This window comes from Ischnura elegans, chromosome 6, assembly GCF_921293095.1.
Source record: "Ischnura elegans chromosome 6, ioIscEleg1.1, whole genome shotgun sequence".
Taxonomy (NCBI): Eukaryota; Metazoa; Arthropoda; class Insecta; order Odonata; family Coenagrionidae; genus Ischnura; species Ischnura elegans.
In genome coordinates this window covers 115,434,455-115,506,543 of record NC_060251.1, presented here as the reverse complement: position 1 = coordinate 115,506,543, position 72,089 = coordinate 115,434,455, and the positions used below count along the sequence as shown (strand labels likewise).

Sequence of the window (72,089 nt, the reverse complement as noted above, 5' to 3'; positions counted from 1 at the left end):
CCCGGATCTTCAGATTGTCGGTCAGGCGTGTTAACCAATTCCACCATCCAAGTCATTTTATCAGAGCGAACTTCGGGATGGGTTTTACCGAACAAGATGTTGACATGAAGCTCGCTCTGTGAAAATGGCTTTGTGGTGGAACTGGTTAATACGCCTGACCGGCAATCGGGAGATCCGGGTTCGAATCCCGGCTAAGTCAGATATTTTTCATGGCGAACTTCATCCTTTGGTGTATTTAACTTTGCACCCGTGCGCGTGACTGCGTACAAAGTCACTTGTTCCTGCAGTGTCCTGCAAAGAAAAGCTACGCGATTCGTCAAAAACTGCTGGCTGGGAGCTGGGTAGGCAAAATTAGGCTGGGAGCCGCTAGAGACTGGGAGGCTATGCGCTAGTCTTATATTACTTAAGCAATTGAGAATAGATATCTTTAAGAACGACATAGACAATATCATATGTGAACCCCACTATATTTACGGGCTCGAGAGAAACGACAAATCATGAGAGATTTCTCCCCTAACATATAGGACTTTTATAAATTCTTAGCGGCACTTTGTACGGGCAACCACTTATTATTAGTGAACGTGTCCCAAAATGTCCTAACATCCCCCGCCATACGCCTGTTGAGGCGGATTGCGGGGTAGTATGTATATGTTAATGCTCAGGCGCCGCTCATCAGTCGAATATTTAACCTCGTGGGGTGGCCAATTAGAGATACTGTCGTAATTACTCAAATTTGGCATATATTTTTTAGCTTAGGAACGCTTTGTTAAAAAATAAATGCGAAAACTAGTGCATTAAAATCCATTGATAACTGTATGTCGACGATTAAAATGCTTTTTAAGAATTTAATGAAAATAGGAACATAAACATATGTAATGGATAGTCAATAATAGTTGTATACTAAACATTATATTAAAATATTCCAACGCAATGCATTAGATTACTTCCTGTCCCATTTTAAAAACGTATAATTCTTCTTCACTTGTTTCTTCATCACTGCATTCCTTAAATGACTAATTAATATATATTCTTTTTAACTCTTACAAGTTTTTCTATGAGTTGAACATTTCAAGCTGAGATCTCCCATCAGCTTCATCATTGTGATTTTTATCTTATACAAAATGTGTCAAACAAAGATTTAAATGTATTTTGGTAATTTAAATGTTGAAATTGCATTTGGTTGGATCATTGCATGCAAATATTGTTGAGGAACTACTTATAACTTTTACTAAAAAAATCGGTCAAGTAAAACCATTTCGATTCCCTTTTATTCAAATTGGATATGAACCCGTGAACCCGTGAAGTGAAAGGACCACAATAAAATGTGTGGACTAGATCAGATGCATAGATATTATAAACCATCAAGAATTAAGTGATCTCAGTTCATAGTTCCAACATTATTTCCTCTTATCGCAAAAAAACTAATTGAGTGTTGAAAATGCGAAATTAATTTTTTCCCTGTAAGGGCAAAAAGAGACAGCAAAGCTTTGATTCATTGAATAAAATAAGATTTTCTCCCCGTTGAACGAGTGTACAGACCGCCCCAATAAGCACTAATCAGTTTCAAAACGCTACGTAATACCATGATACTCAAAATATTTAAGTAATATTTCAATTAATCATGCTCATACATATATGTATGTACAATTAATATCTCAAATAGTTATCTCAATAAATATTTATTGTAAAGGATTCCTATACCATTAAAAATACCAAATATTACGACGATGGAGCAAATGCCCTGGTTGAAACAAATTAATGGAAAACATAGAGGATTTCGAAAAATTTTCCTATTTTTCACCATTTTGCAAGTTGTTAACTGAGTTCTGGCTGCCTTGGAAGCCATTTATATAGTTCAATTGCCATTAATGGAAAGAATTTACATTCTATTTACCCATAAATACAATTCACAATGTATTCAGGATGATTTTATATTTTCACTCTTGGCCAGCTTATTGGGCCAAACACTCCAATGTGCGCCGGCCAGTTGTGACCCGGGGCAGTGTCGTCCGAGATTCTACCATCTTGATCATCATTATGCATGCATGAGCTTTTTTACGGAGCGTCTGGCGGTCTCAAGTTCAAATCTTGTTTACCCCTTTATGTACGTTCCCATACTCATGATCGGTCCAAAAAAAAACAAAGCAAGGATGCTTCCCGATCTCATCGTCTTCTGGGCGCGGCCGCCCGCCTCCAACCCCTGTCACATGCGTTTCCCTCCCGTCGGAGAGGTGCTTTTTTCGCTGTAATTTAGCAGGTAATCACTCTATTTCTCCAATTTCATCCACCACTCGCGTCACAGCCCTGGCTCACCCTCTTTTAAATATGTTGATTGCCTTGTTCCCTCCCCAGTACGTCAATTCCGCCAATATTCTTCGTCTTGTTACGAAATACTTTTCGTCGAATACCTTTATGCTGATTCTAGCGGGATTCCGTAAGATATTTTTCGCAGTTCAAGGGTTACTCCTGTTGTTACTTAAATAATTTCCGAATATCGTGGTCCATCAAACCGTTTTTGTTCTCTCGTGAGATTATAGATTACAGATTGATAGCTTTAAGAAGAGATGTTGTACACAGTACATGCGGCTACCTCAAATATTTTATAAGACAATCGGCTCTAACGCCGCACGTTCATATTAGGATTTAATAATTACTTGTACGGCGTTGCTTTTTCTGGGAATGAGTTCTCTCCTTCCAGCCGAAGTAGTCCCCTGCTAAATGCGCTGAACTAATTTTCTCATTTTTATGAAAACAAAACTCGTCTCTCTCGTTCAGCAATATCACCGAGTGCACGTAGTTAAAACACGCCTAAAGTATATGTTATCTTTTTCGTTTATGGAGTATGTGTTATAATTTCATAAATTATCGGAAAATTCTCTTCTTAATGCTATGTCATTATGCCTTAGGATTGGTTCTTAGTCGTTTCTGGGCGCTCGTACTTTCAGAAATCTTTGCATATCCATAATATTTTGATAAATAAACTTCCTTTTTCCGTATAAAACATGACATTTTTATACCTATATAATTGTGACATAGCCGCCTCTATTCTGCAATAAATCTCATTTAATCACTAATTTATTTGTCATTAAATCGTCCTAATTTTACGAGTTTTCCTAGTTTCAGGGAATCTAATCAAATACTGATTGTTCAGCCCTTGTTTTTCTTATCTTACTTTCATCCGATAACGTTTGGCACACTGGTGTAGGAAATTTCATTTAAGTATGCTCTCTTATATATATATGTATAACAATTGTAATTTAATCATAGTGTGCTTGTGTTCTCATGTATAGAGCCTTTAATTATCTCGGAAAATCAGGTTAAAATACTGGTCGTAAATTGGTTGAAAATATATACCCTTCAATATCATCTTGCTTTACTTATTATCTTTATTCAGTTGCCATACCATGCACTTGAGATAGCATCTATTTTAACCCAAATAAAAATCGCGAGATAAATTAATGTTAATAGAGCTGAAGGCAAATATGGTAATACCGGTAGATAATCATTAGCAAGTCAATCAATTTATAGTGATTCAGACACATGGGTATCTTATCCAAATTAAAATCTTCGACTTCCATTGAGGCATTTCAGAAACGCCTCCTCCTGCAGCTACTCAAGTGAGCGACCCCTCAGGCAAGTCCTCACGGCACCGGCGTGTGCAGCGTTGATATACTTACTGGCTTTTCTGCAAATACTGTAGATTACTGTAGATTGCTGTAGCAGTGATACTTAAAGGTATCTGAATAGTTAGTTTCCAAACATTACTTAATTTCGAAGAGAGAAAATATAAAAGAGGAGAATGAACAAAATAAATCAGGGGTCTCCAATTTACCAGGCCACGAGGGCCACATTCCAAGCTCCGAATCGCCCCGCGGGCCGGATAGCAACGTCTACTGAAGTATTCGGTGGCGTATTTCTTAGATTTCTTATTTATGAACAGTTGAAGGCGATTTCGACGTGCTGTACAGCGCTGAAATGCTCCTAGCGGCGTCTCTCAGAGTTAAACGAGCGAGAATCGCATACTACTTGAAACGAGTGCGCGGGCCGGATAAAAGTCCTCCGCGAGCCGGATCCGGCCCCCGGGCCGTATTTTGGAGACCCCTGGCTTACATGACTATGGTTCGTCCAGTGTTAAAATATGATACTTCAGTGTGGGATCCTCAAAGTAAAATAGATATTTCAAAGTTTAGAAAAGCTCAAAGAAAAGCAGCCAGGTATGTTCTATAAAAATGGAGATGGTGTCACAGCTATACCAGAATGTTTTGGATGGTAACTATTGCAATTAAGGAGAACCATAAATAGGTTTGTGGGGTCTATAAAACATTTATAGAAGAGCGGGATTGGACGGAAATAGGTCAAAACTGGACTCACCTTGTTACATAGGAAGGAACGATTACAAATTCAAAATTAAGTTCAAGAAGCAGAAAACCGACATTTTAAAGCAATCCTTCTTACAGATAAGAATAAAGGAATGTAATGGCTTTCTTGAAGGCATTTTTAAATTTGAAAACATTGTTTTTTTTCAGAGAAATTGATCCTCGATTCTTTTTTGATGTCATTGTGATTCATTAGGGAGCGTTGGAAATTGATTCATCTAGCTCAAATTTCTTATTTGTATTATAATATCCGTATATGTGTATTTTCGTATCTTTTAGGTGTATTTTTGTTCCTTTTCTCAGGTCTTCTTCAGGTTGGTACTTCATTCATTTTTTTCTCATGCTACCACCAGGCGATATCCTACTTTTAACAACATATATTAAATTAAATGTTTCAATCCTGAGACCGGCGATCCTGCCAGCATCATCTCTTCTAATGTCTGCACCAATTATTAATTCGAATAGTAGTTAAAAAGATATTGCAATATTTCCGCTGAATTTATTTTTCCACGACGAGTTCCGTTGTGGCAACGTAATTTTCATGTTTTGTTGTATCAACGAAAAGCGTCGAGCGGAAATAATTTTTTGGAAATATTGTAATGTCTTATTAACTCATATTAATAACTGCCACCACATCGTGACTCATATCATACTCTTCATTCGATTGGTTCATTTTTTCCTCCATTTTCTCTGTCTCCCTGCTCTGCACCATAGGGGTAGGAAACTGTCATGGGTCACAAACATGGCAAATTTTTATGCTTTGAAAGTGAAATGAAGAAATGAAATCTTGCATTCAAATGACCTCAAATTTGTTGGTGGAGCTTCTGGGATGCATAAAAACCTGCGGATGGGCTTATTAAAAACTCGTGCGCTCTGATTTATGGTTCCCTCGGCACTTACCCGTGAATTCGGCCGCCCTGGTTTATTGTCCCTTCTTCGACTCTGGGAAAGCGAGGCCAAATTTGAAACCCGTGCACTGCCGATAGTCCAATTTTAGTGTCGCACTTGGATGCTTTTTAAGGGACGGAACATTAAAGTCATGAGCAGACCCAATTTCCTCTTTAACCATTAATTGGTCATTAATTCACATTTCAAGCTGAAAATATTCCTTTACTTTTAAGCGAAGAGATTATTATATAAAGGGCCGTGCATATTAGAATATTTGCAAAAATGTTGATTGTGTATTAAATATTGAATGTCTTGAGATCCATTGCTCATTTTGTTTACATGGTTTGGAAAGAATCCATGATAAGCATAATAAAAAATGTTATGGGCTTCTGCATGTCCATTAACAGCATATTACGTAAGGAAAACCTACCAAGGATTCACGAGGTACCTAGTGATCTGCTCGCTGCCATATTCAAATACTTTAAGCATCAAAGTAGATATGTAAATCTCCTATATATGGCGCTATTTCACTATGCCTTTGTAACACGTGTTTCTCCCAAGGTATATAGCCCGAATTGTCTAGAAATACGCGGAGATTTCTAATGCTAGCCAGGTTAAATGATGCATTGCCCGGGAGACATTGGCCAATGAATGGTTAATTCCCTCTGCTTTTTCTGATGATTCTATGCATTGCACATGAGGGTGCTCCACCGAAAAACGAAGTGAAGATTTATTTTACAAAATTACCGATTCATCCGTGACATTTCTTTATTTAAAAAAACTCCACCGAACCCCAACTACACAAAAAATTTATTTTTGAGTTATTTTTGGTGGAAATTTCTTTCCAACATTCGTTCATTTATATTTTTTCTTGTAGGAGGGCTTGCGTGTTCGTAGGAGTCATGTAAATACTTGCTGTTTTGGATGAGAGCAAGTAAATGAGGTATATAAAGTCAATGTACTACTTACATGCTATCTGAATGAGGACGCCGCTACGGTCAATTCAGACCGCTAATTTAATTTGAATCATCCAATCGCTACCTCTATCAGCTCCTGTTCCTGAGGCCATCCTCGCGATTTTCGCGATGGAAAATAATGTTAAACATAATTAACTATATCTTCCCGTCCTCCCTATTAATTCGGTTATGGACCAGCTTAAAGTGGTATTTTACGATACATAGTGGTGTGCCAACGAGGTGGCTCAGCGTCATCTTTGAATTCCATAAATTCTTTCTTTCGCGTTCGGCGAAGCGGTCTTGACGCATTCCTGCATCTCGCTGCATTTTCACTTTTAATCCATTCTTAATTCCGCGAGAGCGAGATCCGAAGATAAAGCGCCCTCTTTTCGCTCCAATTGAAGGTGACCCGATTTTGACTTCGTATTTATATGTACTGCGTTTCATTTCATTTCCAATTCGCTCACTGTTCCTTTAAAATACGATTTCTTTCTCGCACGCGTGGAGAAAATACTGTAGCCATGGGCTTTCATCACTACCATAAAGAAAACGTATTGGGGTTTAAAAAAATTATATTTTTTATACCCGACTCACCATAATCTCATACCCCACTCGCAAAGCAATATTTCTTTTAAGAGATTTTCTCATCATCATCATAAGTCAGCAATCCTAAGATTTGTTTGACGCAGTTCTCCATTCCGCTCTCCTATCCACTAGCTTCCTCATAGTGACTTTTACATCCTTTATAACATGTGAAAATAGTTCTTGGAGTGTAGGTCAAAGTATGTTATGCAAAAAAGTTTTAGCCAATGTTTCTGTTTATTTTAAACTATCATCAGGGCTTATCTTTGCACATATTTATTGATATTGTATTGTATATTGTATTAAATATGTGCAAAGCTAAGCTCTGATGATAGTTTAAAATATACAGAAACATTGGCTCAAACTTTTTTCCATAACATACTTTCACCTACACTCCAAGAACTATTTTAACATGAATTTAACGAGGTCAAGATAAGGAAAAAAATAATTATCCTTTATAACCTGTCCTATGTAACTTATTTTGGCCCGTCCCTTGCCCTTCTTCCCTTCCATCTGTCCTTCTGCGTTTATTTTCATCAGGCCGCCATGTCCCATAATGTGGCCTGCAAAGTTGTCCCGTTTTCTCCTTAAGGTCTTTAGAAGATGTCTCTTTTCTCCCGCTCTTCTTAGCACTTCCTCATTACTCAGTACTCACTCAGTCGATCCATTTTGTCTTAATCGTAGCTTCTCTATCTTGATAAATGTCGGGGTTATACATCCATTACAAATGACTTTTTTCATTGTTTCGCTGCCTTCTAGGAGTTTTCCTTATGCTCTCACAGCATTGTATCGGCATAGATTTACACAAAAGTAATTTTAACAGCATCTAAAACACGGTGCGTATCACATTTTTGGAGGCATTAATCTAAAACGAATCTATCACTATCATAGACTGACGGATTCATCAGCCATAGTAAATGATTTTTTTTTCATATTTATAAACTAGGAGAATCAATTCAATGCGAAAGTAAACATGGAGTTCGGAAATGACGTTGTAACGGTTATTTTTTACTTTAGTTCTTGTGCCTGTGGGAAATGGTGGTAATCGAGTAACACAATTATTATTCTAGTTATGACTATCGCTGCTCTTATCTAAAATGGCTGAATTTGATGTCTTGTCACTAGTCCATATTCTTTGAGGTTAATAATTTTTTGCATCTTAGATTTTTTTGTTAAAGACGTACGTTTTTTTGTTTGCGTACGCACCCATTGTTCGTGGGTGCGTACGCATCTCTTTGTACAGAGTCCTGTGATTTCCTTCCGATTCATTTGTAATACACGCCGTTACATACCTTAACTCTTCAATGTTTCACATTTTTCAAATGTTGATCACTATTCGCTTTAATTTTTACACTTATAAGAACCAAATTTATCCCTACCAATGCAATTTTTTGTCATTGTTTTATTTTTTGGGTCAGCTGCTAACCTCTCACTCCGCGAAAACGGCAATTATAAAATCCATTATGCTTTTTCGAATCCGGTTCTCAACTGGTTCGCGATATAAATTCATGGCTTCTTCGCGAGGGCGATCTTAAGCCACCGAGATGAAATATTTCCTTTTTAAACTCTAAGAAATTCATCTTGACTAAAGTGCAAAGTCCTTAAGGACTCGGCACTCATACTTTCGTTGCCGGATTTTTAATGGGACTACTTGACAACATGCACTTCCTGATTTATTCACTTATTATACGTCACTTTGACGAGCATGAGATAGCCTACCTGTTAAATCAGAGCGAGAGTTCACCAATCGAATAATGAATGTAACGTGACCTAAATTTGACTAAAATCAAAAATTGTTTATAGCCACAAAAATTAATCGATACTGTAAAAAGATATTTCTTAATTTGTAGAAGCAGATCATAATTTATATTAAAATTTGAGTCCTTTTGAGCCATATTTGGTTCATCAGAAGGATCTCTGCCTTTTTCTTTTCTCATTTATGCAATTAAAATATACAATTAACAAGTGATAATATACATAGCGTAATATACAAATTATTACTGACGAATATTTCTCGGGTTCTCAATCAGGTCAATGCTTTTATGTAAGCCGACGTTTCGGGAGACGACTTGTCTCTCATCCTCAAGGCTGTGCTACTTTATTGAAGTCCAATTTCACACAAAATAAAAAATTAAAATCGTTTACAAATTATTACATTATTAATTTTACTGTTCTATCATTAATATATAGCTTCAGTATATATAATTTAATAAGTTAACACGTGTATAACTGTCATCACATTAAAATTTCACAGTTGAAAATGATAAAAAATATATATAACATTATTTCTATTTCCTCGCCGGGTAAGGTTTTTGCTTGTTTCCCATAAGAAAAAAATAAGAGAAGGAAGCGGTTGATAACCTACAGAATGAAGTTAAATACTTTCTCCACATTTTCAGCGGGATATTACTCAACGAAAGTACACTCTTGCATCGGGGTCACCGTAGGCTTTTATCGAATCGCAATTTTTTTCTTGGATGGCTACCAAATTTAGGATTTATCACATATTTCACTTTCTATAAATCCCTAAAAAATTACCTATTAGCCTATCTATTGAAGGATTAAATATAAATTTACCGAATGTCTAAGTTTCCAACTATATTCAGCGGATGTACTTTGGATTTCCGTCACATTTTCTCAAATAATGGGAATCATAGGCATAGGATGATCAATGACGGGACCAAAGCTAATGGTGCACAAGGGCTACTTCCTCGGAAGAATGATTTATCACATTTATAAATTTCTTTCTTTGTTACTATAGACTACATTTAACATAAATTGTTGTTTTCTATAACCACGATCCTGAGTCCACATAATCTTTCTGGCACTTGCTGCGTATTTGAAAGCGATAATTTTGATGGAAACGTGGCTAATTGTATAATACGAGGGATTAATTGACGAAAAAAGGATCGATCGTGTATCACAATAATGACTATGCTCGACTGATTTCAAAAAGCCTCGTCATTGGGCCATTAGGGTGATTTCGTATTACTTTTTTTATTGCCTAAATATAAATATTATTCCTCCTGGAGTACGTATTTCACGCTTTCAGATTTTTAAATTACGATATCTATTTTTCGCGATTAAATGAAATGTGAAATTATTCAAGCGCGCTAAAACGCGACGGCTAAATATGAATGCTGGGAAAACTCCGTGTGACGTCGTTCTGGTTCCCACTGCCGCAAGTGAGGTGACCTTGGGGCGAAGCTTGAGCGCTGATACGACGCAGGATGCTAGCAGGCAGCGCTTGGCTTAAATAAGGATTATTATTTAAAAGTGGGAGGAATGATGTTCAAATCAGTGAGATTCGCGGATGACCAGGCGTTGATCAGTCAGTCAGCAAGGGGGCTTCAGGCCCTAGTGGATGCGTTATACGAACGTTGCGAGGAGTTTGGGATGAGGATTAATCACAAGAAAACTAAGGTAATGCGGTTTTGTAAAGCATCACGAGCGAGGAATGTGAGACTCAAGATAAAGGTGGGTGGTGAAAAACTTGAGCAGGTTGAGCAATTCAACTATTTAGGCAGTACGTTAGAGGAAAACGGATACAGTAGTAAGGACATCAGGAAGAGAATAGCATTAGCGAAGGAGGCGTTCATGAGCAGGAAGGAGCTTCTGAGAGGATCGTTGTGTAAGAGTTTAAAGAAAAGGCTAGTGAAGAGTTTGGTTTGGAGTGTAGCACTCTACGGTGCAGAAACGTGGACATTGAGGAAAGAAGACGAGAGAAGATTGGAGGCGTTCGAGATGTGGGTATGGAGAAGAATGGAGAGGGTGAAATGGACGGAGAGGAAAAGGAACGACGAAGTGCTGGATATGGTTGGCGAGGAGAGAAAGCTTTTAGATGAGATACGCAGGAGACAGAAGGTTTGGATGGAGTTAGTGCTTAGCGGTGAGGGGATGTTGAAAATGGTGTTGGAGGGTAGAATGTTGGGGAAACGAGGGAGGGGAAGGAAAAGAATAGGATTTTTAGATAGATTGAAAGAGAGTAGGCCTTACAGTGAATTAAAGAAGGCAGTGCTGGAAGGAAAGGGAGGCTCCCTGATCACCTCTTTAGTACTCCATGGAAACCTACCTTAATCGGTAGAATACTATAATAAATAAATTACCCTATCAAACGAAGGAAACTTTCCGACCTTAGCCAGTTTTAATAGGTGATTATTAAGACATGTTTCCCTGAGCTCTGTGCCTCATGCATGCATTGGTAATCTCAGGCGATGTAAAACTCCTACCTACTCGTATAGAAACTAGGTACCTGTGACGTCACGTGGAGCTGCATCGCATGGGCGCCAATCTGACCTTTTTCAAATGAGGTTAAAATTGCCCGTTGCTATTCGTCTAAACTGGGATTTCTAAAACCAAATAATTTGTATATTATGAATACACTAATGGTGGGTAAGGAATGGCAATCAATGCCTTTCGTTTTTTTTGATGAAGGAAGCTACCCTTTTCCAACGACCTCCGCCTTTTATTATCTCTCGCGGATATCTGAAGCCACTTGCGTTTCAATCGGGCGAGGCACGCTCAGGCGAGCGGATTTGATTCGAACGCTGCCTCCGCTGCATGGGCCGGCCCTGACACTTGATTGTTGAGTAGATTGCCGTTGGCGATGAAGATAGATGGCAGCACGATCACCAATGGATGGAGAATTCAAGGGACATCGCGAAACGTCTTTAAAATTGTTGAAAATTTCTCGGGATTCCCACCGGGTGTGGGATTGGGTTAATTCTCCCAACGTTTCAATGGCTGAGTCATCGTCTTCATCTGAGGCATCGTCTTCAGGGGTTAACTCTTAATGGTAATTTTTACGGTACTTATTTATTTATTTATTTATTTATTCATATCCCTGGTTGCACGTTATTGTTGTGTTCGGATGTAACGATTAATTATGGCATTCCAGGCACAGATCAGTTGGAAGCCTTTATCTCTGTTCAAGCTATTCTCCTCAAGGCTAATAGCAATTGCCTCTTTTACATCTTTAAAATTGTCAACTTTCAACCTTTACCATCGGTCGAAGAGTGAATCTCGGGCAACTTAACTTCTTTCACTTGATGATTTGGAAACGTTTTCGTCGGTTGGACATAAATATGTGGCCAACTTCCCTTTTTTACTGAGAAAACAAAAAAATCGTAACATTTTATAGAGTTTTCCATACCAAGGTTTTATTCCATCAATGAATATACTGCAAATACCATCAATTACATGAATGTCAATATAATTTCCGATGCACTACGATATAATTAGATGATCATGCAATATGTATTTAAAAGACGAAGCAGACATTAAAGTTAATGACTATATTAAAGCTATTGTACTAGTAAAGGAAATACTCCACTTTAAAAAGTGGAGTATTTCCCACAAAATGGAAAACTGCCAAGGTGTGTCCTATTTTTAAAAAGGGAGAACGAAACGACATAAAAAATTATAGGCCTATAAGTATATTGTCTGTTTTTTCAAAAATATTTGAGGGTATTTTATGTAAGCGTATTAACTTTCTATTAAAAAATCGGATAAGTGATACACAACACGGCTTTATAGCTAATAGGTCAGTAACGACCAACCTAGCTATTTTAACTGATTATGTTATGAATTCCATGGATAGCGGTTCTCAGGTGGATGCAGTCTACCTAGACTTTAAAAAAGCCTTTGATACTGTACAACATAACATATTGCTAAGCAAACTGAAAAGTATTGGCATTGCAGGCTCTCTGTTAACTCTTTTGAGTTCATTTCTAAATGAAAGAAAACAATACGTAGTGTATCGAAACGTGGTGTCTGACAAATACTCTGTTGTATCTGGTGTGCCGCAAGGCTCGAACCTGGGTCCACTTCTGTTTTTGATATTTGTTAATGACTTGCCACAATGTATCCATCATTCAAGATGTCTAATGTTTGCAGATGATGTTAAAATATATAGAAAGGTGAACAACTTACAACATTGTCTCCAGATACAGTCAGATTTAAACAGTCTGGTCACCTGGTCTCATGAAAATGGTCTATTTTTTAATGTTGATAAGTGTTTTGTTTTATCTTTTTCACGGAGAAAAAATGTAATCAAATGCAATTACCATATGGAAGAATCCAAATTGAATAGGACTAACGAATGGAAGGATCTAGGGGTCACCTTTGATAGCAAAATGTATTTCACCACACATATATTGAATACTCGCACGCTCCGCGCGCTCGTTAAGGGGCTCCGCCCCTTAAAACCCCGGTTCCGGCTTCGCCGTCTACATTTGTGGTCGTTCGAAGACTTTTGAAGTTCGAATAATCTCAACACGGCTAGGGGCCGGCTTCGCCGGCCAGGGGGTAGGGAGGTGCCCCACTCATTCCTCGGAACGGCTCCGCCGTTCCTCGCTGAAGGGCGGCTTCGCCGCCTGGGGGTTTAGTGTGCCAGAGGGCGAGGGCATTTCGGAACTGTTTCAACGTTATTCGTTTAAGGGGCGGCTTCGCCGCCCAGAGGTGGGGGGAGTCCACAGCGGTTGCGCCGCTTGAACATCGGGGTGGCTACGCCGCCCGGGGGTTGCTGAAGCTCCCCCTCGCCTACGCCCGTTTCTCGTTGTGGGGCGGCTTCGCCGCCTTGGGGTTGAGGAGCCCCCCCGCGGCTGCTCCGCCTAGTCCTTATAAATGGTCTTCCCCACCGAGAGGGGTGCCCAGGGGGATTCGGGTATTTTAATGTGTTATGCATGCGGTCACCAAAAGTCCACAGTGATCATGTAGCGATGATTGTAAAAGGTAGTGCAATGGGGATTAATAGTGGCGACAAGTACCCATAAAAGAAGACTTAATGGCAAGTTTTTCATTTTTTTTTCGGGGGGTTCCTACGGAATACCGGGGGTTTTATACTTGTGTTAAACCAGTGGTCACTAATAGTTCTCATAAATTCCGAGCCGATAAGTCCTAGGGGACCGGAAGAGTGGTCTTACGATTCTTTTCCCTGGAGAGGCTATTTATTAGAAATTTTTTGGGAGGTTTCACGGGGTTATCGGGGGTTTTAATAAGTGGTAGGGGCACCGGTTAAATTGTGTCGAAAACTATTCGGAAAGGCGAGTTTAAATTTGTTTTATTTTTTTTTCGGCGATGTTCCGGGAGGTAATCGGGGGTGTTCTGGTATTTTTTCCCGTATGGTTTACGGTGGCTCGCCCTCACCAAATATTCCGGATCTAGAGCTCAGAGGGGACGGGTAGTGCGGCGTAATGTTTGCGAGAAGTTCCCAAATAGGAGACTAAATGACACATTTTACATTTGGGGGGGATTTCACGGGGATACCGGGGGTTTAAATGTGTGTACTCCTGGCGGTCACCATCCATTCGCATAAATTTCGGGGGGATGAGTCGTTGGGGGCGGTGGAATAGTCACGAAAAGTACCGAAAAAGTAGACTTTTTTGAAAATTTTATTTTTGGGGGGGGGGGGGGTTTATGTGGGTTTACCGGGGGTTTATAGGTTTTTACTGCCAGTGGTCATCAATCGTCCACATCAATTCCGTAGCGATGAGTGGTAAGGATTGGAAAAGCGGCGGAATTGTGACGAATGGTACCCGACAAAGCTACTTATATGCTATTTTAATTTTTTAGGGGGTTTCGGGGGGTTAAAAGATGACGGTACTATATGGTCACATTCATTTACTGTCATGTCTAAAAGAATTGTGCCCTATGACATCCATATTTCGAAAGTAATACAATAAAAAGCAAACCAGTCCCTGAAAAATGTTAGCAGTGCCCGCCATTTTTATTTTTTCGCGGTTAAATCCATTAAATAATTATTAAAATGTTTATGTTTTCTGAAAGACAATGCAAAGCTGTATGTAACTACAAAGTTTGAAAGAAATCGGTTGAGTTAAAATTGACAAAACCTTGTGTTAATCTTTTGAAAACCGTAATTTTCGGTGATTTTCGGAATATTTTAATTTTATTCTCAGTAACCAAGGACGATGAAAGAAAAACGTTACCTACATTTCGTAGACTATGTTATGAGCATATATAATAATCATTTTCGTTATCCTATACCTTAAATTAAGTCGAAGGGAGCGGAAGTTATGAAATTTTAATAGAAAAACGAATTTTTGGACGCCATTTTGGCTGCAATATTCTTGAAAAGAAATTAACAACATTACGTAATTACGTGCCCACGTTTATCAGCTTTTGAAAAATGCATTAAACATCCATGTGGCACGAACGGTTCGCGCGCAGTAAAATAAAAACCGAAAGACGGTCCCCGGAAAAAGCCCGATTTCGGCCATTTTGTCGTCCTGGCGACGACACGTGGCGGAAACTTCCGGTTTTCGGATTTTTCCTCCGGATCATTTCGGGTTCCCCGCACGCGTGCCAAATTTCAGCTCTCCAGCACTTCTGGAAGTGGTCGGGAATTTGTATCCATGAGTGAGTCAGTTACCTCAAGGGCTGTATATAATAGAGATTAGCATAACTGCATGTAAACTTTTGGGCTTTATACACCGTATGTCAAAATATTTTGACTCTGAGATGGTACTTAAGACATTGTATTACTCTTATGTAAGAAGTAAGTTGGAATATGGGTCAGTTATTTGGAATCCCTATTTAAAGAAACATATTGTACTGCTAGAGCAAGTTCAAAAGAGATTTTTAAGATTTCTATATTTTGTATTATATCATGTGTATCCGCTTTTCGAGAATTATGTCTGTTATAGTGATTTGTTAAGAGTATTTGGTCTCCATACCCTGCAAAATAGAAGAACCATAAACGACCTGCTATTTCTGCATGATGTCATTAATAAGGGTCAATGTTATGAATTGCTTAAGGAAATAAAAATAATAGTACCAAATGTTAATAGCCGGTTCAAAAGAACATTTTACATATCTAAGGTTAAAACAAATTATTGTTCCAATACGCCAATACGAAGGATCTGTGTACTATATAACAAAAACTTCAATGATTTAGACCTGTATCAAAAGAAAAACTGCTTTTTAAAAGATGTTAAGAATATGTTTCGCGACTGTGATAGTATTTAGTTAATATTTTTACCATTTGTTATCATGATTGTTACTTTTTTTGTGGCTGTGACCAATTTATTTTCTATTTTTTGTAGTTATAATCATGTATTGTTCGCCCTATAATTATGTACATGTTGGGCGAACATTAAACATAATAAATAAATAATAAATAAATAAATAAATAAATAAAATAAATAAATTGTAATAGCTAACCCACGAATGAGTAATTTGCATTTGTTTTTCATTACCCATATCGTTATGGTGCAAAAAATGGTGTGATATGGTGCGTAAAGTAGACACTGAGGAAACGGAACGGGGAAAACTGGAGGCTTGCGGGAGGAGGAGAATCTAGAAGGCGAAAAGGACGGAGAAAATAAGGAACAACGAAGTGCTAGGAATTAGCCACGGGAATGAAATTTAAAAAATGAGATACAGAGGATGTTATGCATAAGTTTATTTCTTCCACTCTGCCTGTTATCCATCTGGCTCTACTTGCATAAATAAATACGGATCACAAAACTGTTAGAGGGACACGATGGTAGACTATAGAATTCCGTTAAAGAATTTTTTAATCTTTGGGTCGTAGTTTGCTATGTTTTGGTTCACAGTTCGATTCTCGGTTCAGTAGATTAAATAATTAGGCTTTAATAATCATTTTTCTACCGTTGAAGACATTATCATTTCCTTATTTGAAATGAAAAACTTCCAGGCTTCCTTCCATGTGTTTCTGTCTCGAAACGGCAGCATGTTCTCCACCCATTTGTCTGACCTAGGTCAATACTGTATTCCCTTTTAATTCAGTCTCCACTATTGTCATTGGAAACAAATAATTCTCATAGGTTGCTGCACTAACTATTCCGAACACGCTAAATTCCTTGGATATCCCTTTAAAATGCCAGAGGTATACTGTGGAAAACTGCTCTTGCTTTTATCACCATTCTTTTCTTTTTTCTTAAAATATATATTTTATTGTTGAGTTGCTATATATTTCCGTTGATGGAAATCAGCCTTTTTATTTCTTCTGCTGAAATTGTCTAACAATATCCGCAAACATCCATTGCTAGCTGTTCACCACATTTCTCATTTTCTCATAATAACTAGTTATCTTCATGGTATAATGGTTCGTTGAATATCGTTAATTTCCATTATTCGGCGTGACTTCTACGTTGGTGTTCTCCAATTCCATGTGAACTTCATCATTATGAGTTGACAACCCATTCTAATTGCCTTATCATCCCGAGCTGATTGAATAAGCAACAATGAATCCTTTGGCCTCTTGTATCGTTAAACCTCTCCTCGCGAGGAAAATACTTTCTCTCAACTCACCCAGGGAAAGCTTAGGGGACGGCCTTGGGTCTTCCCTATCCGAATGCATTCAAGGCTCGCGAGCAAATTGAATCCGGTTGCACATTTATCCAATCATAATTGCACCTTTGTGACGTTAAACTCCTGGACCAACGGCGGGCATGTAGATTTATTTGCAGATTAATCTCGCCGCGGTGTACATTGTGTTTTTTTATTGATTACGATATCAAATAATTTAGAGGTAAAATGTGTGATGGTGAGGCCTTTTCTTCTCCAAGGGGCGTCCTTCGTGGGCCCGTCTCACTGCACTGGTAGCCTTGGATGCATCGACGGTGCTGAGGCATGATGGGATTTATGCCTGCGTTCACGGCGCGGCCGGCATGGGAATGAAAGTGCATCCGTTTTCGAGTGGATGGAGTCGTCCGTCTTTCCGAGCGAATAGAGGCCGGGCGAAGGACGAGGGGAAAACACCGCTGTTAAAATTTTACACAGTGACGTGGAGGGAAAAGGAACTAATATTCGTCTTGGAAAAAAATAGCTCGGTGGTGAACATAGTTGTATACCTCACCGGATATTGGTAGATCCGGGTTCGAATCCCGCTTAAGTAGAATGATATTTTTCATGGTTAATTTCAGCCCTGGTGTGAATAAAATATATCTCCATTTTAGTCCCAGTAAATCGCTAATTTCATTTCGTGACACCTAATCAAGGCTTGAAAAACGTTTTTTTTTTCTCGAAGAACAATTAGTTGGATATCAATGAAGTTTTCAAATGGGTACAGCTCGAACAAACAAGTGTCGTGATCATTCTCTGAGAAAAAAAGAAAAGGGAAAACCCTTCGGCCAGTTTACGGAAAAAAATTAGCCGTAAATGATTCGCACGGAACGTTTAGCGTGGTATTCCATTACCTGTGCGTCAAGCGTGGCGTTAATAGAAAAAAATAGCACCGAACGAGGTGAAATAAGCGCAAAATGTATCGTAGGGTTTGATCGATTTTGGAATTAATGGAAAAAATAGCGTGACACTATGGAACGCGCAGCGTGGTATTCAATTTTTTCATACGCTAATTCAATCATATTTTGTCAGTTCTAACCGTAAATCTTAAAGAGAAGATTGGAGGCATTCGAGATGTGGGTGTGGCGAAGAATGGAAAAGGGGAAGTGGACGGAGAGGAACGACGAAGTGATGGACATGGTGGGTGAGCAGAGGCAGGTTTTGGATGAGATACGGAGGAGACAGAAGGTATGGATGGAGCGAGTACTTAGCGGGGATGGGATGTTGAAAACAGTGTTAGAGGGAAGAATGTTAGGTAAACGAGGGAGGGGAAGGAAAAGAATAGGATTTTTAGATAGAATGAAAAGTAGTAGGTCTTATTGTGCCCTGAAGAGGGAAGTGCATGATGTAAGGGGAGGCTCCCGGAATTCTTCTTGAGCACTCCATGGATACCTACCTTAATCGGTAGAATACTTTAATAATAACCGTAAATCGTGGAAGAAAACGCATCGGGAAGAAAAATAACTTGGTTAAAATATGGAATTGATAAGTTAACTCTGGAAACGAAATCGATGTAGCTGAGAAGCAGCTCCACTTAATTTTGATTTAGTGTTTGCTGTTATCGTTCTGCAGAACAATGATAGGAAGTGTCCAGTCCACTCTCTTTTTTCTATGAACCCCCAGAAGCTGTGAACTTATTTTTTCGTTGATTCTAATTTTTATCCATTGCTATTTTTTCTAACTAGCCTTTAGACAAGGGTTTGCTCTGTTACGCGTAATTTTCAATAACATAACGTATTATCTGTACTCTTTTTGAAGAGTGAACAACAACTTCCGTCTTGCTTCGTCCATCGATGGTCACTCCGCTACCTAAGCCTGTTCAAACTTATGGCTTCCAAGTTTGAGGTTAGTCTTGACCTCTTCTCCTTTGCTGCAAAGCTGTCTTGGTTTCCTCAGAATTTATTTTCAGCTTTTCCTGAGGCATTGATTGATGAGAATCTTTAGAAGGGAATAAATAAGGTTTTCTCGGGTTTCCAGTGGAGTGATAGTGTCCATTTACTCAATGTTTAGATGCTCGACACGTCCTCGTCCGAATGACCCTCGCCATCAGAGAACGATCTTCAATAATGTTGGGGATGATCTTCACCTTCATTATTGTTAGGATCAGTGGCGTAACTATGGGGGGGGGGGAATGAGGGGGATATATCCCCCCCCCAAAAGCCTGAGAGAAATTTTCTAGCCTGAGTCTAATTTTGACGTATAGTAAATTTTAACGTAACCTTTTAATGAAAACCAAATTTCAAGCACCAAAATTATTTAAAATTTAATTTGCAGGCATGTCATTTTTTCCAAAATTTTCCGAAACGAGGTGGGGGTCGCCCTTTCCCATCCCTTCTCATCCCCTCCTCCCCAAAGCATATTCCTAGCTACGCCTCTGGTTGGGATGACCTTTATCATCTTATGATCTTCTGATCTGAGAGAACTATCTTCATCATCTTTATGATTGTTGGGATGGTCTTCATCTTCTGATCTGAGGGAATGATCTTTATCATCTTCATCGAGGTCCGAAACGTTCCTTGTCGTCAGGGAATGAATAAATGGGGAAAATGGCGGGAATAGCAAGTGAAACGAAACGAAAGTAAAAACCAGTACAATTCCAATAGTCTCGTTCCGAGCGGGAAATGTGGAAACTAAACGAAAAAGAATTAAACCCGAGGAGCTTAACTCGGGGGTCGAAACGAATTCGGAGTCAAAACTACTTGGGATTGAAACCAAGCTAAACATCTGGGACAAAACGAAACACAGATAATGTTTCGCACGGGAGGGACCAACTGCCTCACCAGCGAACGGCTTAGTTTTGACCCACACACCGAGTACGAAGTACGGATTAATGAAGTAGAGGTTCGGCCTGTCGCCATTAGATGCGCGGGGCTCTCATATTTTGACAACGAACAGGAGAGCGGTGAACGCAAAATGGCCATTCGGTTTTTAACCTCAATGTTTTAACCTCTCTACATTTTGTCATGAAAAGAGACGTAACTATTCCATCTTATCCCCCTCCACTCACTTTTGGGAGCAAAACTATTAATGAGCAGCGGAGTTTCGTTTAATTTAGTTTCCTTCCTGGGAGTAATGTTTCGTCCCGGGTCGAAACTAAACTCCTTGGTGATTTTAATTTCGTGCTGGAACGAAACTAAATCTAGGCCTCGTATTTTCGTTTCCTTCCTGGTGGAAACGAAAAATTTTCCTTTCGTTTCACTTGTAATCCCAGGAAAATAGACGTCTTAGCTAGCTGGAAACGCAAGAAAACCTTATTCAGTCTATTCGTCGGGATAGCACCAGATCTCTTTTTAGAAGAGGAAATCCTATTCTTTTACCTATATTTGAAACAAAAAAAATATTTACCTGAAATAGCAAGCTTATTCTGCCTGAATAACAACTTTGTTTTTGAAAACTGTGAGTGCTGGTTTTCCACGCCCATCTCGTCCATGGCACGTCCTCGGCTCCCGCCCCTCGACTGCATTCGACGGCGCATTTAACTCGCGTCCGCTCGCGCCCCCATTAAACGAGCCGACCTTCCCGCGGGCCAACCCATCTCCAAGAGTGCGCTGACGCCTCCCTGCTTACGACAGCGCACGACGATCGCTCACCCTCTCCCCAGTGGGTGAGAACCTTCGCCCCGGCCAAATTGCAGCCTCGGGTTTTATTTTCCAGATATGCAAATGCGATTAGGATTTTCGATGAAAAAAGGAAGGGGGAGGGAGATGTTATTGAATAAAGGCAGCGCCCACTTCTTGTGAACTGTGCTCCATCCTCTGCTTCGTTAGCATCCCGCCGCCGTTATGCGTCTGTTTTTCGTTCTATAAATTCTCGATAAAATTGCTCCAGGGAATGCGCCGCGTTGGAGGGGATGCAGCGGCTTACCGTACGGATTTCAGGGTTGGTAAAATATTTTATTTCGGGGGCGACCGCTTTTTAAGCATTTGAGGAATTCATTGTGCTGCAATTCTATGCTGCTGCTTCAAAGGTGAAATGGTTTCAAAATTAAGTTTCATGACGCTTTACTAAAATTGTAGCTCTTTATTTGTTCCGTAACCAAGCAAGTCTTTTCCTGTCCCTGGTACTCGTCTTCCTTGAGTACTATTTTATCCACCCCAAGTTCTTATCTCTTCGTCTCTCTCGAAAGAATTTTCTATCGATTTTTCCAATAATAATCCCGCTAGATGTCGGCATTTTTCTAAGCAGTGGGAACTAAGTCATCATGAAAAATACATTAATCGAAAATAGACACACACAGTGAATTTCACAGGGAAAGAAAATTCTCGGTATTTTTTTATCTGAATCCGCAAAGTTTGTGATTTTTCCACAATTTCACAAAACAAACCCTGTAACCATTCGCTTAAATACAATAATCAATGACAACAATATTCACGAGATTATTTTTCAACTAAAAATTGAAAAATATAACACAAATGTAATTTTTTCCTTCGGCAGTGCTGGATCTTAAGTTTTGCCTGAAAAACTATACCTGCAATTGTAAATCAGAACACATATAGCACATTTCGGTCTTACCCGCTTTGCTTGGTGAAAGACGAAATTGGATTAATTACTCTATGAAACAAGATCTTTAGAAACCTAACGGTAATTTATTAGTTAATTGAGTATTTCTGTACCTTCCTCGATAATTTAAAACCCAAATCCTAGTATTATTGCTCTTCTGGATGCAGCATTCAATATTACTCTGGTCATTTTTTATATGAATTGCTGTGCATCAAGCCTTCATTCTAATTAAATGGGCAATTAACGACGGGAAATGCCGAAATCTTCGCAGAATGCTTTATTTTTGCTAACCTTATTTGGTAGAATGCTTTATAAAGTTTTTCATTTTTCAGCAGAGCCTATTCATTTTTGATGTTTTGGATTTAATGTCTCCAACTCATATTCTTTAGCCGTGGTCTGCTATTTTCAATGGAAATGAGCATCTATCCCATTTTGAATGATTAGAAACGACCTAATTAGGATACATCGATTGTAGCTCTCGCTCTTTAACCTTTCATCTGCAATCAATTAATGTAACTACTGAGACTAATCTATTTCGCAATCGTCCGCCGCAACTTAGATATACGGCGAACATATGGGATTCGACGGAGAAAGATTCTATGCACGAACTCAATACACACAAAGTAAAGCTGCGTGAATCCGTTAAGGTCGTTTTACACGGGGCACGTACTTGCACAATCCGACGTGTATACGAAGGCGCAGTCAAAATTGCATCGTGTAAAGTGGTGAATTGCTAGAATACATGCGAGTATGCGTGGACGTGAGATGGCAAAATAGCCCCTGCTCTAATTTCGTTCATGCATTCGCGCAATTCCACGCCATTTTAGAAATTAATGCAGCTCTAATCTGCGCAATTCCGTGCCCCGTGTAAAACGGCCTTTAGAAACTGCTAGGGGTTAACGGAAAGCTTTACTCGGTTGTTGAACAAATAAGGCAGGGAGCCGCTGCGTGCCAGGCTTAGATTGCTTCAGTAATTGAGAATGGATATCTTTCAGAGCTACACTGAGAAAATCATATGAGAATCCCTCTATATTTCCAGGTCCCACAGAAACGATAAATTAAGAGAGACATTTTGCCGAACGTAAAGGAATTCGTTTTTCCCCAAACAATGTAGAACGTTATAAATACGTTGAAAGTTTTAAAATAAATGCTAGGCGGAACTTCGTAAGAGTATTTCCTTTTTATTTGCAAACGGCTGGTGTTCCGGCACACGCCTATTGAGGGGGGTTGCGGGGAAGTATGTAGATTTAGATGAAGTCGCTAAATTCCACGAGGCATTGGTCACTGTCGGCGAAGAGTTAATATTCAAACCCTTTTCAACGGCAATGTTAAAGATAAAGTCAAGGACGGGTTTGGCAGGGATATTTATGCGGTCGCATGCTTACAATACCCGAAAGTATCCGTGAAATTTATGCCACTGGTTTTTTCAGTGACCTCAGTGAGTTAACCATCAATCTTTCGCCGAGGCGTTTGCTTCAGAGTTGCACATATCAAGTTGCTCTCAGCTGGTTTTTCGGATGCATTTATTCCATATTCCACCCCATGAAAATCTCACTAGCTTTTATATCCAAGGTCGGGAATGTAAAATAGGTTAAAAATAATTTAAAGTTTGAACGTAAAAAAAACAACCCGTTGCACATAAAGCCGACGACTTCAATCATCTTTCTCGAGAGAAGCGTGAATTGGAGGATCAAAAAAAGAAGAATAATTCTAGTAAAATGAATTACCATGTAAAATTAATTTATTTTTAGTATTCTTCACAAACCATTCAGGTGTTTTGTATACACTTATTTTTTTAAATGATATCAATTTTGTAATTTGTTCATCCAAATAAATCCATCTATAAAATATTTACAAACATACTTGGAAGTTAGATTTACTACTAGACAAATGACCTGTTTTAATGGTTACAGATAGGTTTTTACAGGCATTGCTCAAATTATGCAAATATATTTTATGCTTTATAAGAATATTTTAACCGAAAAAACGATCAAACTCTGATTAATTTGCAACTTGACTTTGGCAACAAAAGAAAGGAAAATAAATCTAGATTTTATTCTCTATAAAGTATTTTCTTTGCCAATTATATAATGAATACCAACGGATAAAACCTGAATTCAGTCAATGTTGTAATTGAGAGTCCGTTTTGTACTTTTGTCATTATTTATATTTTCAATTCTTTAACTACGCAAAACATTAGATATATTTGTGATGAAGCCAAAAATATGTTATTAAGAATATATAAATAATATATTTTCACTTTGAGGGCTAATATAACTATTGCTTTCATAATATCGCCAGAAAATGCAGCACCGTATGGAATGCAATTACATTATATGAGAAGCAGAATTATTTGATTATTAACACGATGGCTTCAGAAGATTGAATAAGTTTCAAGCTCCCGAGTTCGAGGCATAACTTACAACTTAACACTATCATGCCCGACCATTCCTTACACCCTTTTATGCCCGAGTGGGTCTATTTGACCCAATGTTACCAGGTTTGCATATTTTACTCAAAATATTTAATCCTTCTCAGTTTATTTATTAATATATTTTAGAAAGTATTTGGGTGGGTAGTAAAAAATTTAATTGGAAAAATATTAAAATTGTAGTTGTTCTACAATTTCTATGGTGTTATAGGAAACTAGCTTCCACAAATTTTTGAATCACTATCACTTTTCCTCTGATGGGTTTGGGAGGTATAATGAATTTAAATGCGATCAGGATAAAAGAATAAGTAACATTTGACGAAAAATCAGTATAGAACACACCGTTATAATGATTACAATGGAAGAGTAGAAAGGCTTCAAATGGATAGTCTGGGTCAAAATGAGCCATTCGGGCATGGCAGGTACATATATTTGATGAGAAAAAATAGAAAAAAAATAATAATATCAGGCCTAAATTTTGCACAGAGGAGAACCAATTATTAAAAGTCATTGAAATATGGGTCTAAATTTTTCTTCGTTTCAAAATACTCAGCATTAATATTCTCTTTTGGGTCAAATTGACCCAGCTTGGCATTCCTAGTGTTAAAGCGAAGAAGTGACGCTAAAATAGCAAATTTTACTTCGAAAGAAAGAACCACTGCTTTAAAACACCAACATTCCTCATTTCATAGGCTGTCGATTGGGGGCGGGTGGAATAGGAAGTTACACCAAGGAAGTGAAAAATAATTTTAACGTGATTTTCTGAGTTGAATAAACTGAGATGAATACCATTTAAGATTTCATAACATATGCAATCGAGGGCAGATTATTAGAATAATTAAGTCATTATCATTACATAATAACTTGTGGGTATTATTTTAGCGGCCAAGTCATTTTGGCCAAAAAAAAGGCCTCTGTGTTGATTGTTCTTATGGCAAATTAGTGATTTGGAGTCAATTTAAAATCGGCTCTCCACCTGCATACCGTCGATCCCCTTAATCGCAAATCGGTCATTAAATGAAATTTTGAGGTGAAAATATTCTTTTATATCTAATAATAGAATGTATGATTTAAATGATAGTAAATATTAAAGTAGATTCCGTTTAATGGGTCCACCGGTTACTTGGGACAGCCGGTTGATTGGAGCAGATCTTGAAGAACGGAACCCAATAGAGGATTATCCTATAGTATTCTCCGCTTAATTGGGACAGCATGTCGCTTTATTGGGCCATGAGTCGGCGACATAGACTCTATACTCGCGAATAAATTAAAACTTTTTGTTTTCAGAATACTATTTTTTATATTTTCCTCCTTTGATTTACTCTTATTTTTCACAAATGCTCCTATTCTTGCCCTATTTTGAAAGCTCTTGTTGTTATAGTATCCGCAAGAGGATAGGACTTCTCTTTAACAGGACTTATTAAAAGACATTCATTCAGCGTCGCCCGAGGCTGTGAAAAATATTTTTAAATAAATTGTTATAATTCTTAAAATGATACTAAATTTACTAAACTCGTTGGTTTATTAATCAAATTAATAGATCAATAAACTTATATTGCATTATAAACATTCTTTAGTCTTCTTTCTATTATTTCAACGTTTGTTTATGCCCATATACAGGATAGTTCGCCTAATTGGGACAGCCGTTTAATTGGGGCAAAGTGCACAAGTCCCGATATGTTCTGTACTTTATGTACTTTATGTCTGTACCGTAATATTCTGTACTTTGCTTGAAAATATCTTGATTAATAATTAAATTATGCAACGAATCTCCTGAAATAAATTGCCCAGTTTGGATAAATTATGAATTTGCATTGGTGAAAAAGAAATTTAAAAGAGACTTCATAATTAACAAAATACAGAAATGTATGGATTTCTGCATGTCCATAAACAATAAATTATATCAAAAAAATTCTTATGATTCACGAGGTCGTAGTCTGGTTGCTGCTATGTGGAAATTCAATAAGCAGTTTAGGAAAACTCCAAGAGATGACGATAGGTTATTATGCAATTATAACACGTGTTTCTTATGGCACGGTATGGTATTTTGATGGAGGCGACTGACAGCTCTGGCCATGAGGGAAGCGTAGGTGAAGAAGGGTGGAGAGAAACCCGGCGTCGGCATTAGCCTGCTCTTAACAAAATGCGCCAAGGGGACCACGGCTTAACGTCCCATCCGACGGACGGAGTGTTGCGCTTGAATTGTCCTCCACACAACACTCAAGCAGGGAACAGGTAGTCTCTGAAAATTCTCTGCCACCGCCGGGATTTGAACCCGAGCCCACAGGGTGGGAAGCCAACACCCTAATCACCACACCAACCCGATTCCCACGTGTTTCTTCCTAGATGTATCGCCCGAAGTGAAAAGAAATACGTGAAGATCTCTTATGGTATCCAAGTTGAATATTTAATCGTGCGAGATACATAAGCCAATAAAAGGTCGGGCCTTCTAATTCATCGTTATGTCCTTTAGTATCTTATGGAGTTGAGTTCGCCTCTCTTTATCCCTGACTTTTGCTCTAACGCATGCAGCTCTTGATTCTTTCCCTCATATCAACGTATTATTTTCAATTTCACTTGTCTCTAAAGAATAATTGTCCTCCAGCTAAACCTCTAAATTTGAGTTGGAGTAATCCACGAATGAATAAATTATCAGCTATATTTTCTCTCCTCGCCGACAGCGGTCAGTGCTTTGCGGGTTTTGGCGTCTTACGAATCATAGCATTTCATTCTTGATCAAAGGTTAAAATATGAGGGCTATATCCGACGAATCGTAATTTGATCGTTTCTTTTTATCTAAACTTGACTTATCTTGAGATACCCGAAAATAACACTTTTATTTATGAAAATTTAACCGTTGACCCAGTAAGGTCACCGTCAGGATCATCTAAACTATCTTGGATTTTTTGACCTCCAAGGGTCAAAAATTCAACAATACGGATCTATGAACTGCCTAACCGACTTTGACACCCTTAAAAACCTATGGTTTGACAACTTGGATGTGATGATGACCCGACGTTTAACTCTATGACCTTTGACCCCCGTGGTGGCCCTCGGAGATCAATTAGTGAATAATACGGGTATTTGGACAATACCAATGACTTGGGCACCCTATAAAACCCATGAATCGACACCTTTGTTGTATGCCATTCTTTTTGTCACCCTTATGACCCTGACGGTGACCTTACTGGGTCAACGGTTGAATTTTCATAAATAAAAGTGTTATATTCGGGTATCTCATGTCCGAAAACCTAAGAATTGACATATTGGTCAATGAAATTCAGACTTTTTTCTATCTCAATTTTTTTAACATTGAAACCCCATAAGGCAAATTCAAATTTTTTGTTTGGACCCACATTGCGAGGTCAAAAGGTCAAAATCGTAAAATTTTGCTTACACTCAACAAAACTTAGGATCTTTTCCCATAAGTGTGCCAATTTTCATGAATATTGCTCGATGCAAAGTTACTAAAATTACAGGTCAAAAATGACACACGACCCTTGGGACAGTCTGTATAAGACGGTATTTTAGGCAACTATTGCCATAAAACAACAAAAGTTTCCTTGTTTTTCAGACAGTTATTTCACACAGTTCGGGTAACAAAAACAATATAATATATATATTCAAATTTCTTCTATCCCTTACATTTAAAACATCATTGCATCCAAGACAAAAAATAACGAGACAAATGGTTATTAAAAAATATTTGGATCGACGTATTTCTGTGAACGACGGGCTAATATTTTGGATAAAATAATATAAAACGCTTCATGAGCCATAATTTGCGATTACTTGATAATTCTTATGAAGGATGTTACGGTACTAAACAAAAATCACCAGCCCAAATCATTTACTATAAGAGGATTTTCAATGTTTCTTCATAAGGATGTTCACAAAAACAGGCATACTTGTGTCAAACAAATGGAAATCGAAAATCGGGTGCTCGGATCTCGGAAGATAGGCAGAAAACCGTATTAGAGGTAAGAATATTAGGTAAACGTGGAAGGGGAAGGGATAAGAATAGGATTTATACCAGTGCTTGGTATCAGCCGGAACGGCGTTCCGGCACCTCTCAGGGAAAATTTGGAGCATACTATATTTCGGCGCTTTGACGGCAGTTTTAAAAATGTCATCTTTTTTATGTTCGGTGAATCATGATTACTTATTGTACCTTGTACCACAAGTTTTTAAAAAATCGGAAGTTTTTAAGGAGGACTAATATGTGAAATTTATGTGCGTATTAAAAGTGTGGTTATGCGTTCCGGTACCAAAAATTTTAGAAATTTAGCACTGATTTATCGATAGAATGAGAAACAATAGGTTTGATGATGAGTTGAAGAAAGATATTCAATGGGAAAAAAAGGAGTGTTTCGCAAATCTGTTCTTCGTACAAACTTGATTTATACTTAAATTTGTGATAAAACAATTTTTATACGACTTAAGATGATGGATTCACATATTTTGTCCGAGCGTGATGCCTCAACTTCACGAGCGGTATTCATTTAAACGGTTGAACGCCTAGCGTGTTAGTTTGACGACACGAGGATTTCGAGGTCTCAAGGATTAGGCGTGGAATTGACGTCCCATCGTATTTGTGAAGAATATCGGTCGAAGGGCGACTGAGGTGGAGGGTGTGTCTGTCTCGCCTCAGACGTCTAATCGCTGCCCTTCGGAAAAGTTTCCGAGAACACAGTGGAGCACCAAACACTTGAGATAGGAATTGCATCACTGCATTTCTTCGGAGGACCGGACGCCGATCAAGGACTGACTATTCATCTAAATTCGCCGAATTTATTTTGCCATCCAGACAGAAGCAAATTTGCGAAAAAATTGGAACCTATTTTGGTGGCCGGAAAAAAATTATTAATGGCCTTATAAGCGTGCGCTAAACGACTTCAAGCAAAATTATGATGTTCTCTCCGGCCGAACTTGGAAGGGTAACTCGCGCCTAACGGCTATAAAGCAACACATTTCTGACATAAATGCCGCCCTAATGAAAAGGCTGTGGCAAGAGTCTCAAATGTAGAGACTGCCGTCGGTGGGACTGGCTGGATTAATAATCGATAAAGTTCCATAATCGAATAATCGCTGGCCGATTTCTGAGGCCGCGGATTCGTTTGAGCAAATGATTTATCGAATCAGAAGTCGGTCAAAGACTAAGGTCGCGGGGATGCCCGAATTAAGAAGTCTCTTCCCATTACGCTCGTATGAATTGATCGTCTCTCTTGTTTTTTTTTATACCAAAAAGTCGACATCCCAGTTATCTCGTTTCTCCTACGTTTCGTTCCAGTGGAAACCCATCCGAAACACCGATTGGTTTTCCAAACAGGTTTTCCTAGCGCTCAAGAGACTTGAGGAAGATGTACAAAACTGGGATTGACTCGTTTTTTTTTTAAGTTGTCCGGTTGGTACAGTAATGACCAAGGGAGAACGAGATTCATAATAAGGATGGGGAAATTAGTAATAATTTACAGCATGGATAGCCTCATGCTCAAATGTCGAAAATCTAAAGAATACTTTGCGGCAGGTGTTCACTACAGAATCTACCGGTCGATCAACATCGCGTGATTTCTTAATTTAGCAACTCATTTTTTCTCTTTCAGAATCAAATGAATTGTATCGTCTAATAGCTAAGATAAGCTGTTGGATTTTGTCGCATTCATTGACATTTTTGGTCATATTTTAGGTATAATTTGGTGGATACGGTGATTTGGTGATTTGGTGGTTTGGAAAAAAAGGTGGATTCGTCTGTATCGTTGTCACAATAAAAATTCAAAATCAACCAGAAAAAACATTCAAAATAACTTTTATATTCATCATTAGTAATGAAACTCTTTTATCCCCATTCATTTCCTTTCTCCAAACCAACACTTTAGTACATAACAAAAAATAAAAAATCTAATCTAGTACCCAATTAATTGATCGTCTCTCATTTTTTTTTTTTGGAAAATATAAATTTCCTAGTTACGATTTTCCAATTCGAATGTCGCGCTGATTTTGCTCTAGCCGGGTTTTATCTGAATGACTGGTTTCGCCGATGTTATTCTTGTTGCAGGCTTGGCAGGTATCTTGTATTCTTAGTTATCGAATATAAGAACCCTGCGTTGACTAAATGCAGCTGTAATGACATGCGAAAGCTTAAGTCATGCAATATAAAAATAGCTGCCAAAATTGTAACCGGCCCTGTGTAACCAAATGCGGGAGCAATTTGAATTTTTTGCATAATTTGTGTTCCTTTTATTTGCTCGGTGTATAAACCTAGGAACGGTAACGCCCGTATGAACGGAATACCGATATGGTATGTGTAATTCGTGTTGCATTGTGCATACTCGTTCTCAGTGTTCGCGATGGGATATGTCATAGTGACACTATTGTTATATTGGATAGTCTGCGGTATCGGCGGTTAGCATTGTGTTCACTATTTGTTTGAATTTGTATTCTCTTCATCGTTATTTTCTATTGTGCAGAGGTCAACGAAAATAAATGGATTTTTATTGTTGTTGTTATTATTATTACTAATTTCTTAAATAAATGGCCAGTAAAACTTTCATCTCCCTATCTAATTTTAAGCTCCAAAGGCGAGGGAATTGCTGGATCATGTTGAGTAGGTCGTCATCGGCTTTGTGAACGGTGATAGCAATTCTTTCCTTACCTTCCACTTTAAGTGGATATCACTCAAATCGACACCTCCCCTCCTCTACTGATTCATCACCGCTTCCCCCACGACCACACGCAATGAGCTCAATTAATGAAGCTCTCTCAATTACGTGCTGCCGTGGAAACTTTCTCATAATCCTGAGACGAAATAAGGAGTAGGAGAAAATAATGGAGATTAGAAGCGCTCGCATGGAAACATAGTTACTCGAAAGCTATTAACATTGCAGCTGTGCATGCCACCTCACGAAAGGCATTAATCTTCCGATTTGGGCACCCACGGGAAGTACTGCAGCCTCACGGTTGTCATTGATGAATAGCATTAAACTTGAATGTGCCGGGAGCATGTGACATCCGGCGCAGAAATATTTAATCCGTGAACTTATGAAAATACCAAAGAAACTTGCGCAATTCGTCAAAAAATACTAAAAGCGTACGGAAAGATTTATATAGTTGTTAAACAAATTGGGGAGTCTATGGATGTAGCGTTCTATTTTTTTTTAACCAGCATATTTTAAAATATTAATAAAATTCATATTTGATTAGTAACATTCTATTACAATAAAAAATGCCTTAAAAGTGCTGCGTCACATATAGGTGACACTGGGCATTGTACGACACTATTGGTATTGTCTGATAAATCAAGTAGCGTATAATTACGTCAACATTTTTATTTCAATTTCATCAGTGCAATAAAGCCTGGTAGTAATTAAATACAGAAAATAAGTGCACACCACTTCGGTTATGTTTTAGCCCACTGCGCGTTGTCTATAGGTGACATATTAAAACATTACTTTTTTTTGCTGTGTGGCTTTTGGAAAGAAATTCATGCATCCTATTATGCGGGACAAATCTAGCAGAGATACTAAAGCAAGCTTTCATTTATTTTATTCAATAATATTGTTACGATCAGGCTTTCGCTTGGTGGTGATAAGAGAATTAAAATAAAGTAATAAGTGCCTACCTACTAAACAGCTAATAATAGGAGCAAACAATACGCCTATATGATACAAAATACACTTATACCGATACCAAACTATTAAAAAGTGAAATTTGAACCAAATCTCCCAAAATTCGCAATTTCCCACTCTCCCTTATTAGCTACACTGACATCAACAAAGATATGCGTGTCTTCATCGGGAATACATCGCAATTACAAAGTTATCATCATGAGAAAATTTCTCCTATTCCTTCAATTCTTTATCGTATCAATCGTCCATTTTTCCATCAAAATAAAATACTTTTTGCCTTATTAGAGTGAGGTACTTGATAGATGGTTTGTGAATGAAGGGACTTTTTGATAATTATATGTTATTTGAAAAACAATCCCAATTTGGGCGGAGAATTTTAATCCCGATCCGCTTCTCAGAATCGTCACCCCACGGTAGGCCATGAGACGATCATAGGAGCCACTAACTCACATTCTCCCATTTCATTATAAACAGATGTCGCCTCCAGGGGGCGATAGAAAAAAATATTCCTCACGAAATTTCCACTCTCAGCTCTTTTTTTTAGCCTTGGACATCCCAACCATCGATAATCTCTTTTTTTTCTTAATCGCTGTTTATTCTTCTGGTGAAAAATACCGCTAATCTGGGGATCCGGTTGTGGCGCTGCCAGCGGTGGGCTGGGGAGAACATTACCCGTCCGTATCCCCTGGTTACGAGCGACCCATCGGCCCACATTCCCAACCGACGATATTTAAAGTGTCCGACCTTCGTGAGGGTGATTCATGCCATGAACAACTATTTCTTAATGAAAAGACAGGATAGGTTGCTGGGCAGGGGCCTCGACCAGACCTTTTTCTCGCTGTTGACGACGAAGTGTGGGCTCGAATGGTTTATTTTCAACATCCCGACAAATTCAACTTAATGAGCTCAAGTTAATCGCTAAATGGTTCCATCATTCCATATGGTTCCCTCGTTTTCTCTCTCGCGATCAGTTTATTCTGACGTCATCGTAAATATCTTCAGATTGCCTCAATGCTGAACAATTATAATTAGGCTCACTAGTTTTTTTTTACAAACATTAAGCAGAAGAAGGGACAACTTAGTTGGCCACATTTTGAGGCACGATGGTCTGATGAAGAAAATCGTTGAAGGATAAGTGGAAGGGAAAAAGGGCAAGGGACGGCCCCGAATGAGTTACATATATAGGACAGGTTATAAAGGATGTAAAAGAGAATAAATATGTAGCAATAAAGAGATTAACGGATAGGAGAGAGAAATGGAGAGCTGCGTCAAACCAATCTTAGGATTGTTGACTAATGATGATGAGTTTTTTTACGCAATGTATACTTAATTCCGAATGTTAATCGAGTAATCTATTAATCGAGGATTCAGGAACGTAGTCAAATGGGTTCCGGTTGTTGGGGTGGTGGTTAGAGTGTTGGCTTCCCACCGTGTGAGCCCGGGTTCAAATCCCAGCGGTGGCAGAGAATTTTCAGGGGCCACATTTCATTCCTGGTTGAGTGCTGTGTGGAGGAGGCACCCTTGACCCCTGCCCCGGCACTTAAACGCAGTCAATCCCCTTCTGGGGAACCACTCATTCACTTATGTCTCTCCAGGCATCTGTATGCCATCTTTCGCCCTAAAAACCAACTATTTCATTGCCGTAACATATCGCCTAAGACTATTGATTATACATATTTTGTTGTCGTTTCGCTGGAATCGGGAAGCCGGGAATTTAATGAAAGCAGTTACATATTTTGTTTGCATTGTAACTATATCGAAAAGCAGAGTGCCAGAGGATTGATGCGAGAATGCGAGGTAGTGGCTCCTATGATCGCCTCATGGCCTATCTTGGGGTGACGATTCTGAGAAGCGGATCAAAAAAAATCGAGAATTCAATTATAGCCGTTTTATATTTTTTGTTTGCATTGCTCTTAAATTTAAGTTCATCGTTCGGTATTGGGAAACATTAAGCAAAAAGCGGAATATCAGTGGATTGGTGCCCCAGGGCTAGTAGTGGTCTTCTCAGTAGATATGTACGAGCGTGCTGCGCCCGCTCCCAGCGGGCTTCCCCCGCTCTTTTCAATGCAGGTCCACAGAGGGATAGACGCGTTTCTAATTTTAAAATGTAGAAAAAAAAGGGAGGGTCTTATGTACAAATTTAATTGGAATATTCATGTACAAATTGAGGTCAGAGGACCTCTTTAAACACAAAATTGGAAGTAATTACACTATCCTCTGATAAACGCGTATGATGAGTCATACTTACGTATCAACAGTAGACTTGAATGTGGAATCAGCCGCATTTTGATAAAAGTTATTTTAAGAATGCGAGATATTGTTGCAAATGAACAAATGTATCAGTTTGTGCGCCGTTAACGTCAGGAATATTTACCGGTTTTTTTATTATTTAAAAACCAATTTTAGGAAACAATAGCAATATTTAGGAAGTAAGATATGGCGTCGCATGTTCTCTGATAAATTCTGTGCATTTCTTCAATGCACATCTTCTGTGCATTTGGTACCTCATTTGTAGAGTTTGGTTGCGTATAAGTTGAGAAAAATGTATCTATACAGTAGAAATAATATAGAAGATGGAGGGTAGTCGTCGAAAGGGGAAGAAATTCGCGGGGAGGTGAGGGTTGACTGTGAGTTTTGGAATAGCTAATACAGGCAGTTTATGATTTTACTTCACATTAGTCTTCGATAACCGCCATGTAAAGTGTGTCGTAATGTGGCGTGCGTTGTACATTAAATAAAGGCGTATTCTAGACTGAGGCCAATTATCGAAGGCCTCCTTTCAGTGAACTAAAGCCATATCGGCTGGATGTCCAATCCAGTGGAAAATCATGCTTGTATGTCGAAATCTTGGGGTTTACTCCTAAAAATATTGTAATGCCCACAAAGTTGAGCAAATTCTAGTACATATATATATTGGGGAGTAGATTACAATTTGACCAGCGCCTTCGAAGAAAATTACAAATACTGGTTAAATTTATCAAAATAATTTAATATAAGATTCTTTAAATTATATAATAGTTAATATGATATAAATAAATTAATATTGGATATTAATATTGAAAAATAATTAATAATTGAGTTTAACGTTTTTTTATAATAATAACGTAATTTAAGTAAACTAGCTAGGCTAGCAACAAAATGAAGGTAAAAATTAAAAGATGATTGAAGAATGATATAATTCAAAATAAAAGAAAATTGTATTGAGTTGAAATACGGATAAATTTACAAGCATTATCTACGAAGAAAAAGTTTTTCTTAAATTTAAAGGTATTTTGGATTTGGTGTTGCAATTTAATTGTATATTGAGTACTTACATTGTATATTTCATTGTATATTGATTATTGGAGTGGGGACATAAAAAATAGAAAACTTTCCTGAAAAATGAAATACCAATTTAAAATATTTAAATTATGTAACTTGTTGACAATTATAATTATTGACTTAGCGGTATAATTGATTACTTTTACTTAATGCGCAAATATATTTTTGTTAATAAAGTCATGATTAATAATTATTAAAAACTTCACCAGTAAACTGATTACTTTCACCGAATATCAGTCCTTCACTGCAAACTTTTATGTATTATGGATTTTATTTTGAAAATTATTTATAATGTTGTATCTGTACGATATTTTAATCCACCGACGTCTTTTTTCTTTCATTGAGATGCGGTCGTAAAAAAACAGTGACCTATTATCTTGAAATATTGTTAAATCCAGTAGACGTTTGATGGTAAAATAATGAGCAAATTATTGATCGATTCGTCTTGACAATTAGCTTCCTTCCATTGAAAGCTTGGCCTTCCGCTGCATATTTGCTTATAATATTTATTCCTTCCTTTTTCTAATTCCTAGCAAATTCGTTATTCGTTGAAATGTAATCATTTTCCAGTACATTATATCCAGTGGTCATACGCGTTGATTCATCACGTAGGGTCTCTTTCTCCATCAACGTCAACGGTCGTTATTTACTTTGACTATCTTTTGAGATTTTATAGATATTGATTTCCGTCTCCCTCACCATGTCAGTATCTATTCCATATGTTTTTTTTTCTTTCCTCCGATTCTCTTCCTGCCATTCCCTCTCTGTAATCAGTATTTTACCGGATTTACCGTTTTAGTATTTTTTACACCCTATACACCGTTCTCAGAGTTCCATTATTTATTCTTTATATTATTTTTAACGTACTTATTTTAATTATTTTATCATCCCAACATTTTATGATTCTTTATTGATATTTTATACAAATTTGTTCAGTTATCAATTTTTAAATTCTTCAAACCGGACGTATTTCCTTTATTCATTGTTTTATCATGCCTTTTTAACCTGGTTTGTGTTAACTTCTAATGGCTTAAATTCAATTTATAATTTATTCCTACCATGTATCATGACTTCCTGAGCGGTTACAGCTACAGGACGCTGCTCAAAGACTTGACCGGCTCAACAAGATGTCATGAAGGAGAAATTCTATAAAATCTCGATGGACAACTAGACGAAACAATGTATTAGAACCAATTCCTGTATTTAAGTTCAATACCAAAACAAATACCATGTGAAAGAGCCCAGGCCCTGGGAAAGAGGGAGTCTGATTGTGTCCTCACCTGGGCCTGGATGAATAAACAGCAAAGTCAAGTCTCTTTTCTGGTGAAATGGTCTGTTCTCCCCGTCATCTTTTTCTCCGTCCTTCGCACCTCCTTCAAGCAGCACATTACTTCTTATTCTCTTCTAAGTATTTTCAATGGATTTTTCTATTAAGCTCCAGTGGTAAATTCCTCTTGATTATAAGCCCTTGGTATTGCAGGTCGATTTCCCTTTTAAAATACTTATTCTACATCATCAATTTACTAATAAATTTTGATATTTTGTTTGCTCAATTATATGCACTATTTTATCATTTAGTCTCCCTTGAAACTATCTTTACTAAAAATGCTGCATAAATTACAATTTTCATATATTTTCAAAATTATAAATTATTATTGATTCATAATACGTATAAATATTGTCCAATTCTCGGTATTTGAGTTTTCAATATATAAACCCCCTGCTAATTTAAGATGATCTTCAGAAAATTTGTTAACAATTTATCAAAATATGAACTCTTGAAGGTTAGGCCAAAGCAAAAAAAAAAATATTTGCCGGCCTTTCGGAGTTTTCTTTTTCATTTTCAAGACTTATAATATGAAAATATGAAAGTACAAAAATACAGTGGTGATCAAGTATTAAAAGTTAATTTTACGACACAAAAATATCTAATAAAACATTCCATCGAATAGATTGAAATTTTGAAAAAATAATTAAGAAATTTGAGGTGACATGTTACCTTTTATCTATTTTTTTTTGTTTTTTTAAACGTGGCAATGATACAAATTTTATTTACATTTTAAATTTTTATATCAAATTTGATTAATTAAAGCATAATATATTTTGCTTAAACCATCCGTGTCAGTTCTTTCATTGCAATATTTTCTGTGTTTGCATTTGTAAGCTATTTATTCAAATAAACTTTTTGATAAATTATATTCTGTATCTAAAATATCAATGTCTCCAAAATCGAAGTGTGGTTTTTATTAATGATACAGTTAAGCAGTGTACAGAACTGTATCTTATTTTTGAAAAATGATTTGTGTCGTTGAGCGACGTTTGAGGAAAGAAGAAAGTTTTGCGACGAACATTCCGGGTATTGAGATGCTTTCCCCTGAAACAGTCTTCACAATTGTACCAAGGGATCATGCATACTCATTTTTATTATTTATTTTTATCTTTTTATCCATTTATTTGGTGATTTGTAAAAAAATGGCGCTTTTTTCGTAGCAACAGCTGTGCACCATTGAGAACGAATATTAATCAATTCTTTTCACTCTCCTCCTTTTTTGCCAACAATCTCGCGCCAAACGCCGGCTTCATTGTTGTTTTTTGTGTTAAAAGCCATTTACCAACTCATTCATTCTCAGTTAATTAACGGAATATAATAATTAGCTCATTCATTTGTTCTTTGCATTTAGCAATCTCCTTTATTTCCTTTTTTCCATACCAAGACTCAATTTGCTTTTCTCCCATTCCGCACGAAACACTACATCCACCGACTCTTACCCATCTCCATCGCTAGCTTTCAATACTTCCTATCCTCATCATCCTCATTATGCATGGTTAAGTTTTACTTCCCATTCTTTACTCTCTCCCCCTCTATATGCTTCCATTATTTCAAATATTCCGCCATGGTGGATTACCATTTCTTTTCTATTTTAGTTTAGGCTCTTTCCCAATACTTATGTTTTTCTTTTACTTCTATGTGTCAATGGACGCTAATACTGAATAATGTGAATTGTTTAAGTATGAATTTACGAAGAAATATCCATAAATAAATAATTGAACCGGAGTATTTATAGGTCTCTGATATCATAAGATGATCCAATGGTAATTGCTCAATTTTTTCTAATCACATCAATACTTAGCACCATTGAGACACACGCTGATGTACTTCTCGAGGAATAAAATTTTCACAAGGAAAATTAATATAGCAGTGTGTACTTACCTATTAAGATATAACCTGGCTAAGCGATTTGGTAATAAATTGTAACTAGTGGCATGATTATGGTAGTTTTATTAAAATTATAAGTATCATCTATTATTTATATTCACCCTCCCCCAAAAATAGTATATTTAAGGGCTTCATATAAGGGATTTTAGCAGTTCATAGCTAGGGATTACCACATACACCAAGTCGTAGATAGGGACAACCTACCCAGGCGGGACTCGAACACGCGACTTACGCTTTTGCAGGCGAGGACTTCACCCGCCGCCACCGAGGAGCCTGGCTTTTGCGAAATCACACTATTGCGATTCGGGCAGGATTTATTCGCCTTTCTCCACCTAATGACTGAAACACATTGTTTTCTTTTTCCCTAAAGATACACATTTTTCCCCGTTATTTTCTCTATTCCTAGCTATGACTATGTTCCCAACTCTGTGATGGAAGTCCATTAATTTTCCAGTTCGAGGAATGGCCTCATACGAGAAAATGGAAACGAGAAACTGTGCCTTTTTGTGCCTCGTCATCGCGACTGCTGTCTGCGGCTAGGGCTGAGTCGTTTCCGCCTAATTCTCGCCAAGGATGACCACTTGCCCCATCCCAGAGAATTCCATCCCATTGCGCGAGAATATTAAATTTTAAAGGACCGCACACTTCGCCGTGTTCCCTCTACTGAAGCCTGCCGCCACCAGTCTATTTGACGCTACCAGCAAAGGAATTTCTGCGTAAACTTAAGGAATTTAGTAATACGAGCGTCCTGCGCCCGCACCCAGCGGGCTTCCCCCGCTCTTTTCAATGCAGCTCCACAGAGGGATAGGCGCGTTTCTAATTTTAAAATGTAGAAAAAAAGGCAGGGTCTTATGTACAAATGTAATTGGAATGTTCATGTACAAATTGAGGTCAGAGGACCTCTTTAAACACAACATTGGAAGTAGTTACACTATCCTGTGTTAAACGCATATCATGACTCATACTTACGTATCAACAGGAGACTTGAATGTGGAATCAGCCGCATTTTGATAAAAGTTATTTTAAGAATGCGAGATATTGTTGCAAATGAACAAATGTATCAGTTTATGCGCCGTTAACGTCAGGAATATTTACCGTTTTTTGTTGTTTTTTTTACTATTTAAAAACCAATTTTAGGAGACAATAGCAATATTTAGGATGTAAGATATGGCGTCGCATGTTCTCTGATAAATTCTGTGCATTTTGGTACCTCATTTGTAGAGTTTGGTTGCGTATAAGTTGAGAAAAAGGTTTCTATACAGTAGAAATAATATACAAGATTTTAACTTCCAAGAGAAGATAAATACGGCTACAATTCACATTCAGTAACAATAGAACCTTATCACCAAGGGACTACTGTCGGAGTCAAAATGATGTGCCGCTGTGCTTTGCAATTTATTATGTCTGGACTTCAGTGTGAGTCATATTAATGAATAATACGTCATTTTAAACAAACTTTTATTTTCAAATCTGATTTATTTTTTGTTCTAAGAAAAATTCAAAAATCAAGACACGCGATTGCAATAAATGACTCCGCACACTTTTTCACGATTTTTTTCCCACGATTTTCGACTTTCTTTTATATATATAGAAGATAATCAATTGATAATTATATTGATATTCATTTTATCAATTGACTACCAGGCTAAATGAAATTAGGGTGAGTGTTTTTTAAAGAAAACATAGTCGACGTGGTACAAAATAAGAAAAAAAACACTGACATCCTCTCAGTTGACAGATTGGTTCTCGATTGTCTTTTCCAACAAAACTTCATTGCTACCATGTACAATTTCAACATTTTTTATGCGGCAGCAGGCTTCTTTGTTCCTTAGGTCATCGTCTGCAGAAACTTTTTGAAGTATTCTCGTCTGTTAAGGAAACAGACGATTTCTTCCCAACGCTTTTCTTATCATCTTCTTCCGACTCTTCTTGTTTGGCCATGCACTTCGTAAAAAAATGATCGTATGATTCGGTTTTAATTGGACAATCCAAGTCACTTCTCTGGCATATTAACTTTTCTTGAATTTCCCGAGGGTTTTACCAGGGCGGATCCTCCAATTGAAAGCTTTTTTCTCCCCCGAAGGGCAATCGAGAGTTTTTAGTTCCCAAGGACTCGGCGGTTTTGGCAGTTACTCCACGCGACCCAATTACTGACACTCCGCATATTCTCCTCATTTTTTTCACTCGATTATTTTTCCTTCGCCGAAATAATTGCACCGTCCTCCTCCTCGGTCGGTGCATTTCCTGCTTCCCGTGAGCTGTATAAGGGCAGCTGATGGCGCTCCGGAAATCTTCTCATATCCGTCCGCGAGCGTCCTTTTGAAAGATTTGGGTCATTAAAAAAAAATTTAATCAGAATAATTGCCAATAAAAATCGTTTTGAGCCGTCTTATCCCCTATTTGTTAGTCTTAAGTTATTGCCATTAAGGTACATGTTTGTTATTAAAACTTTAAAGTTATATTTTTTTGCGAAGTGGTAGTTTTCCAGAAATTTCTGGAACCGAGCATGGTTTGAACTTACGTAGGAATGTTAATTTTCTAGTTCCTAAGCCTAATCTTACTTTATTTAAAAGATCGTTTCTTTATCTGGGGCCGTGGATTTTTAATACATTACCTTGGTCGATCGAAGAGTTAAAGAGTATAAATAAATTTTGTAAAAAGGCCAAAGATTGGTTGTTATCCCATGATAATGTAAACGTTCTTTTTTAATGTGTTTTGTGAATAATATACATTTTATTATATATTAATGTATATATTATTTTTATATTTTTGTGAAAGGAGAAAAAAGAAATTTATTCGGTCCATTTATTATACTTTGTTCTTGTTTATTGTAAGTTATTGTCACATATATGTTTCATAATGATAATGTTTCAAAAAATTATATGTACTTTCTTTTTGTTTTCTGGCCTGCCTTGAATTTAATTTTTAAGATGGTAGCTTCCATGCTGGTTTTTTTTTTTAACCATTGAAGCTACCTAAAGCTCCATTAATTTTGCGTTGTTAAAAAAGTGTACATTCAAGGTTGGAGTAATAAATTCATTCATTCATTCATTTAAGGAGATAGTTGTGAATAGTTTTGGATCGAATCGCTTCAAAAGGAAGGAGTAGATTTATTATACACTAAGCGCGCTCGTCTTCTTGAACAGTTTCGGAATGCAGTAGAATCCCGCTTAAGCGGATCAGGATAAAATGGAACACGGATTAATCGGTATGGTAGACGATATATATGAAAATTTGATAGTTTCGTTTTGAACCACGCGATCATTAATTTATCCGCCCCTCAGAGCTCCAGCGATAGGTATTTACGGACCATGAGAGTGATCTCTATACCCAAAATTTTCTGAATCACACGCGGTCATTCCCATCGTCCCTTTGTCCAAGGGGACTGAATAGAGGAGGCCCAATTCCATCCCATGTAAGGCTGATTTCTGTTGTCACTTCGGTCGCATTTTAATCGGTTTTCAAAAATGTCCGCTGCGCGCGGTTATTAGTGCAATGTGATCTACTTTATTCCAATATATTGAAGTATTAGGAATGTCACTGCGAGGAATAGCATTGAAAAGTAATGCATTTAATAGATCACATCATCATGTGTATATATTTCGGTTAATATCCCTAATTATACCTTATTTCCCCGTGTAATTCAGATCAATTTGTCCGTCAGCGACACGAGTAGCGACTTTTGTAAACCCATTTAAACGCGCGGTGGGTAACAACGCAATTAGAGGCCGACTTGAGAATCCTCTTTTGTAATATTCGTGCCTTTTCCCATTGCTTTCATCGTCGCCTTCCGTATGTACGATTCTATTAAAAGCCAACAGTGGCGTTACAATTGCTGTTAGCGGCCGATCGTTCTGATTGGCTGACAGACGGTGCCAGCGATAGCTTTTAGTTTCGGAAAAATGGATGATATTTCAATCCCTGAAGACGCCTTGGAAAAGGTAAAAAAGTTTCTCGGGTTTTCCACCGGTTGATGTTTTCCATGTCTCCCGACGCGTCGGGACGACGCGACGTTTCGAGCAGCTACTTGCTGTTCCATCCTCAGGGGACCATTCGGATGTTGAGCTGCAAGTCGCTGCCCGAAACGTCGGGAGACATGAAAAACATCAACCGGTGGAAAACCCGAGAAACTTTTCTGCACCTGATACGCCGGGAAAACCTAAGATCATACATCTTAGAACATGCTCGCATGAAGCGATAACTTTTCGCCATCATTGGAGCTATCTCGTGGAAAGGACGGAAAAAAATGATCGAGTTATTCAGGCTTTGGACAAGATACACCGTCAGGCGTTTTACCAACGATGCGCTTAGTTCAACACGGCCAGTGGTCGGGTAATTCTAACGGCCTACCCAGCACAGCTTTTGCTCCATCCATATTGGGGGGTTGTAAACTCCTCCTGCATTTTCCCACATTCCTACGTATTAGCGACTGTTCAGTCCAAGCTTCCTTAACTCCAATAACAGCAAAAGAAAATACAAATACAATACACAATATGCCAGTGATAATGATGCAATTTATGTTCGGCTATGTTTTAATCAAGAGTCAATGACAAAAATGCTAGGGCCTATAGTGAATGCGGACATTTAATTCTGTCCTTGTTTGTGGTTACTTAGTGCCTCAGCGCTATTTCGTTACATTTTTAAGTTTGACTAGTTCTGTTAACGCCAAATAAGAGAACACCTGTTATAGTTAATATAATTAATAGTTACTAATAGAACTAGTAGTTTTATTTTCACGTTAGCATGTTCGTGAAAACACTTTCTGTTACTTTCATTCAGGCATTCATCATTGTATTCACTCTCTCACTGATTCAATTCAGGGAATTACATAGGCCCCCGGTCCGCCCTGTAAAAGACTATTTCATGTAGATAAAAGTAAACTTTTTCTGGAGAGAAGTCGTGGAACAAGATAACTAATGATCAGCGATACGATATCTTCGTTGAACATTATTTCATGTTGCTCCTTTAGAGGCATTTCATATGGTTCGAAAAATGAAGTCCGCAGCGCGTCAATTAGTATCGAGCGATCCATTTATTCTCCATAGTTTTCAAAAGAGCATTTGCAATCGATGTAAATATCATTGAAAAGCTATGAATTCAATAGATCACATCATCACAAATATAAACTGCACGTTTAGTTAATAACCCATTATATTTGAAAAAGCTACCTGCATGAATTTTGGCATGTTATTTCGCATGTATGAATCACATACTACGCTATCTTATCTTGTTTCTATAACAAATTACTAGTTTTATTTTCATGGAATCATATTCGTGGAAACTTTTTATGATTAATTATTCAAGCGTATCTCCATCTGGGCTTGTTTTTATTTTCACTCACAAAACTAATAGTTGAACCAGGACTTCCGCATAATATCTTCCCTTAATCATTCGGTAAGATTTTAAAATCGGGTTTTCTCCACTCAGTTCAAATTATGCAACTAATAATTTGAAGATTTTCCAAATTAAATATTTATTTTGAATCTGGTCACTAATTTCGAATATTAAACATTTCATCGTCTAGAAATTAGGTTGGGTTGTTCTTAGATCGAGGTAAATATTCTTCCCTAGCCTTAAAAGTACCTACCGTATAAAAATAATGCTCTATACGGCTAAATGCCGGATCCACCCTGAGTTAAATTCTATTACAAGTAATTCCATTGATAATCATATTTTCTATATAATATAATAGTCCATTGATAATTATATTGATATTCATTTTATCAGTTGACAACCAGGCGAACTGAAATTAGGGTGAGTGTTTTTTAAAGAAAACATAGTCGAAGTGGTACAAAATAAGAAAAAAAAAACACTGACATCCTCTCAGTTGACAGATTGGTTCTCGATCGTCTTTTCCAACAAAACTTCATTGCTACCATGTACAATTTCAACATTTTTTATGCGGCAGCAGGCTTCTTTGTTCCTCAGGTCATCGTCTGCAGAAACTTCTGAAGTATTCTCGACTGTTAAGCAAATAGCGACGACTTCTTCCCAACGCTCTTCTTATCATCTTCTTCCGACTCTTCTTGTTTGGTCATGCTCTTCGTAAAAACAGGAACTGCAAAAATACAAATTCAAAATTTAGTGAAAACTCCGCACATTAAAATTAATCTTTTCTGATAAAAGACTTTATTGAGGAGTAATTTTATTCGCAACAGTTTCGCTAGCTGGTGTCCCCAGGTGAATGACGGCAAGATTTTGTGGTCCTCTCCTACATAGGGGATTTAAGGGTTCAAAATCAAGAACTTTCCTCGGCCAATCAAGAAACGCCCTCAAATTTTCGTGTCATTATTCTTTCCCTCTTACGAAATAAAATATTATATAAAATAATACCTCGGTAAATTTTTCGATTCTCCATAATTATAGTCCATTGTTTACAAATCATTTACTCCTAAAATTTCAAGTTTCGACAGCTCAAGTTTTAAAACAAGTAGCTTGTAGCAAAGAAGGTCAAGCGATAGTGATGATTCCTCTTCTTAAATAATTGATACGGTTGCAAAATGGCTTTTTATAATTCGCGATTGTCGAATCTATTGTTTCTATTTTTGTTTCAAATCCACATTGTACACTTCAAGCCTTAATTCATTTGTTGTCTGAAAGGTATTTTTTTCTCAGTAGGCTCAAAAAAACGAGTAACATGGAAAAAGTTGATCTTTCGGGTATTTCGCCTGATATCTATATTGCCCCTGATTTGCGTACATTGGAGGCGACATTTTCATTTCACTATTGACCTGAATATGCCTATTGAAAGGCAGGCGAAACTTGTATGAAGAAATGATGAGCATTTTAAGTACACAAAAAAATGTTTTTATAATGATTTCTATTTTGTTACTATTGCGCACTGATTTTGATATTTTTGTAATAATGAACACTTTTCTGTGAATAAACCTGCATTGATGCTTAGATATTTCTGTTTCTCTGTGCTGCCATATGTGTCGGATGGCAACCCTACCAAAAGAATGCTCTTCTGGTGTCTGTCTGGTGTCGTGTAGAAGACTTTTGGAAGACGTGTTATCCATGAATAGTAAAAATTAAAAGATTGCAGACTCCGCATTTTTGCTGTGATGCCTTTGCTGAAGCCGATCGCGTCGCGGCGCTATCAGTCATGTGAGGCTACTATCTGACGAATTCCATGTAAACTTCTGGAGTTTCGTAATATTAATCACCAAGATTAACTAAGGCAGTCACTCTCTGTTAAGTTAAATGACCCATAAAATCATTGGCCTTCTCGCATGATTTTCAGAGACAAACAAATAAAATTTCTGCATGATACACTGGTTTTAAGTAAACATATATGGACACGCCATGAAATCTCTATTTAACCACACACAAAAAAGGAGACAATTAGCATTATTGGATGTTTTTCATGTCAAAAATTGAAAATAACAATAACGAACATAATGTGTTAGGATGGGGAAACCGTTGAATAACACGACGAACTTATTAGCCTAGGATAGACTTTTACTCTTCACTCATAAAGTTTGTCCCTTTGCAACTCCATACCCAGTGGAGCATCGGGGAAAAAACAAGAGCTTTCACCACCCAATTTTCACTAAGATATCACTAAATTTCTCTGCCAACTACGAATATCCGCCGCCATAAGCCGCCATGCAATGTAACAATCGCAGCAGAGTCCTCTATATTGTCATATTATAACTACGAAGTTGAGTCGCAATCCACCATTGTTAGTCATATCATTAATGGCGGGCTGTGTTGTAGCATAGGCGTAACGTCAAGTCGGTGCAGTTTTTTCCATTTTTTTGGTCGATTAATAAGAGAGATGGGCGGTTCTTCTGCACCAAACTGTTCGATTAGTTGTAGGGATGGGTTCCGTGTTTTTGTATTTTCTTGTAATCCTGAGGTAAGAGCGAAATGGCTATAAATGGCGGGATGTAAGTGGCAACCATAGCCGTCTTCCACAATTTGCGAGGTGAGTTAGAAGTTGATGTAATTCAATGTATTGGGTAAGTACTCGTATGAAGATCAAGTACTTCAAAATATTGAAACTAAAAACAATGAAAGTTCATGGAACCTACTGGGGCTGGATTGTTCGCCAGTTCCCAAATTCGTCACCCCCCAATGTGGAGAAAGACCTTGCAGCAGCTCGAAGCATTCTCTCCTTGTTGGGATGGACCTCGCGAATTCTCAAGTCGAAGGTCGCTTCGGACTCAAAATAAAGAAGTGAGGCACAACAAAGTGACGTTTCGTGCATCGCGTTAAAGGTCGCGTCCAGGGTGAAGCTTTAATTTACGACAGTCAATCTGAGATGCAATCACCACCACCACCACCATGCAATAACTCATGAAATTCGAAAATGGAGACTGACCCCGTGGTTGCAGGCTGACGAGGCTCGCCCACTGACCCTCGCAGAGGTCGTCAAAGGTCATCTCCTCCACGCGGTGACCTCCCAAGTCGCCGGGGCCGCGGCAAGTGGCAGGTGAGTCCCACACCTTTCGCTTATTCTCCCGGAGCCACCTAGGGGTTTTGGAATAAGAAAAAGAGTCGACTCGAGTCAAAAGATTTGACAGTTACATGCAAAAAACAAGAGGAAATTGTGTTACTGGGCTGATAAAGGTTGAGCCTATATGTCACGGACTTGCTGTGGGTCAAGAAAGTTTCACAGAAAATCGAGGGGCGTCACTTATGCTCATTGTCGCCGTTTGACTTTATTTGCTGAAGATCAAAATAAGCTCACCTCCATTTGTGTTATTTGCCCCGATGAAAATTGAGGACCTGAGTGCGTGAGCCAGATAATGACCAATTTCCCCCTCTTCCCCTTGATTTCCAACTAGACTTCTAAAGAGTTTAACGCCATTTATTCCACATACTAATTTACATGGTTACGCAAATCATTGTATTAATTTTAGCAGATCCTCAATACTGTAAAAATTGAATGAATTGAATAAAACACGTACGAATTACTTGAATGGCATTGTGCCAGGGGAACTTATTACATTTATAAGCGTCTGCCAAATAATACGCCAGATGATATATCTTACCCCAGATGATGGCTCTTTGAGCCGAAAGGCGTCGTGAGCATTAAAATAATAGTGGAAAAGCGCGATTACGCTTTATTTTAAAATAGGAATTGAATGTTATGCGTGATCTGTTTAGATAAACTAATCAAACGGTTCACCCTCACGTTGCCAAGTATAAGATGCTGCAGTCACAGTGCCACGGATTCTTCGCCAGTTTGACCGACACCAGCTTCGTCAGCGGATCGAAGAGTCTCGTAGGCAGGAAGTGGAACTTGTTGCTGTCCAGCTGCCTGAAAGAAAAAAAAATAGGTAGGTACATTTGAATCGTGTATGGTGGATATTGACAAAAATGGCGTTAAACATTACTTTAACTAATTAAATCGTAATTATGATTACCATTGTAATATTTTAAATTCTAATAAAAGATAAATACGGCCAGCAAAGACGTAAATTATTATGTCGGTATGGGCAATAATGTTAATTGTATGTAATATGGCGGATATAGAATATAACAACGTGGGCACGTGGGTTAAATGCGCTATTCTAGTAAAGAGAATCACAGTGAAATTATGTCTCAAAAAATTAAATTTAAACGATGGATACATTGAGATATCACCGACGAAGATATTGCGTTACTATGCAGTAAGCGTCGAATACCATGGGGCACTTACATTAGCCTTGGACAAAGTTTTGGCCTTCACTCCGAAAATTTTGTCCCTTGTCTCCGCAGCTCCATACCCCGTGGAGAATCCTGGACAAAACAAAACCTTTTACCTTTTTTTCACCAAGATATTACTAAAGTACTCGGCCGGGAATAAATATCTGTCATAAGCCGCCGCAAAATACAAAAATCACAGTCCCGGATTGCTTCCTACTGCTGACGTCCAGCTTCGAAAAAGTGAAACTAAAAACTATGAAGCGCAAGGAGGTTGGTGGCTACTCACAGTTTCCGGAGATTGGGCGTGTTCTCGAACGCTGTGTCGCCAATCTTTCGCAGCAGGTTGTTGTTGAGCATGAGGGTGGAGAGATTGTGGAGTCCGGCGAGTGCGGACGACTCGAGGACCTCTAGGTTGTTGGAGAAGAGGAAGAGCCGCTCCATGGACGAGTAGGCGTCTGGTCGGCTGAATGCGTGTCCCGGCAGGGACTCGAGGAAGTTCTGGCTCAGGTGCAGCTCCTTCAAGGACACGAGGTCGCAGAAGTCGGAGTCGTCTATCTGGAAGAGGAGAACCAAAGAACTGTCGGTATTTAAAATGAGCAGGTTTCCGCGATGCGTGGCATGTGTTGAGAATAATATGAGATGCTCCCATGATAAAATATCGGAGGCTTCCCCGTCGAATACCACTGTTAAAATCTTCTGTAAAAAACTTCTAACCTATATTTTAGTAATAGATAATTATTTTTCCAATAAATATAAAACACTGAAAGACAATTTTCATAAAATGGAAAAGAGGAATCTATACCAATATAAAATCCCCAAATGCTTCAATCAATACGGTGAAAAAAAATGGTGGTTACCGTTCCTAAATTGTTTAACAAATTACCTAAAGAAATGCATGGTTTAACCACATATTCGGAGGTCAAAAGTAAACTTTTAAATTATCTACTTGAGGACTTTAATTTTTAATTTTAAGGCAATATAAGTTTTTTTATCGTTTCTTTTATTGTTTTTAGATGTTTTTAACTTCTTGCAAATGAATTATGAAGAACCTGCTGATGAGCCTGTTTTGGCTCAGAAGGTCTCCTAATTGTAAAAATATTTTTTATTCTAAAATATTGTAATATCATGGTTTTTCTCTTTTTTTTCTCAGTTTTGGCCCCGAATAAGGCTGTTTAACCCTTTCTAACCCAGAGCTGTTTCTGGGAGAAATCAAATTTCAAGATTTTTCATTTTGAAAACTTGAAAATTTTACACTCAATGATAATTATCCTGGCAGATAAATATTTCGTCATTAAAATTTACACTACAAAATAATATTTAGTTAAGATATCTCCTAAATAGAGCTGAAAGATTAAACATTTTTGATGTTGCTTAGAAGCAACATTGGGTAATAAAGAGTTAAGGCCAACTTTTCGATGGGAAACTCCCAAATCGTCTTCAGGGCTAACACTTCAGTCAGTATTACTCGTAGCTCTGATAACGATGAGAGAGTTTCTCATCGAAACGTTGCCCTTAAACAGCCTTTCCCCTTGTCCTACACCAGAGAATAATTTAGCAGAATCCGTCAGGGTTTCGGGGTATTCGAGCCTTCTCAAGATATTATAGAGCTATTCGGGGTGAAAAATCGGCAGGCTTGTTGGTCACTAAATGGCATGGACTCCGAAATAACTTGCTCGAAAAATAAAGGGGCAAATTTCAGGAATTTAATGCTGTGTTCCAGTAAGAATATCTACATATATTGTCAGTTTTATAATCTTCTTATTCTACAGCTGTCTTTGAGTTACCGCTAGATTGTGATCACTGTTGAGATCCGCGCTGTCGAAGTCTTGCAATGCCTCGCTTATTAAAGCAGTATCTAATGAAGAGGCGGACGTCAAACCAATGTTCGGAGTTATAACCGAAGATAATTACAGTCCGCTGCCAGTGTGAGAGGTCAAAAATAAGCTCATTTCCAAAATATATTCTTAGAGCCTGGATATACATGTGTCCTAAGATAGTACATGTATCCAAATAGCACTCCGACTATGCGAGCTATTCGAAGTGAAAAATCGAAGGGCTTATACCCTTTTTCCGAACTGACGGCGGCTGGGTGAAAAATAGCAAGTAGCCAATCAGAAGTGCTGCCCCTTCCACCTCTCCGTTCCCCTCCATCCCCTTCCCTTTCCCCTCCAACCGGCTGACCAGCGTTGCCAGCTCTTGGAAATAACTATACTTTCGGGGGCGGCGGACTTACGCTGTGCGGTCTCCACAGATTTGCTTTGGCACACTGCTAGCTCCTTTGCACGGAGTTCGGAAGGAGACTGCGGGCTCCTAAAACTTTTTCCTGTCGCTCTTCTGTGATTGACTAGAAGAGTGGGTGGGTTTTGAGCAAGCTCTAGGTCAGCCGCCGTCAGTTCGGAAAAAGGGTATAACTCTTTCTCAGCAAAGTTAATGACGCCACTGACTCATGTCTACTGGCTCTCCGCTGCTCCTTTGTCACGTAACCGTCTCACTTCGTGGTTGGTATATTCGGAGGAGGCGAGCAACAGGTGAGACCATTTGCGCCATGAGGGAAGAGTAGGGAGGGAAGGATGTAGATAAACCCTGCGTCGGCATTAGCCTACTCCCAACGAAAGGAGCCAAGGGGACCTCGGCTTAACGTCCCATCTGACGGGCGGAGTACTGCACTTGAAGTGCCCTCTACTCATCAGAAAAATCTCTGCCACCGCTGGGATTTGAACGTGGATTGACTGGATGGGAAGCCAGCACTCTATCCACCTCAACAACCCGATCCCTACAGGGTTCATTTTTATCATCTCTCAAGAGAGCGATTCTTTCGTCAAGGATCCGGTCTCTGTGAGCTAGTTGATGAGCCTGAACTCATACAACGACACTAACTCATGAAAAGTGGGCGGCATCTTTCGCGTTTTTTTTTCATTTTAAAGTTTGAGAAAATGGCTGAATGAGGAAGACTTTTCTTTCCGTCGTCATATCTCTATCCCTTCAATTTATTGATACTTTGTTAAATTGGGAATTTGGGTCCAATTGGTCCTCCAGTATTCCACACAGCCTGGAAATCTATATACTCATGGTTTCCTAGTTTTCACCATGTTGCATGCTATCTTATGAGGACGGTTTCGTTGGCAAATCTGCTAGCATCTTAGGGTCGTAAGTGGTGTTTGATGCAAAATGGGTCCGTACACATTCGCCGAAGTGGAGGCAATAGCGCTTGGTTTTTTAGATCTGGCTGGAGTCTTGCTTGGGTTTTGAGACTCGGCTCCGCGAAAATGAAAACATTTTCACAGAAAATTAAAAATAAAGGTGCACGACGAGGACCGGATCCAAAACAAATACATTCATAGTAGGATGTGTACTCCTCTAGACCACCACTGTTTCTTGTGTTATATGTCTTATAATTCGTAAAATGCACACCAACAGTGAAAACCGGAGAAAATACGCAATAATGGTCACAAATTTGACATTAAATCCTTCATAAATAGAAAGAGAATGATAAATTTGAAGTACTGAAGTAACTTACCCCTTTGCGTTCATATATATATATTCACGAGCAAAAGAAATATTTGTGGTGTTTAACCAAGGATGAAAAAAGAATCAAGGGAAACTAAATTTGATGTCTCCATGCTTCTGGGTTTCACCGCGTGGATTTTCTTTGCGACGACAGTTTCTCCGGTATTCCAACTGGCGTCTTCAGGTCGCAAAGAAAATCCACGCGGTGAAACCCAGAAGCATGGAGACATCATCTAGACAACGCCGCGGAAAACTACTCAGAAACTAAATTTCATTTAAATTCATAAATGGCGCCACAAACTTTGCCCTAAAACTTTGAATCCAGTGCGCAATACACACTTTCGAGAATGATAGGGTGATTATATCGTTTTGATTTTGTGAAGGGCAGGCTCGAATTCTATATAGTGACTCGAAAGAGCTGGGCACTTGTTAAGAGTGGGGAACGATGCTGATTGCATTCGGTTCACCCAATATGGGATGGCCTCCTGCGCGTGTCTCGATCCCAGGCGGGGATTTCACTGCGAATATTAAGAGCAGCCGGCATCCTTCAATAACTTTGCAGAGCCGAGGGTATCAGTTTCCAGCGGGAACGCCCATCCGCTCCCTTATTAGGGATACTCAAAAAGATGAGGGAGGCTCCGAGGATGACTTTTCCTTGCCTTGAGGCAGAGGGGGTATCGCTTAAACCTTCTCTCATTTTAAAAATTTCGTCGACTGAGACGAAAGCATTTATTCTGCGAGGGAGAGTCCCGTGAATTGATGTTTTACGCCGGAGCCAATTTTGAGCGTGATGAATCAACTTCGAACGAAGACGGAACGCATTTTGCACTGAAAACATGATGATGACACCACGCCTTTAATTGGCAGGAATGGGTAATGCGATCAAAGAGGGGAGATCTAAGATCACAGGAGGACAGTTTTAAAGACTACTCTCCTTAAATATCCTGTTCGCTCTCCAGAAATATTTAAATAAGACTGTCGACAATTTACTTTTACTGCAATCCACATTCAGATGGAATACTAGTGATTGGATTTCTTACTCCGAATTCGCCACTTTATTTCTACTTGTATTTGACATTCGGGTCGTTCAGTTAGATCCAAAATCACAATTCAAGGAAAATATTGGGTAAATATAAAGGAAGGATAAGTAAGACGAAAGCATCTTCCCCATTCAGCCATTCTCTCTGGGTAATTGTGGTGAAATCGCACAAAATGGCCACAATTTATCAGGAAAATGGTCGTCTGAGAATAAAATGGTGCTGACTGCAAGCAAAATAAAACTTATTAGATTTCGGAAAGGTAGGCGTGTTCAATTGTATGATTACTACATTATTGGTAAGTTACTGACGGAAACAAATACTTGTAAATGCCTTGGAGTGATTTTACGCAGCGTTTTGAAAGAGACCTCATATCGAAAGGACTATGACCAAAGCTTATTATATTTTTATCAAAGAGTATTCCATTTTTTATGGGATCCCTGGAAAGGTCTGCTACCAAACTAAAAACTTCGCGCATAAAAAGTTTCTTAGACTTATCGTAGAACACAGTTTCCCCCTTTTTGACGCCCTTACTTGTAAAAAAAATCCTGAAATTAAATCGTTACCAGTAACTGAGTTACTTTTAATCATGTTACTACCAACCTATGGGCATAGACTACATGGAAATGTTATGGATACTCCGTAGGTATAATAATTACGATTTATTTCAATTGTGGGTACGAATATTATTGAAATACACTGTCCTTCAAATTGTTTAAAATCAGAAGAACTTAGCGTGATGGAATGGAATTTTTCCATATTGAAATAAACTCTTGCAATTTTCCACGATTATAAACTTTTTTTCCGACCTAGGTGTCGGTGTTACTACATCATCTCCAAGGTACAAAATGGTGTGAAGTGCATTCAATTTATACATTTTCATCAATTGTAGTGTGAAGGGAGGAGGGGGAGGAGATGGAACATCGGCGCATCATTTTATACAACGATGTGTTGAATCGTTGAATACGCTTTCGACTCCTATCCGGACAAAACTCGTGTTCAAATCTCGTCGCCGGCCGGGATTTTTTCGGTCCGTTCCAGAAAAATACCAGAATGTTCGAGGGAGTTTTGGCGCAGGGTTCGATAGAGTGCGCTGCCAACATACAGGGTGTCCCATTTATCTTGACCACCCGAAATAACTTTTGTCCAGATGAAAATTCAAAAATGTGCCAAGCAAATGTTCATTAGCCGTCAGGGGGACATTAATCAGCATGATTGCCTTCCTTGTAGCTTTGTTATTTACGAAGATATGAACAGAGGTATTTCTTTTTTAAATCGCACCCTTTTTTTTATTCGGAAATTCATTTCCTCTCCTAAAGACTTATTCAAAAATGTAGCACAGTGGACCATTAACATAAACACAACGTTATGAAAACATATGAAACTCGTCCACTTACTGGGGTTAGCAGTAAACAAATGACAAGCAAGTCAAAACATAACAAATAAGTCACTTTGAGCCCGGGACCACAACCGCGTCCACGTCTAGGGTGCCATTTAAAATAGACATACCGCTGTTCATATCTTTGTAAATAACAAAGCTACAAGGAAGGCAATCATGCTGATTAATATCCCCCTGACGGCTAATGAACATTTGCTTGACAAATTTTTGAATTTACATCTGGACAAAAAGTTATTTCGGGTGGTCAAGATAAATGGGACACCCTGTATATACAAGCAATCTCGGCTGCGGAAAGCAGTCTGTGTCATGAAGTGGTAATAAACGCTCCTCTGCAGCAACTTCATAAGAATTTCATTCAGCGTAGCAATCGCTACAGAACATCCTGAAGGAGAAAGTGAACGGAATACCTCTCTTCTCTCTATTCCGTTCATTTTCCCCCTCAGATTGTTCCATCTCGTCCCCTTCCTCCCACCCATAATACAATTAACAAAAATGTATAAATTGAATGCACTACATATCATTTGAAGCATTTTTTTGCCTTGAAGATGATGTAGTTGCATCGAAACCTTGGTCGGAATAATTTTTATGGCCATTGAAAATTGCAATTGTTTATTTCAGTATGTACTTATCATTGCTAAAGGTCGGTGCCTCTACATCTACATCTACATAATACCCTGCGAGCCACCTCCAGGGTGCTTGGCAGGGGGCGACAAATCACCAACATGCAACATGCAAGAGCCACATGCACACCGCACGGTCAAAGAAATACCACGCACACCAGAAAAATATGCATGCCAATTCATAAAAAAATTGATAATGGTTAGTAATTCCTGGAGCAAATACATGCAAGGTTAGAACTATGAAAAAACATGCAATGAGTGATCCTAGCGAGCGATGCCATTAATCCTATGAATTGTGACAACGTTGCTATCCTTAATGGTACGAGGGAAGAACGACATTTTAAATCTCTCTTATTTGCATTCTATTTCTTTTATTTTCTTCTCATGATCACGTCTACCACAGCACGATGGTAAACGAAGGATACGATTCACGTCGTCTGAGAAAATATCCTCTTCGAATACACATGCACGCCACACGGTCCAAAACACGTCACGCATACTAATAGGGTAGTTTCCTTTATCAAAGAAAACGAAATCCATTGATTGCTATTCGTCACCCACAATTGGGGTTTTCATAATATACAAATTATTTGGTTTTAGAAATCCCAGTTCAGACGAATGGCAATGGTCAATTTTATCCTCATTTGAAAAAGGCCATATTGGCGCCCATGCGATGCCACTCCACGTGACGTCACAGGGACCTAGTTTCTGCACGAGAGGATAGGAGTTTTACATCGTCTGAGGTTACCAATGCATGCATGAGGCACAGAGCTCAGGGAAACATGTCTTAATAATCACTTATTAAAACTGCCTAAGGTCGGATAGTTTCCTTCGTTTGATAAGGTAGTAATAATCCATATTTAAGCCTAGCGCTACCTGCTAGCAGGGTACTCTGTTACCTGCTAGCAGCCTGCATCGTATCAGCGCTCAAGCCTCGCCTCAAGGGCACCTCACAGCGCGGCAGCGGGAACCAGAAATACGCTACACGGACTTATCCCATTATTCCTTCTAAGCCGTCGCGTTTTCGCGCGCTTGAAAATTTTCACTTTTATTTTAATCGCGAAAAATAGATGTCGTTATTTAAAAATCGGAAAGCGTGAAATACCTACGTACTCCAGGAGTAACAATCTTTCGATTTGGGCAATAAAAAAATAATAGGAAACCACCCTATTGTTTATTTCAGTAAGTACGTACTTATCATTGTTATTCGCGAAAGGTCCGTGCCTCTACTTATACATCTCGTAACTATTATAACGCCATAGACGCAGTTTGTTGCGCGTGCACTCACGGACGTGATCCAGTTGGATGCGAGCTCGAGGTGTTTCAGTTTGGTGAGTCCGGCGAAGAGTCCTTTGGGCAGCACCGTCAGCCTGTTGCCCCTGAGCGTGAGCAGCTCCAGGTTGGGGACGTCGCGGAAGACGTCCGCGGGCAGCTCCCTCAGCCTGTTGCGGTGGATGCGCAACCTGCGCAGGGAGGGCAGACCGCGCAGGGGCGGCAGCGTGGAGAGGGCGTTGCCCGACAGGTCCAGCTCCTCGAGTTTCTCGAAGCCGGAGATGGCGCCCTCGGGGATCTCCGAGATGCGATTCTGAGATAAGGAGAGGAAGACCAGCTCCCTCCTCAGCGGGTGGAACAGCTCCGGAGCCACGCGGATCAGGTTGTTGGAGGATATGTCACTGCAATGCCAAATGCATAGTATATATAGAAGGTTTTCTAGCTATTTTTTTTACTTTCTATTCTCACTCTCTCAATGATACAAACAACTCTTTGGAGCCAACGTTTAAATACGTGGGTAATCCCAAAAGTAAGGTCTCCAATTTTTTTTAGAAATAGAAAAGACTATTTATTTCCTATGATATACAGGTTTTCCCATTTATCTTGACCACCCGACATAACTTTTTGTCCAGATGTAAATTCAAAAATGTGTCAAGCAAATGTGTCAAATGTCAGGGGAAATTAATTAGCATGATTGCCTTCCTTGTAGCTTTGTTGTTTACAAAGACATGAACAGTGGTATGTCTTTTTTAAATGGCACCCTATATTTTTTATTCGGCAATTCATTTCCTCTCCGAAAGACTTGTTCAAAAATGTAGAACAGTGGACCATTAACATAAACAGTGTTATGAAAAATGACTGACTCACTAGCGATTAGTGCAAGTACGCGGGTATTAGAAATACTCCACTTGCTTACGTTAAAAGTGAACGAATCAAAACGTAGAAAAATGCACACCAGTCATTCAATCAACCATCGTACGTTGAATTGCTGAATAAAAAATATAGGGTGCCATTTAAAAAAGGCAAAACGCGGTTCATATCTTTGTAAATAACAAAGCTACAAGGAAGGCAATCATGCTGATTAATGTCCCCCTGACGGCTAATGAACATTTTCTTGACACATTTTTGAATTTGCATCTGGACAAAAAGTTATTTCGGGTGGTCAAGATAAATGGGACACCCTGTATACATCATTTTAAATATTTTCTAAAAAACATTGGAGACCTTACTATTGGGATTACCCTCGTAGGTTCGGGATGAGCTCACCCCAGACTAAGCCACATGCAAGTGAAAATAGCTCATTCAGTTGAGACCCTGGGCCACCTCAAACTTGGACCCTAGGAATGAAAACGTGAGGGTAGAGCTCACCCCAGACTAAGCCACATGAGTGTGAAATTTAAGAATTCAGGGTATGTGAGCGAGTGTTCCTTTTCATGGGCTAGCCTGCACGTGCGCCTAGAGGTTGGTTATAGGATGCTAGAGCACACCCTAGACTGAGCCACACTAAAAGCGTGCGAAATTTACACATTAGGAAATTGAGGGGAGGAAAATCCTTTCCCAGGGTCATTTCGCATTTGGACCCAAATTTTAATTTAGATGACCGTAGAACTCACCCTAGACTAAGCCAGAGCCAAGAACAAATTCCTGTATTTTAATGTATTACTTTTATCATGAAACAAAGTACATGTGGGAGAGATTATTCATCTTCATTCTCTTTTCCTACAATTGGCTGGTGTGATTACTTAGGGCAGTATTTAACAAAACAATTAGGATGGAAGGCAGGCGTGGAACAATTAACAAAAAAGGCATGTGAAATATTGGATTGGGTGATGAGTAATGCAAGGGGAAACGGTCGGGTTACAAAGGAGAATGCGCATAAGGCCGTTATCAGGCCAATTTTAGAATACCGATCACTATTGTGGGACCCGTATGAATAGGGACGAATGAAATCAATTAAAAAGGTATGTACAATTAATGGCAGCAATGTAGTTAATGGGGAAACATAAACAGACTGATAAAGTCACTAAAATGCTTCAAGTAGTAGGAAGGAACCCACGAAGACAAAGAGGAAAAACTCATATAGGCTTAGAGCACAGCTCACTTGAAGGAAAAAAGCATGGATAAAACTGCGGAAAAACGATTAAAAACCCTTTTATATAGGTAGGAATGATCACCAATATGAAGATGACATTTCGATCACGAAGGACCGATGCAAAAATAAATTCATTGGAAAATTGAGGCAGTAATTGAAATATGTTCAAGAATATGTGCAAAAATTTATCTAAGAAAATGCATGCAACATTTGTTTTAAATTTTGGATTTCATTCGTGATTTTGTTTTTTTAATTTTTTGGAATTTGCCTATTTTTTCATTTTACTCTTAGCACCTAGCAAATTGCCAAATTGTAAAACTTTTTGTATAATAATAATAATAAATTGGAGCACCATTCTCAAGGTATTTTTTCAAGAGGAACTGATGCGCAATTTTTTGGCTTCTTTTGGGGATGGGATATCAGCATTCCATTGCCTTTACAATACATTACTATTCATCATCAGTGGTCAACAATCCTAGGATTGGTTTGACGCAGCTCTCCACTCAGTTCTCCTATCAGCTAATCTTTTCACACCTACGTATTTCTTCTCTTTCAAATACTTCTTTACTTGTTCCATATATTTCGCTCGAGGTCTTCCTTTTCCGTTCTTGCCTTCCACTTGTTCCTAAACGATCGTCTTCAGCAGGCCATCATGTCTCAAGATGTGGCCTATAAGGTTGTTCCGTCTTCTTGTTAAGGTATTCATGAGGCTTCTCTTCTCTCCTACTCTTCTTAGGACTTCCTCGTTACTAACTCGTTCGATCCATTTGATCTTCATCATTCTTCTGTAGTACCACATTTCGAAGGCCTCTATCCTTGCTTTCTCCGCTGCGGTCATTGTCCATGCCTCACTTCCGTATAGGAGCATACTCCAAATGTAGGTTCTTATAAATTGTTTCTTTACTTCCATATTTAAGTTTCCCGCTGTAAGCAGGTCTCTCTTTTGATGGAATGCTCTCTTCGCCTGAGCTATTCTGCTGATAATTTCTTTCTTACTTCTCCCGTCACTAGTTATCTTGCTTCCCAAATAACCGAATTCATCTACCTCTATCAGTTTTTGGTTCATTGCTATTGTAGTGGTAAATTAATGTAAGCATGCTGACGCTGCAACCACAATTGCCATCGATATTTTCAATCGGCTTCAAAACTGAAATGTAAATATGTAAATAAAGTGCATCGTATTTTACTTACAGAGTGGCCAAGTTGAGCTGATGTCGGAAGAGCTTCGAAGGCAGTTCCTCGAGGCTGTTGCGGTGCAGCCGGCTGGAATGTTGGTCACATGGAAAGAAGAATGGAGAAATGGATGAAGGGGGCGCCTCTTGATCCATCGGATGAGAGGGACTACAGGAGAGAGTGGGCAATACTCACGCATGAACTAAACTCTCTAAGCTGTCGAATATGGACGAGGGTAAGTGGTCAATCTTGTTGTCAAATAAATCACTGAAATGGGAAAAAGAAAACAGAAGGTGCATGCTAATGATTACCTATTCAAACAACCAACTCAAACAAATATATGCAAATAAAATTTTAAGTAAAAATAAAATATGGCTTGAGGAAGAATAAATAAAAGCTATTTAATAAAAACATAAAACTAAATGAAAAATGTAAGCTAAAAGTAATTATCCTCTGCTTGACTTGGTGGTCGCTCCAAATATTAACGGAGAAATATAACTTTTTTTCAATCCGCACAAGTCATTAAATTCGGCCTTTTTCAGCAGCCATTTATCATCATGAAGAATAACTGAGTGCCATTATTTAAGTTGTGAGGTTTGAAATGAATTTATATGTGTCATAAACCTATCTGATAGCTTTGCGCTGTATTTATAGGAGAACTAGTTCTTAAAATTGACTAAGGAAGTAGCGAAAGCAGTATGAAAATTGAATAAAAAAGCAATTTCGCTCCCATTCCAATTTCAATTTATATTCATCACAATAAAATGAGTGTGGAAGGGTAATTTGTTCGGAAATCGAAGAATTTCGTACTCACAGCTCCATCAGATGCACTAGCCCCTTGAAGGAGTCGCTGTGTAGAGCTGTCAAATGGTTTACCCCCAGATCTCTGAAAATAGAAAAATTCTTATTAAATAAAAATCTTACGTTATACTTGAAAAATGCTTCATCTGCCCAGCTCTTAAAATTAGACTCTACAAGCTGATCTACATGTGAAAGTGTGAAAATAGCTTAATATTCGTTCTTCAACTCGATATCACTGTACCCATTGAGGTAAACGTTTAGCTTAGGCTGAATTGTATAGCCTCGCGTACTAGATTCTTTGTAGTAAGTTTTATGTCTTAAAAAGTATAAGACGGGCTGCAGTCCTTGTCTGCCAAATGAAGGTCGCGGGTTCCAGTCCCGCCTGAGTAGTTTACTTCTAACTAGGGTATTGTTATTTGTGGTCGTCCATTGGTATTTGTTGTTGCACCTTGATTTAAAGACCAAATAGTGCTGTTTTCGGGGTGATGAATATTAATGTATAAAATGAAGTCCTTTCTTGCCGAATTATATTTATGAATAATTCGGGATTGCTAGCCGAGTTAGAATTTTCGTGGCTAAGTTTTCTTTTACCCATAGTTTACTTGTCTGACGTGATTTTGTATTCCTTCAAGTTAGTGTGTATGGTTTTCAGTTCCTATCCTGCGAATTTACTCTGTAAGTAGGGCATTTCCGTTAAAAACTCGCAGATAATCTATTCTTTGACATAAATTGACGATTAGCTATTTTATATGACGTTTATAAAAATATAAGCGAATGCATACTCGTCCGAAATTTAAATTTTTCGAGGGCGGTAGCATATGCTATTTTTTCCGAATTATAATAATCCTGTTTAATTATTCTTTTACTCTAAGTAATTGAATCATTACTATCATATCACAATTTATTTTGCCTCTGAAATAACAAAAAACCAAGGTGAAATAATATTTTCATCGTATAACCAAGAATATTCGGATCTCACTAAAGCATCTGAAGATGAGCAGAAGCATTTCAACGGGAGCAGTATCATTCAGGTGCTGGGCGTGGCTCATGACACACTGCCAAGTTTATAACTCACTTGCGGAGGAATGCCACTTCATCGTCCAAAGGACGAGATTTCCCTGCATTAAACTGACGCGGATAAGTGACTCAATGATCCAAGTAACTTGGCATGATTTTTAGTGGCATCCACATATTTATTATGGTTAATGAACTCCAGAATCCCTATTCTGTCAAGTTATGATGCATGGGTGACGTTAATGACACACCAACTCTAATGACAAACTATAAGAATCAAACAATATGTGCTAATGTTTCACTTATTTTATTATTCGTAGATAATATTTAACTCCTGCCTCGTGAAAGGCGGTGATATTTAAACGAATTGTCATGAGAAAAAAATTCCCCTAGACCGGGAATCGAACCATGGACCTTTGAATTTCCACGCTGCTGCGCAGACGACTACAATCTCCAGATAGCTGATTTCTATACCGAGGCTGATTGTACTATAGAAGATTAGCGGTATTTTTCTGATGCGCCTCAGATATTTCGAAAAATGTGTCCTCTGGTGCCGCATATTATGCAGATAGGCCCTCGTGGTCCACCAAGGATAGCAATGTGAGGGACAAGGAAATTCCATGAAACCACAACAGGTTGAGAGCTTCGAACCTGCGTAAAATCCGCGCATTGCGGTAATGTGAATATTTCTGAGCAGTGAGTGGCCTGAAAACCAAAGTCCGAGGTTCGATTCCCGGTCCATGGGTTTTTTTCTCATGTAATTCATGGGAATTTCATGTCCTAACATGGCAGGATTGAAATATTGCTAATTTGTAACAACGTTGGCAAAAAGTACGGGAAGGTTATGGAAAGCTTTCTTTATTCACAGAAAATACAGCGGCGAATGGCAAGCTGAAATCGAAAAAGCAGGGCAAAATATCACAAGTTTTTTTTCTTTAACATGGCAGTTGAAACTCGACGCATTGTGGTGTATTTATTTCGAGGTGACTCGGTGATCCTTTTTTATAATCCTGCATAAACACTTAAATACGATGAAAATCAATGTCCACTATTTTTTATCGTATCGGTCTAATATGCGACAACAAGCATGAGTCTTGGGAGTTGATTAGAATTAAGAGTAATGAACTGTTTAACAGTATTAATTTTCGGTTGCATTTCATAACTGCAGAAGGTGTACTAATAGTTTTAATAAACTGAATTTCGAACAAAAACCAATGCAGTTAATTTTGCAGAAATTTGTTTAACTTTTGTTGGAGGGAAAAAACTATGAAAAAAGGCATGCCTCTAAGTATTGTATTGAAGCTTTGAAGCATTGTACACAGCTGTACAAATTTTCAACTTCCATAGTACTAATGCAAACCATTTTTGAGACTTTGGACGGCTTTTTTCGATTTCAGCCCCCTGTGCGGCGGCCTAAATCTAAGTCGTGTAAATCCTAGTCGTGGAATACCGGCAGAGTGAAATAGTATTCAGCAGCGCCGCTCACATTGTTTTGGTGTCCTCTGGGATGAACTGAGTGGGGGGGAGCTCCCCAAGGCCCTGCCTCCAGCAGCTCAGGGTCCTCGTCTCGGGGCGACATCTACACGGGCCCTCCGTGCACCGCGTCCACTCGTCCACGGGGCCTTCCATGCGACGCGAGCGCCACTCCAAGTGGCGGCGGCTACTCAGCGACCACACTGTTCGTCGTATTAAAAGTATTTATCATTTCCATTTCAATACATTGACAGTATAGTCACTCTAAGCCCCTGCGAACGAATATTTTTAGCAGTCTACATCAGGGGCGCAGCTAGGAATTAAGGCTAGGGGGGGTTTCAGGCGCAGCTAATACTGGGGTGCCTGGGGGTGTGGTATACCCTCTAGGGTAAGCGGTAGGTGCGAGGGCTTTCCTCCGGTAAAAAAATTAAGATTAATGGTTCAAAATGTTGATTTTTACGGCCTTCTGAGGGATGTCTTGCTAATCCTCATACTATTCTACAAGCAATAATAATCCAATTAAGTAAAATAGATTTAATTTAAAAATTTCTCTGAGCTATGGGGGGGTTTTATCCCCCAAAACTCCCCCTCGATGCGACACTGGTCTACATGACCTTTTTCATGATAATATTCATAAAAATCTTCAGTAGCTTACAATAATTTTGATTGTCCATGAACTTACCTAATTATATGAAAGTTCTTTCCTCGAATTTGTTTGCAATTTAAATATTTACGCATCAATTTTACAAGTGAGTTCTGAAAAACCATAATTTTAATACCCTCTCAAACCCTCCTACTGCTTTCAACTTTTTTAATAATAATAATTAAAGCGTTGACATGGGAAAGGTTGATATGTGAATTTTTCAGAAGACGAAATAAAGAGGTTTGCCAACATTGTGAACGTTCGATTAGTGTACAAACTTCGTCAATGGTTGCAACATATACATTGTATCAAATTGACTTTCTACCTTGTCCATGCCATTGACATGTTAATGTACTACCTTCTCCATGAATAAACGAAATTTCGATTTTTTTTTTATGACTTACTATCTTTCCCATGTCAACGCTTCAATTATCTCGCCGGTCTGTTAAGTATTGAACTTGCATGGACATTGCACTTGCAACCAAGACCTGAATATGTAGAGGATAACCCGCCCAGGCGCCGATCCCACGACCTCTGGGTATAAAGCTGGCTAGGACTTTACCCCGCCGTGTTAACAATACACTCACATTCAGGCTTCTGGGGCTGTAGTTGACCTGCGAAACACCCAATTGTGGGGTAGGGGCACGAAATTGAACCAAAATAAAAGGTTTAAAGGGCCTTTGAAACTACAGAGGATAGCAGTAGCCAATCATCTCTCTATTGCCTTAAACCATTGTCATCAGGAGTATAAGGTATTTTTGCTTTTTAAAAATACTATTTACGACTAGCACACAATATCCTCTCTAGGAAAGGTAAATAATTTATTTTTTTAATTAAATTAACTTAATGTGTGTCAGGTTGGTATTAAGTAATTTAGAAATTTTACACACATAAGAAGAATCAATTACTGCGAATTTTACGACGATTAGAAAACTCCTTATAAATAAAAAGAAAATAAATATAAACGAGGAGCTTAAATAAAAAACGATTGAATTAGCTGAAAAAAAATGAGTAAAATATCGTACGACGGGAACCCCATCCCTTAGCCATCACCTTTTCCAAAAAACATGTCGCCGACTATGACAAGGCATTTCTTGACATAGGATATCCTATAATACTTAAAACTCATACCAACAGTGAAAACCACGCAGGTACACGCAGTAAATGCGCGCGGAATAATCATCAGATCCAACGGAAGTCGAATATAATGATAAATTTGCAGTAATAAAGAAACCTTTCCCTTTGAGTGCACATATATTCACGCACAATCGAAACGTTGCAAAACCAAGGAGTTAGGGAAAATCAATTTCCTTGAGAAGCATAAGTGACGCCACAAACTTTTTCCATAAAACTTTTGAAAGTAACTGTACATGTACAGGGTGGAGAAAAATTGTGTCGCGTAATTTAACTCTGCATAGCTGATGCCGATGGGAAAAAAATTACTGATGATGTTCAGGTCGAAAACGCACCATTTTTAAGCTACAGAAAATTGTAGCTAAGAGTTCCGATTGACCGCGAGTTTGCCGTGTAGCTGGACAAAGGCAAATGCATTCGAAATTATGAGCGGTGCAGAGCATCCGGAAACAGGACAGACTCGTGGCCAATCGAAGCGCTTGGCTCAGAGTTTCTGTATTTTGAAATAGTATGTTGTCGGCCGAAATGTCAATAGTAATTTGGTACCTACTGGAATCGACTATCCAGGGTTAAAATTCGTGACACAATTTTTCAGTTTAGATTAACATAAGTTTATTCCGCGAATAATAGCAATTACATAAAATATATGTCACTTAAACAATTTTTTTCTCTACCCTGTTTATACAGGGGATTTCAGTAGGAATCTGCAATACTTCAGGAGGTGGAATGGGATACAATTTTAAGCATATTTTATGCTATAAACATGGGGTCGCAACTCCTTATTTACTGAGTTGTGGCAATGCAAACATTATTTTGAACACACTTTGCAGTCACCAAAATACTTTTTTTCTTGGGTATCCAGCCTTTTCAACAATTTGTTCAACTTTCTGAACCTTTAAGGGCTTTAAAAGATTAAGGTTGGATGAGCATGTGCGATTACAAATTCCTGAAACAATTAATCTCAAAATGGGTGAGATTTCGAAATCGAATTGTTTATTCTCGCTCAAAGCTCTCGTTTAATTTAGCTCAAAGATTATTTTTTCAGACAATTATACTCGCACATTTTCGTCCAAACTTAATTATTTAATGTCCTTAAAAATCCAGAGTATTGAATAAAATGTCCTGATAGCCAAGAAAAACTGTTTTTATCGTAACTGCAAAGTGCATAAAAAAAATGTTTGCGTTGCCATAGATGAGTAACTAAGGAGTTGCGACCCCATGTTTATAGGACAAAGAATGCTCAATATTGTCTCCCCTACCACCCCCTGAAGTCTTGCAGATTTCATTTCAAATCAGGCAGAGGGGTGTAAGGTGACCTTCACCGATTTCTCTCTAAGTTATATAAACGAAAGCAGTATCCTTATGATGAATAATGATCACTTTATCTCAGCTCAGAACTGAACCGTTATAAAATTAAAATCCTTTGAACATTGCAGAGTCAGGCCTCAGAGTAAAAATGAAAAATCACATAAATGCTTATTTATAAGGAACCATGACCTGTAAAGCAGTGGTTATTTTTTCATTTTAAAGAGAATTCATTTATACACATTTTGGCTTGACTCGAAAGTCATTTGAAGCAATAATAAACAAATAGGACTTGTTTAAGCAATAAAAATCAGTCATTATTCAACAATTTATTACTAAAAAAGGCCACCTTTTATTTTCTTTACAATTTGTCGGTGGGTAGTTGAAATGTTCTGCTATCAATAAAAAATTAAAAAAGGTAGTATTTTTATACTTTTTGCTTTGAGGCATGTCAAAGTTAGGCATGTTTTCGACTCTTTCTACACCAAGATTGCATGCCCTCAAGGGAGAAAAAATGAAGTTACATTCTACTTAGCATTCATAACAGTGAAAAGTTCATGTATCACAGACTCACCTGGCTGTTCGAGCGACCTGACCCTTCGCTCCAGGCTGCTCAGCTTATCTGCTAGCTGCATGATCTGCTTGCGAGAGTGCACGGCCGCGGAGAGGGCCTCCATCGTCCCGAAGTCCTCGTGACCGAACGAGGCCCCGCGGATCGGCCCCAGGATCCCTCCTCCCCCTTGGCCCCTCGACCCTTTTCGGAGGGCCAAGGGTTCGTCTTGGCCCTTGTCCAACGGAAGCAGGTCCTCTCGGAGGGCGTCCCACAATTCCCGCTTCATGGCCGAGAGGGCCTGGCACCCGTTCAGCACGCACTGGGGCCCCGGGGGCTCCGACCACGCCACGTCCACAAAGTAGAAGGCCCAGAGGACCACCGAGAGTGCTCTTAAGGGCCCTTCCAAGTGCCGTCCACCCTGCATCCTCATGGTTGCTTTTAATAATAATAATAATTCTTTATTTCATTTGGCCATGCAGACATGGGAATGTCGTCAATTGCATACATACATTAAAAAAATAATAATAAAACATAATTATATACAGTTACAGCACACAATTAACCATTTAAATCTTCAGAGATGCTATAAAACGCATTCTCAATGACAAAGTTCTTTAACTCAGATTTGAATTTCCCAACTGTGGAAATGCCTTTCAATTTTGGAGGGAGATGGTTATAGATACGGGCACACATGAAATGTGGGCCAATTTTGGTTTGGGCTGGAGTTGAATCTTTGGAGGTGCACATCGCCGAGTGTCATGGGCATGGAAAGAGTTGTTAGGCGGGAAGATAGTGGGGTTTTCTTTAACTAAGGAGGAGCATTGAAGGATGTAGATGCTGGGTAGGGTTAGGATTTTCATTGTTTTAAAAAAGTGTTTGCCATGTTCTCTGATAGAAACACCAGCAATTGCTTTAACAGCTTGTTTCTGCAGAGAGAAAATTCTCTAAAATTGGGATGAGTTGCCCCAAATGAGGATAGGTGCCATACGTGAGGAAAGAATGAATTTTTGCAAAATATAAAAACTTGAGGCATCCCTCAGATATGATCAAAGTCAGCCTTCGTGTCATGAAGAGGCCCGTTGCCACTTTGTTGGCAACAGTATTCATGTGCTCTTCCCAAGACAAATTGTCGCTTATGATGAAACCCAAGAAGTTGGTTATATCAAGGCGTTTTATGCTATGTCCATTTAAGGCAAGTAAAGGGCTCAGAGTTAAGTGAGCCTTTTTAGTGTGAAAGAGTAGATATGTAGTTTTCTTAGGGAGTTTGTGTTCACACTTATGCGAGTACGCTGATGGAAAAAAATCGTTGCCGGCGGCGTCCTGAAGTATTTTTTGTGGCGTTCGGCGCGGTTAATTTCTCTAGAAATCAAATACTCTCTGACAATTATAACAATTGAGTTCCAAGAATTAATATTTTCAATATACGAGGTGTGTTCAGAAAACTTCGGAATCTAATTTTTTTTAATTTCTCGCGAGCATGGAGAATCCGATTATCAAAATTTTTAAGATATTTCTTTTTTGTATACATGCCCCTGGAGTATGATATAATTTTCAGCTGTATTCGTGTTTTCTTCGTCTGTGGCATACGCTAACGTTAGACGTGTTTTTATGAGCTCAGTGATTTTCAGCTCACACTTCGTCGCTTGTTCGTGAATTTTTCGCGAAAAACAATACCTTAACGATTCCCCAGCCTCCACATTCGCTAGACATGGCTCTTGGTGACTTTTTCTTATTTTGTAAAAATAAAAAGTACTTTTAAGTCTTTTCACAAGCTTGACTGGCTTTATCGTAAAAATAAATCGTTGACAGAGGTACAGACTACTCCAAATATCGCGTTTGGGAAGTGTTTAGAGGAATGGAAGAAGCGTGGGCACAATTGCACAATATCTAATGGGGACTATTTTGAAGGCGACAACATGAATGTAGGTAGCGATTCTTCCGGGTTTTCTTCCGCGTTTATCCATTTTTCCTGGACAACATTTTCCCAACGTTCCATTTGGCTTCAGCGGACCTGAAGGCAACTTTAGTGGACCTGAGGAAGCCAACTGGAACGTTGGGAAAATAAAGCCCAGAAAAATAGATAAACGCGGAAGGAAACCCGAAAGAATCACTGCCTACAGTCTAAATCCCCGCGGAAGTCTACATGGAAACATTAATGAAGACTAATTAATATTTTTTTCGAAACACTAAAATTCCCGTTATTTTCTGAACACACCTCGTATGTATACATATCGAATATGCATCCTAGCATTGAGTTTTTTTTGTGTGAGATTGGCGTTCTTACTGTTAGCAGACTCGGCTGTGGGTCTCCGGTGTTTCGGCGGCGCAGACCTCTGCTACAGACTCGTGCTTCCCCGCCTGCTGCTCTCCCTTCCCGGACTGCTCCGTTTAGGTGCTAGGGCGCGGCGTGACGCTGCAAACTGCCCCTCAATTCGATCTGGAAGCCTTAACGATTCCTTCAACACCCATCGGATTGATGAGGAAGCTTATCTCCCGCCGTTGTGAACTCGCACTTCGTGAGAGGCGTTCTCAATTGCCCAGTAACCCTAGCAACCAACTTCATGCAAAACATTTTTATTCACATATGAATCTCTATATTCTCAATGAAGAGGAATCTCACTTTTCTCTCTCTCCAATATTCGCACACTTGGAGAAAGGCGTTTGTTAGAGGAAAATTTCAAGCACGCTTCTTCACAATGCTGGAATTCAATTCACATTCATGATTTTCTTCGTCGTCGATTTATGAGGAATTAATTCCCCTCCACAATGTCCGCTTACTTCTTAATAGTCGTGTGCTTGGGTGAAATTTCAAAAAAGACTTATTAAAAACTCCTGCAATTGCATTTTCTCCACGCTCAATGACGAGGAAGTTTGTATCACTCCTCAATATTCAAGTTCTTCCTCAAAGGCCTTTGTTTTGAGAAAACGTTCAAGTATACCTACTTATTCACAATACTTTAATTTAATTCACATTTATGAGATTTTTTCACGCCCATTTGGAAATTAATTCTATTTTCCTTCTCAGTATCCGCTCGCTTCTGGTAAGTTTTACGCTATGGTAAAAATTTAAATATACTTCTTCAAAGCTGTCGAGTTTAAATTGCATGTGAAGGTTTCTACGCCCATGGTTGAGGAAGCTTCTTTGGATTTTCAATATTCGCCTGCTTCAAGTGAAGTCTTTGCTAGAATGAACGTTTTGACGGCCTCCTCAAATAGGGTACTTTAATTAATACTTAATAGTGCTCTTTGTCATCTTCCTTAAAGTATTCCTTCCCTATTTTCAGGATCTGGATGAAATATTCAAGATAAATTATGGATAGAATTATAATTTCCTTTTTTCGGTAGGAATCTTTTTTAGGAATCTTTGTCAGCTCACTTATAGGACAATGGATTCGTCGCGGAAATTGAGTTTATATTGTTATTCGCACCATCTTCTCTTATGATATACCTCTGCTTGCTTTCCTGAACTTAATAATCTTGAGGAAAACTCCAGATGAAGAATGAGTTTGATAATTTCACCACATCACCTCACTGTGTGATGGATTTGCAACAGTATTTCTCTTCTCTAAGTTACTAATGCTCTATTTAATTAAATGATATACTTTCGACAATCGATGGCCACGACTTTCGTCTCCGTTTCACCTGTGCATACTTTCTTCACTGAAAGGCACTTGTTAAAGGTACATAGTACTTCAGCGTCGTTTCCTAGGTTTTGACTTTTGAAACTTAATGAGGTAGCTTGTAGCTCTCTCATCCCATAGGGAAGGTAATATAGAGATGAGAATTCTCTCTTCTTGAGATTTTGTAACTTTTTCACATGTTCATCATTCGTAGAAAACTTCTTCTGTGTGCGACCACACCATCTCTAGGAAAGAGGAAAAAAGCGTCGACAGGTTGTGTAGAGCGAACTGCCTATGGACCAGAAATTATGTATTCCCACTATGAAATAGACTTTTTTTCTTTTTGCCTCCTCATACAGTACTCGGACTCTTGAAGAAGTTTTTCTGTGAGGAAGAAGGAGGTTGAAAAAAAATGTTTTTATAAATTCTTGACCAATTCTTTTTGTATCTTCTGGCTTGGCAAAAAATTTCTGCTCGATTTAAGTTCGATGTCTCTTGATTGCTTCCAGAACCCTCGTCAGTGACGACGATTGAAGTCCATAAAAATCCGTAAACATACGTGGAGGCTATAACTTGTCCAAGAAATGGGTTCAATTCTGTTCCCTCAGAAGTTAAACTGATCAAAACCTATTATTTCTCCTGAAAATTGTTGCTTGCATTTGTATAGCCTCAGAATCGGCACGAACTTTCTCCCACATCCAACGTCACTCTCTCTTGATTTTGCACAGAATCCTCGAGAAACGACTGCAAGTGATCAATCCAAATGAAAATAAGCTGGGCTCTGCAGCACTTAAATGAAGTACACTTGACTTTGTCGAGGAGCACTTACCTCCTTCGGAAGTTTATTCTCCCTGTCCAATGGAGAAAGGTAATCTGGTAGAGTATGTATTCCCACGGTCTCCTCGTGAAAATGGCGTGGAAAGTTCAACTAGGTCTTTGTGGACCAATTCACGAATTTCACAAAAAATGATGCTCTTTTCGGCCACTATAGTTGTTGTCACAAACAGCGCATTAACATGGGTTTGCCAAAGTCGCTTCACCCGTCGCTGACACTTTGAACAATACAAATTTTACAAGGAATGAAGTTATAATTAGGTTTACTGACCGAAATTGGCATTTTTCGTTGTATATTCTAATAGAATTCATAACTTTCCAATGCTATTCCTCGCGATCGCCAATAATGTTTTGCAAATATTTAGAATAAATATTAATAGCTATGAAGTCTTCGCCACGCAGAGGACATTTTTTGAAAACCGATTAAAACGAGCCCGAATTGGCAACTTTAAATCAAGCTTCTATGGGAGACGAACTGTATCTTGATCCAAGCGTTCACCTCTGTTTTTGGGCCCGAACTAAATTTCTCTTTGACGCAGAGTAAGCGGACGACCCATCCGGTGTGGCATTCGACCCCTTTGTCTCCTGCGCCCAGCACGCCACTGCACTCAGTGATTGGGTCGTTGGCGATTGATTCCTTCAAAGTGACCGAGTGAATCAAATGACTCAGGACTCATTGAACGAAATCAAGTCGATCATCAATCACTTAGACTTCCGCTTTCATCAGATCCAGTGGCGCAGCGAGCGGGGGGTGTTTTGAGGGTTAACCCCCCCCCCCCCCCAGAGCTCAGAGAAATATTTAAATTTAATCTATTTTACTTAATAGGATTGATATTACAAATAGAATAGTGTAAGGGTTCATAAAATATCCCTCAGAAAGCCGTAAAATCACCATTTTGAACCGTTTATTTTAAAATTCCGCAATTTATTAATCTCGCACCTACCGCTTATCCTGGTGGGTATACCACAACCCCACACACCCAGATATTAGATGCACCTAAACCCCCCCCCCCCCAAGCCTTAATTCCTGGCTGCGCCCCTGATCAGATCTATCATTAAAACTTCCGGTTAAGCTCTGTTGATACACGTGGTCAATTTTTTCAGGAGAGATATCTTAGAACAGCAAAGTGAAAAGATACAAAATGTGTCGTACTGTCTAATTATTTTAATCTTAAAACTCTACCACACGTGTTTCAACTGGACCGCAGTCATCACTAGGTACAGAGATACTTCTGTTACAGACAGATTCTTTAACCGTTTGGTCTTGTTTCTAAAATGGCTCCGTTTGTTTATGAGAGCAATTTTTAAAAACACACCAAAAACTTCTAGAGTACTAACATAATTATATTTGCCTTTTATGGCGCCCGCGCAGCAAGGAAAAACTCGCTTCCATGATAAAAACACCATTAAACCTTGCTGTATGATCAACGGCAACTGCATAATGGCAACTCGAGTAAAACCTACCTGATTGTATGCCAAGTCCATTTACCGTGAAAATAGGCTCTAGACTTTTATTTATTCAGCTTAACTAGAAGCATTAATTTAATCAGTCTTGTATCTCAGAATAAACATTGCTCGCATTAAGTGTAATTAGGTTCTAGCAATATAATTCTTAAATAGTACTTCAGTATCCATTACAGATTCTTCCTTTTTCTTCGATTATCCTAATTTCTATTTTCTTTAAAAGAATGGATACCCACAGTTACTTTTGGTGATTAACCATCAATCATTCGATCATGTCACTAACTCAAGTC

At 38.6% G+C, this 72,089-nt stretch overlaps 1 protein-coding gene across 2 annotated transcripts; it reads right to left on the bottom strand.

Annotated features, from left to right (window-relative positions):
• Positions 1-42,596: 42,596 nt before the first annotated feature.
• LOC124161544 (platelet glycoprotein V-like) lies at positions 42,597-70,920 on the bottom strand. 2 transcript variants are annotated; one of them, XM_046537915.1, is made up of 11 exons: positions 68,166-70,920; positions 65,903-66,316; positions 62,260-62,449; positions 59,773-59,844; positions 59,154-59,225; positions 58,977-59,048; positions 55,710-56,094; positions 48,145-48,413; positions 47,365-47,490; positions 46,549-46,697; positions 42,597-44,280 (listed from the first exon to the last, which is right to left on the bottom strand). In XM_046537915.1, exons 2-11 carry the CDS (start codon positions 66,309-66,311, stop codon positions 44,189-44,191), a joined length of 1,836 nt encoding a protein of 611 aa, XP_046393871.1. In that variant the 5' UTR covers positions 66,312-66,316; positions 68,166-70,920; the 3' UTR covers positions 42,597-44,188. The 2 variants fall into 2 exon arrangements, with proteins under 2 accessions (XP_046393871.1, XP_046393872.1); XM_046537916.1 differs by lacking the exon at positions 59,154-59,225.
• Positions 70,921-72,089: the final 1,169 nt, after the last annotated feature.

Bases quoted from the DNA above. Each gene is read 5' to 3' on its own strand.
- LOC124161544 (XM_046537915.1), bottom strand. From the start codon at position 66,311: ATGAGGATGCAGGGTGGACGGCACTTGGAAGGGCCCTTAAGAGCACTC. The intron at 48,414-55,709 runs GTGAGTGCACGC...CTCCTCTTCCAG, and splicing joins CATCCAACTGGATCACGTCC to ATAGACGACTCCGACTTCTG. The intron at 47,491-48,144 runs GTGAGTAGCCAC...TTTTTCTTTCAG, and splicing joins ACGCCCAATCTCCGGAAACT to GCAGCTGGACAGCAACAAGT.